General features: G+C 44.7%; 1 protein-coding gene and 1 long non-coding RNA gene across 3 annotated transcripts; one reads left to right on the top strand and one right to left on the bottom strand.

Annotated features, from left to right (window-relative positions):
* Window positions 1-15264: 15264 nt before the first annotated feature.
* CRHBP (corticotropin releasing hormone binding protein) lies at window positions 15265-23790 on the bottom strand. Its single transcript, XM_064140374.1, has 7 exons — window positions 23710-23790; window positions 23157-23250; window positions 22365-22522; window positions 20145-20355; window positions 18792-18940; window positions 17932-18049; window positions 15265-16109 (listed from the first exon to the last, which is right to left on the bottom strand). Exons 1-7 carry the CDS (start codon window positions 23788-23790, stop codon window positions 15952-15954), a joined length of 969 nt encoding a protein of 322 aa, XP_063996444.1. The 3' UTR covers window positions 15265-15951.
* Window positions 23246-24846, top strand: LOC135173449 (uncharacterized). 2 transcript variants are annotated; one of them, XR_010301338.1, is made up of 3 exons: window positions 23246-23448; window positions 23716-23854; window positions 23972-24846. It is a non-coding gene; the product is annotated as an uncharacterized LOC135173449 (long non-coding RNA). The 2 variants fall into 2 exon arrangements; XR_010301337.1 differs by having other exon boundaries at window positions 23716-24846.
* The last annotated feature ends 47051 nt before the right edge of the window (window positions 24847-71897 follow it).

Below are 71897 nucleotides of genomic sequence, written 5' to 3' on the forward strand. Positions count from 1 at the left end.
CAGACAAAATCTTTGGGGCAAATTTCCCAAGATCTGACTTAGCCCATTCTACGTTTTAGAGTGGATCATCTAAACAGCATTTCTACTGCCTCCTCAGCTTCCCATAAGATTGTACCATCTGCTGTAGAGATTGAGAGATCAGATGGGCTGAAAATGAAGAAGTCTCTTTTTAAAAAAAAATTATTTTATTTTATTTTATTACATTATCTGGGTTTAAAAAACAAACAAACAAAACAAAAAAATAACCACACACACACCTCCCACACACTCTCAACATAGTAAATGCACAGCAATTTCCATGGTGTTCTTGAGGAATCTATTTCTAACTGTCCCAGTCCAGAGGAGTCCCAGATAGGGGAGGTTCAGATTCTCGGACACAGAATTAAGGCACAAATGGTGTCAAATGCATAGGCTAGTTTTATTGCACACGCACACACAAGAATAGGGAGGGATGAGGAGAGGGAAAGAGAAAGAGAAAGAAAAGAAAAAAAGAAATACCCACACACAGAGAGAAGAAAGGTCACCCCAGAGTCATGCGGCATTCTGAAAGTCCATTTGAAGAGAGTGGGTGGGGAGTGCTCTGTCTGCAGATTGGAAGCTTCTCGTCTTTTCCCTGGCTGCCTCATTGAATATGCATGTTTTCCTGAGAAGCACGCAGCATTTTCCAGGAGTGATTTGCTTAGCCAGGCCCACTGTCCAGTTGTATTGAGCATGCTCAGTGTGGTAGGGCGTTTCCAGAACTGAGCCCCCCCTTGTCCGGCCGGTTTCTCCGACGTGCTGGCAGCTGTTGATAGATCAGGAGCTGCTAGACTGTAGGTGGCTCAGAATCAGCATCGCCTGTCACAACAGAAAGCCTTCACCTCCTATGTGTGTTAGGTGACAGGAGCTCAGTTCCAGCTCTGGTGGTCCAGAGTGGGGTGGTCTTTCAGTCCATGCAGGCTGAGCAGTCAGGCAGGTGGTCCCATGTTAGCTTGTGCAAGCTCACTCTGCATTCCTTGGCTGGTTTCTTGTCCAGTTGTTGCATATTGGGGAGCTCCTGGGGGCCTGAGCTCATGCAAGAGGAGAACTTCGGGACAGTGAGCACAAACAGGATGCTCACTTAGCACTGCTCAGAAACCTAGCTCAAAACACTTTTGTTTTTTTCCCCTGAGATATTGGGACATATTGTTTATCTCAGTCTCTGACACTAACTTAAAAAGTATTCTATTCAGACAGGTAGAGCTGATACTGCTGTACTCGAAAATGGATCAGCCAATACTAATCTTCCAAAGACAGCCACATACTTTGATGTTGCACTAAGATTGGACTGTGTTATGTGGGGATGGCTCTGAAAAGCTTCCTAGATTTACTTATTTTCTGCCTGTCATTGTGAGGATTCAACTCTTCCTGCCCCTAAGCTGGTCTTTTCTAGTTTTCTTCATTTCTCTGTGTAAAGGAACCCAGTGTATTTTAACCCAGTGTATTTAGCTGTATTTAATTCAGCATACAGCAGCCCGAAGACATCACAACTTTTATACAATAAGAGACTGCCTGCACAGTCTCCCAAGAGTGAGAAGCTTGAGTAATTAAACAGTCAGAGACCCCATTTGGTTATCTCTTCAATTGGGACACTTTATGTGGCTTCCAATTAATTGTGGTATTGGGCCTGACTGAAAGAGAATTTACTATAGCTCTAATTAAAATTTGTCAGAGTTAAGCACATGTTATCCATCTTCTTTGCCTCACAAAAAAGCCAGACTTCCAAACCAAAATATTTTTAAGAGAAACCAGAAACTTGGGCCTGTGTTCAGATCCCCTCCAAGAGTTGCCCGGTTTGAGGCTCCAGCAGCTACCTTTGAGGGGGGGGTTGAAAACTAGAGCTATTTAGAGATGTTGTTAATTTTGTCATGTCTTTTATTCTCATAGCAGCCACAAAGTTATTTGCACTTGCTTGTTTAGTTCACTGTTCTTGGGCCCACAAAACTCATTGGAAGAGTATCATCCATTCCCTGTAAGTACAGGCTTCCTAATTAAAAAGTGTGTGAAACCTTCTCAGAGGGGTTATGTTTCCACACACACCTAGGTCCATACTGAAGGGGTTTGGGGATCTGTAGAATCCATGTCCCCCTGCTTCTGGTGGCTTGCAGTTGGTGGCAGCTGCAGGTTGTGGAGCTGTGTATCTCCAGCACCTCATGAGCCTTCTCACCACCACAGTTCGTTTGTGACCAGAGGCAGCAAGGCAGGATCAGCTAAGACTCTCAGAAAGCTCCCCTGACAACCTAACTGAAGCTCTGACATCTGAACAAAATGTCAGAAGGAAGCATCATCACCTAGCTTTGGTGTCTGAATTCAGCCAAATTGAAGGCTGTTTGCCAATAGCTGTCAGTTAATTAAAGCTGAATTTTCCAAAGACAGAAGAGTTATTCTTCAGACAAATTGTTGTGATCTATTCTCTCTTGCCATGGTGATGGTTTTGTAATTTTTATTTCTGTTATATGGTAAATACCCAGACATACCCTTTGCTGTTGCCTCCAGATCTTTTAATAACTGAGCTTTACATATTTTATTTACATATGTGCCAGTACCTGCCTGTAGCTGCATATGTCCAAGACCAGTGGGTCCTGATGGCCAAGTCAGGTGATAGAGCAGCTTCTGTTGCTCTTATGCACAGAAGAGAGGCCAGCCCAGGCACCTCCTCACTGCCAGCAACAGGAAGTGTCCCAGGGTAGAGGCAGGTCCGTATTCTGAACATCTCATGTGTGAGGGGAGTTGAGATAACCCTTGCTTGGCAAAGGTTGGTCAGATTCATGCAGGATGCTGTAACACTTCAGTCTCCTGCCATGGATCTCCAGGAGCATGGGCAAGGCAGAGACAAGGATGTGACAGCAGGGAAGAAGGAGAGCTAGGGTGCTGAGATTGTGAGTTTGAAGGTCAGAATATGTTTCTCCTCCATCTCTGGGTGTCTCAGCTCTTGTCAGGGTGCAATGCTGCCAAGCACCAAGATGTTTTGAGAAACTTCTGTCAGACCTGGGGTGGGCCTGTGAGTGGTGGGACATCTGTGAGCCATTGTGTTCTGCACGAAAGAGGCATTATGTGCTTTTCATGAAGGACATGCTTGGGTCCTACAAACCGCTGTGTGAGTCCCAAAGAAGGGCACCAAGTATCAGTGTATAGATGAAAGGCAAATTCTGGTGATAATTCTGCTTGCTTTTCTGTTGAGGGGCAAAGTTATATGAAAAAAAAACAACAAAACAAAACTATTAGTCAACACTGTAATTGATGGTTTGAGGGTAGTTTGCAGTGACACTGCACCATGAATACCAATTTTATTCAAGAGAACAGATAAAGAAAACTTTTCATTTTGTAGTGACTCACGTGTAATACGTCGCGTTTCCTTTAATAGGAAATGATGCGCTTACAGAATCCATAGCTGCTATGATTAGTCTCTGCTGATCCTTAAAGATAAGAAGCAAAGTGGGGAAAAAAAAGTGAAAACTGTGCCAATTTATCAACAAAAAAGTTACTTAGATACCAGAAGTAATGAGGCTCTGAATAAAAATGACTATAATGAATCACTTCCTTGAAGTATAATTTAGCTTGTGCTTAGAACTGAGTAAGTACAGCTTTTAGATCCTAAGAAGTACAGCTTTGAGGTCCCTTCCAACCTCTGGCATTATGTGATTCTGTGGTTCTGTGAAGTGTGCATTTCATGAAGACAAGCAGGATTTCTTTAAGTGCTTAACAATTAATTTGATCTCTGTTACATAATCAGTGCTGCATATATTCCAGTACGAGACAACAAAGTTCAGTCTTCTGTGCCCTGTGTGCACAAAATAGTATGATCCTGTAGGTTGCATAAAATACACTTGATGTGCAAAGCTGCTGCAGTGTGTGTTGCGGAGGGGAAATTAATTGATCTGAGATGATATTTTCCAAAATTAATATTGTTTATTGATTTTGCTATTCAGAACTCTCACCACCCCCGACCACTAATTTTAATAATATTTTGGTTCTTACACAGTCATAGAAACATTCTGTGGATTAATATCTAGACCTAGTAATAACCAGCAAAGTATCTAAACATTAGTTGAACTGGAAGAGAAGGTTCCTATGGCCAAATGCCACTTGTGGTCAATATTCTGCTTGCCCACTAGATGGGCTCAAGCTCTTTCTGCTCTGTAGCAGCAGGCAATGGAGAATTACAAAGAGGCATTTAAGCATTTACTCACAAATTATTATTACCCACTCACTGGGGCTAGCCACAGTCCAGACAGTGCCCATGGGGGACTCTGTCTTTTTGGACATTGAGACTTGAATCTTCCTGGCTTCTAGGGAAAGGACACAGTCTCTGACCTTGTTTCCTGGCTTCTTCTGGATGATCTGTATGTATGGCCAGGAATTCTAAGCAGGACCTTCAGTTGCAGAAGGCAGATGTCATGCACTCTCAGCATGATGTCACTCTGGCCACACAGGCCGATCGCGTGCAGGCATCCAGGGTCTGCTCCTGGTAACTCACAGCAGTGGAGTTCACCAGGCAAGCAATAAGGCAGTGTGCAAGAGCAGCAGGGCTGGGCACAGCAGAGAGAGCACAGCAAAGAGCAGGCAAGCAAAGCAGGGAAGCAAAAGCAGGTTGTTCCCCTGGTATCTCTTTTTATCGATGTGGGCAGAGATTAACTGCCCTTTGGACACAAGAATAGCCAACCAGGACGGCAGTTAGCCAAACCTTGCCATATTAGGCAAAGCCACAGGCTCACTTTTCCCTGATTTGGGAACAGCAGGGGCCTTGCACTAGGCAGGCACAAGCTAAGTGTGTGTACCTTACACCACAGGACCCTGGGCAGGCCAGACTCAGTGTGCCAGGTTCTTTTGTGTCTGTTTCCTGCGCTTGCCTCTCTGGTGGAGCAGAAAGTCATGCCTAGGCAAGGCAAGACGTATTGTGCTAGTTTGAAGCAAGCTAGAATGTTTTGGTAACAGAACTAGATAACGGGCAGTGAAATGAAAAACAATTGTGTCTACTTCTCTCACAGTCACGCTGAGAACTCTGGGAAGAAGAAGAAAACATTCTCCATTTTGTTTCTCACTCTTGCTTTTGCCTTAGACCTGGTCACATCTCATTAACCCTGCTCCTACTAACCTTGCTCCCTAACCTCTTGGCTGCACCTCTTTTCTTCCTGAGAACTGGGGTAAGGTTGAGAGGGCCGGGGGAGGTGTTGGGGTGGTTTAAAAGCCCCTCCTGGGGACTTAGGTTTCTGGGAGGGGAGTTGTGCTTTTATACTGTTTATCCTTTGTATATAACTGTATATAATTGTATATAACTGTATATATTGTAAATAGCTGCTTGTAAATTCTGCTAGCTGTAAATAAATTGCTTCATCTATATTCCCAGGGTCTGTCTGAGTTAGCTGGGGCAAATTCAAAAGTGTGGGGGGGCGGGGTAACCCCCAAACCATCACATTTTTTATTGGCGCCCAACGTGGCAATCTCAGATGTGCTGAGACAACAATACTCAAGTGAGAGGAGTGCTGTGAGGTTAGCTGCCAGGAGAGAGGATGGTTCCAATGAGTTTAGGAATGCTATGAGGAAGATTGTGTTAGGCCCGGCACCACCAGAACAACAGGAAGAAGAGGAGGAAGATGACATCCAAGGCTCAAAGGATCCACTCAGAGAGGTCAGGGAAGTTAGGAAGGAATACACAAGGGAATCAGGTGAGCCAATCCTAAGCTGGCTAGTGAGATGCCGTGGCATTGGTGCTAATGCTCTGCAGGTAGGAGACAAGTCTGCCAAGCAGCTGGGACCACTCACTAAGGAGAGTGGAGTGGACAAACACCTGGCAAGTCCTCTTGGTAGGGTTAGCTTGTGGACACGCCTTCTGTTGGCTGTGGCTATGAGATATCCTTCCCGAGATGATTTGCCATGGGCTGCCAAGAAGTGGAACACCGTTGAGCAGGGAATTAAGCTTCTGAAGGAGTTTGCTGTGAAGGAAGTGCTTTATGGAGATCATGGTACTCATGAGCCTGACGATATTCCTTTGGGAACAGGTCTCATGAAGAAGCTGATTAAGCTTGCTCCTTCATCCTATGCTAACATCTTGGCCAGTAAGTTCCTAGCAAGGAGTGATAATGGAAGATCTTTCACTGTTGGTGAATTCACTGATCAGCTCAGGCAGATTGAGGACAGCTTGTCACATTCTGGTCTAGTCTCTGCCATAAAAACTCTAGGTACAGAGATTAGAGATGGCATTAAGGAGAGCATGAAAGAACTGAAGGAGGATCTCAAAAACATTACCAATCTGGTAAAAGATACCATTCCTGCATCATCTGAATGGGTGAATGTTTCTGCAGTCAGGAACAGACGCCCACCTCCTGCAAGGCAATTCCAGCCCAGGAGGAGACAAATTCCACCCAGACAGCAGCAATCACGTGCGTCACTGTGGATACTTCTGCGTGACACATATGGTGAGAACATGAACAAATGGGATGGTAAACCTACTTCAGCTCTTTCAAAGAGGGTCAAGGATCTGCAGAGTGGCAGAAACAGAGGCAGCAATGCCAGAAAAGTAGCTGTCACTTCTTCAGCTCCTGAGAGCAATTGCAATTGTTCCAACAGTTGCAGTTCCTCTCGCAACAACACCAATCATTGTGTGCACCCTACATGCCATGTTCAGCATTAGGGGTGCCCTGCCTCCAGCCAGGAGGAGGAAAGGGATAGTGGAGAGAACCGAATCTATTGGAATGTATTCATTAGGTGGCCTGGCAGTTCAAGAGTTCGGAAATACAGGGCTTTAGTTGACACAGGTGCTCAGTGTACTTTATTGCCATCTAATTGCAAAGGGACAGAGTCCATTTCTATCTTTGGAATCACTGGTGGATCTCAAGAGTTAACTAAGATACAAGCTGAGATCAGTTTAACTGGTAAAGAGTGGAAGACACATACTATTGTAACTGGTCCTGATGCGCCTTGCATTTTGGGAATTGACTTTTTGAGACAAGGTTGTTTCAAAGATCCTAAGGGTCATAAATGGGCTTTTGGAATAGCATCTGTAGAGATTGAGGATGATAAATTGAAATTGTCTGTTAGACCTGAACTTTCTGATGAATCTGCAGTTGTGGGACATCATGACATAGAGGACCTGGAAGTGCCAATTGCAACTCAAACTGTTCATCACAGGCAGTACAGAACTAACCGTGACTCTTTGTTGCCCATTCATCAGCTGATTCGTCAACTGGAGAGTCAGGCTGTCATCGAGAAAGCTCATTCACCTTTCAACAGTCCCATCTGGCCTGTGCGTAAACCTACGGGCGACTGGAGACTGACAGTTGACTTTCGTGCCCTCAACGAGGTGACGCCACTCATGAGTGCAGCTGTGCCAGACATGCTGGAACTCCAGTACGAGCTGGAATCGAAGGAGGCTAAATGGTATGCAACCATAGACATTGCTAATGCTTTCTTCTCTATTCCCATAGCAAAGGAGTGCAGGCCTCAGTTTGCATTCACCTGGAGAGGAATCCAGTACCAGTTCAATCGTTTGCCTCAGGGGTGGAAACACAGCTCAACCATCTGTCACTCAGTCATCCACAATGCACTGGAGAAAGGTAAAGCTCCAGAGCACATCCAGTATATCGACGACATCATTGTGTGGGGCCAAACTGCTGAGGAAGTCTTCGAGAAAGGTAACAAAATCATTGACATTCTGTTGCAAGCAGGTTTTGCCATTAAGAGAGACAAGGTCAAAGGACCTGCCAAAGAAATTCAGTTTCTGGGAGTGCGGTGGCAGGATGGTCGCCGTTACATTCCTCAGGATGTGATCAACAAAGTCTCTACCATGGCAGTTCCCACCAGTAAGAAGGACACACTTTCTTTTCTTGGTGTGGTGGGATTTTGGAGACTACACATTCCTGGTTTCAGTCAGATTGTCAAACCTCTGCATGATGTGACTCGTAAGAGAAACAATTTTGAGTGGGGACCTGAACAACAAGCAGCCTTTGATCAGATCAAGCGAGAAGTAGTCCATGCAGTGGGCTTGGGACCTGTGAGATCTGGTCCGGACATTAAGAACATTCTGTACACGGCTGCCAGTGACAATGGCCCAACTTGGAGTCTTTGGCAGAGAGCTCCAAATGAGACACGTGGTCGTCCACTTGGTTTCTGGGGACGTTGTTACAGAGGTTCAGAGACAAATTACACCGCAACTGAGAAAGAGATTCTAGCAGCCTATGAGGGAGTGAAAGCAGCTTCTGAAGTGATTGGAACTGAGTCACAATTGCTTTTAGCTCCTAGACTGCCAGTTCTTAACTGGATGTTCAAGGGCAAAGGTTCATCACCACATCATGCCACAGATGCAACCTGGTCTAAATGGATGGCTTTGATAACCCAACGAGCACGAATGGGTAATCTTGACCGACCTGGTCTGGTGGAGGTGATCACCAACTGGCCGGAAGGCACAGACTGTCCCAAACCTCCAGAGGAGAAAATAACTCGTGCTGAGGAAGCTCCTCCCTATGGTGATCTCTCTGATCAGGAAAAGAACTATGCTTTGTTCACAGACGGTTCCTGTCGTCTTGTTGGGAACAAGCGAAGATGGAAGTCAGCGGTTTGGAGTCCAACCAGGAGAGTTACCGAAACGAAAGATGGCGAAGGAGAATCCAGTCAGTTCGCTGAGGTAAAAGCTGTTCAACTTGCTCTTGATGTGGCTGAACGTGAGAATTGGCCTATCCTTTACCTCTACACCGACTCGTGGATGGTAGCCAATGCTCTATGGGGTTGGCTGAAGGACTGGAAGAAGAATGGTTGGCAGAGGAAAGGAAAGCCTGTTTGGTGTGCTGATCTATGGCAGGACATTGATGCACGGCTGGAGAAAACTCCAGTGAAGGTGCGGCACGTAGACGCACACATGCCTAAGAGCAGAGCCAATGAGGAACATCACCACAATCAGAAGGCAGATCAAGCTGCTAAGATTGATCAAGTTGATACCAACTCTGAACTTGACATTGACCTTGATTGGAAACACCGAGGTGAGCTGTTCTTAGCTCGGTGGGCCCATGACTCATCTGGACATCAAGGCAGAGATGGAACATACTGATGGGCTCGTGATAGGTCAATTGACTTGTCCATGGATGCTATCACCCAAGTCATCTATGACTGTGACATTTGTGCTGCTATTAAGCAGGCTAAGCGAATCAAGCCCTTATGGTATGGTGAGAGATGGTCAAAGTACAAGTATGGTGAAGCCTGGCAGATTGACTACATCACTTTACCTCGATCTCGTTCTGGCAAGCAGTATGTGCTAACGATGGTAGAAGCCAGCACCGGATGGTTGGAAACCTATCCAGTTCCACATGCTACTGCACGTAACACCATTGTTGGTTTGGAGAGACAAATCTTGTGGAGACATGGAACTCCAGAAAGAATCGAGTCAGACAATGGCACTCATTTCAAGAACAATCTAGTGAAAAACTGGGCCAAAGAGCATGGTATTGAATGGATCTATCACATACCCTACTATGCACCAGCTTCAGGGAAGGTTGAGCGCTACAACGGTTTGCTGAAAACCACCCTAAAAGCCATGGGGGGTGGAACTCTGAAAAACTGGGACAAACATTTAGCACAAGCTACTTGGTTGGTAAATAGTAGAGGTTCAGTAAACAGAGCAGGACCTGCACAATCAGATTTGGTCCAAACAGTAGACGGTGATAAAGTTCCTGTTGTACATGAGAAGAATCTGTTAGGGAAAACTGTTTGGGTATTTTCTCCTTCGGGAGAAGGGAAACCTGTCCAAGGGGTGGTTTCTGCTGAGGGTCCTGGTCATACATACTGGGTAATGCAGGAGAATGGTGAAATCCAGTGTATTCCACAGAGAAATTTAACCTTAGCTGAGAGAGTTTAAATTCAAGCTGTTAGGAGTTTTCTGTTCTAGGTAACATCGGTGCCCAACACTGAGAGAATCTACAATAGAATCTACAATACGTGAGCACGAACCCAACATCATCTGGGAGTCCCTGTTCTGAGCTTTTGAATCACCTACATCTGATTGAAGTGTGAACTGAACATGTATATATTGTTTTAGTGTAAATATTGGTTTAGATTAGATTGGATAATTCTCAGCGATACTTTGAGCGAAGTAGACAAGGGGTGGATTGTGCTAGTTTGAAGCAAGCTAGAATGTTTTGGTAACAGAACTAGATAACGGGCAGTGAAATGAAAAACAATTGTGTCTACTTCTCTCACAGTCACGCTGAGAACTCTGGGAAGAAGAAGAAAACATTCTCCATTTTGTTTCTCACTCTTGCTTTTGCCTTAGACCTGGTCACATCTCATTAACCCTGCTCCTACTAACCTTGCTCCCTAACCTCTTGGCTGCACCTCTTTTCTTCCTGAGAACTGGGGTAAGGTTGAGAGGGCCGGGGGAGGTGTTGGGGTGGTTTAAAAGCCCCTCCTGGGGACTTAGGTTTCTGGGAGGGGAGTTGTGCTTTTATACTGTTTATCCTTTGTATATAACTGTATATAATTGTATATAACTGTATATATTGTAAATAGCTGCTTGTAAATTCTGCTAGCTGTAAATAAATTGCTTCATCTATATTCCCAGGGTCTGTCTGAGTTAGCTGGGGCAAATTCAAAAGTGTGGGGGGGCGGGGTAACCCCCAAACCATCACACGTATACAAGCCTATTTTGGGCCTATCAGGCCTACAACAACAGTGTGATGGCCCCAGAGATGTATTTTAAGTTTGCCTGAGTGGATGCTCAGTGGAAAACAAGTTATATGATCAAGCACCTAATGTGTTCTGCAAAATTTCATTGCTTTCTTTACTATTTGCTCACCTCCATTACGATTCAGCCTCCATGCCACACCTTCTTGACTACTGAGCAGAACTCCCCTACGGAGAAAGCAGGGATAATTTCAGGAAATTACTCATAGAAGAGAAATTCAGGTGGTGTTTTAAAACTTGTTCAGGCTACCGTTCAGGAAGACTACACTCTTCTTGGTCTGAGAGCTTATTTTTGTTGTCAATTGTTTAAGATATATATCAAGATTAGTTTTACAGAACAATTCTCAGTTTAAAAATATTTAATATTATTGTGGGGATTTACATATGATTTGCAGATGTCTGATTTTTTTTGTAACTGCTATAGGAACAAAGAATCTAATTTGAGGAGCAGATGATCACCTCACAAAGCAAAAAAATCATTCTAACATCTTGCTATCACCAATGGTTCTGCTGAGTTTTTACCTTTGAAGGCATCAATTCTAAGTTTGACAAAACATTTCTGCTTTACTTGTCGAAAGTTATCCTTAATTCCTGAACAACTGGGCTGCTTTTTTTGTCCCCACTTGAAAATCATAAAGACCTTGAATAAGTGTGTATTATCTTGTCATAGAAGATAGCTACTCCTGTACTAAGACCTGTTTTACACTGCTTTTGACACATGTCCTGTGTTGGTAAGATCTATGACAATTGGTCCTTTTTCATTGCCAGAAAACTCTTGGCAAACATTTCAGGTGACTGATGCTTTCAAATGCCATGGAACACTTCTATAGGAACAAGTGCTCTGTTTTTTTTCCTTCCTAGCTGCAGAGTATTTCCATCTTCTCTTATAGGTAATTTCAACAACAGAGGCTTATCACTCTCCAGTAAATTCATAGTATCATAGAATCAACCAGGTTGGAAGAGAACTCCATGATAATCCAGTCCAACCTATCATCCAGCCTTGTCCAGTCAACTAGACCATGGCACTAGATGCCTCATGCAAGCTTTATTTGAACACCTCCAGGGATGGTGACTGCACCACCTCCCTGGGCAGCCCATTCCAAAGTCAAGTGTTATAGATTTATTTCTTTTTATACTGGGTAAAGATGGAAATAATATTTAAGCTGAAAATTATTGCATGGTCTTTAAGTAGAAGAATTTTAAACACTGAATCTTAATTAAGGTGGGAAATTCAGACTCCTTTGGAACTTACTTTGTTATTTTCTTTGAACACCCCCCTTGAATTTCATGTTAGTGCAGAAATGTATCCCTCTGTTGTTCCAAGTTTGAGATTCCACTAAGAATTGATGATTTCTCTCTTTCTCCAAACAACAGTTTTTAAACCTAGGTTCCTTTGTAGTTTTTGTGGCACTGAAATGTTTTTCAGTCATTATTGAATATTGTCTGACCCATGAGCTCAAGTTTAGAGGTTCCCTTTCCAAACCTGTTACAGCAGTCCTATGCTGTGTACTGTTGTTGCAGTATCATGTCACCTTGTGTGTCACTTCTCTAGGAGAAAGCAGTGATGCCAAATCAAAATGATAATGAAAATTGGTTCATTCTCAGACATCAAAGTCTGCACTAAGCTTGTCACTCACATCTTCTCCTGACAGTTTTGTGGGTTTTAACTTTAATTGTGAGTTTTGGTAATTGTGTGTTGAGTGACAGAAGTCAGTGTCTAAATCCTGGATACTTCTCAAAACTGCTGTTTCCATACAGTGCCTCTCCAAACACATTTACTCCATTTTTATTGTTAGGGGCTTGGTTTTTTTGTTTGTTTGTTTGGGTTTTTTTTATCTTTAGGAGGCTTTCCAGCTCTTGTAATCATCAGGGCTGGGTGATAGGTTGGACGAGGTCTCTTCCAACCTTGGTGATACTGTGATACTGTGATACTGTGTGACTGAATGATCTTGGAGGTCAACCTGGTTGATTCTATGATTTCATTGTTAACTGATAAGTTATTTTCTTGCTTCTTTCAACAGATATTAATATTACAAAAGTATTTATCTTCCTGCCTTCTTGTGTTTTGGTTTTGTTTAGTTTTTCCTATTACAAGCCTTCAGCTGACTTTATTTTTTTGTCTCCTTGCAGTACTTTTATTGCTATGGTTTCCTTTGTCCATGTGGATATTTATTTCCTTGCTTTTCTAGAACTACACTCTGGAGCAGCTGCAGTATTTGACATCTATGAGCTGACCTGTGACTGAAGTTCTGCAATTCCTGAATTGACAAGGGCCTGTGTAAACAAAGGTACACAGATTGATACTCTGCATGAGATAGAGCTTAAAGCATAGACCAAAGAATGCTTAGCTGGTTGAGGTCTGAGTTCTTCCAAAATGGCAGAGTGGAAAATTATGAGCTTTATGGTAGTGCCTAAAGTTGTGTTGGTTAAAAGGAGGAGGTGAAGAGACAGCTAGTTCTAGGAAAGCTAACATGTTCTCAAGCATTTTGCAATAGCAGTAGATGGTTCTGCTCTAGTCAGTTCATTTTTTTTTCATTCTCCTTTGTCTGTAACATTAAGTTTTCATTGTAAAAGAGCCCATTTCTGTATGCTCTGGAAGGAGAATTCTCAAATCTCTGAACATTAAGTATCTTTTCTACAAGGCCCTGGTGTTTTGGAGGTATTTAAGTCACATTAGGATTGAAAGAAAAAGCTGAAAAGTGTTAAACCCCACTATGAAACTACACTAAGCAAGAGATTGTGGATTTATCTTCATTGGTGATCTAGGCCTGAGCTGTTGAACACGAAATACTTTGTTCAACTCCCTCATTTCTTAGTGACCAAGAAGAAGCATTTTAAACCTCTATCCCTCTCCAGTTTGAAGGTAGGCAAGTGAATAGGTGATATAGGAGTGTTATAGGACTCTGTGAGCTTATTCCCAAACTGCCCAGCCATGGTTCACTGAAGGGTATCCAGGAAAGGCTGGTGGAGGTAGACATGGTTAGGGCCACCCTGACAGTAACAGGCACCCAGAGAAAATGAGCTGAGTCAGATGCTGGGGAGCAGAGACCCTTCAGTTTCCTCAGAAAAGTGTATTTAATTGAGTCCTGTTTCCCCTTGCCCCCTGATTTGATGTCTGTGGTGTTAAGCAGCTGTACCAACACTGCCGGCACCACTCTGGGGGCTCAGAAAGCCCATAGTGGGACACATGGGGCCAGAGTATGAATGTGGTGGCCATGGACCCCCTACTCATAGCCCTGAGTCAGGATTGATTCATGCCTTAGGGTAGCTAGCAGCAGTTTTGTCTGATTTTTTCTTTTGGCACAGAGCAAAACAGTCCCCACGTTTTCCATAAACATAGCCTGCAGAGCTTGCTGAGTCTGACCACGGTACCAAACACATCCTTTTGCTCCTGAGACAATCATCAAAACTGGGCTTCCAAGACCCTACAGAGGGATAGTCTGGTGGGGATTAATTTCAGAGCTGCTGAATACTCAAGGCATTTGAGCTTTGGTGACTGACTTTGAGATTAAGGGACAGAAATCAGTGCTGAAGGTCTCAGGCATGCAGCTGGATTAAAGAGCTGTTTCTTTTCCGATGTAAATAGCATTATCAGAGAAGGAACAGTTTTCTCTCTGTATTCTCAGGCAGCACTCCAAGAAAACACAAGAATCAGCACTGGTGAGACCATACCTTGACTATTAAGTTCAGCTCTGGACCCCTCACTACAAAAAGGACATTGAGGTGCTGGAACATGTCTAGAGAAGGGCAATGGGACTCATGAAGGGCCTGGAACACATGACCTACAAGAAGTGTCTGAGGGAGCTGGGATTGTCCAGTCTGGACAAGAGGAGGCTGAGGGGAGATGTCATTGCTCTCTACAACTATCTGAAGGGAGGTTGGGTCGAGGAGGGTGAAGCCTCTGCTCCTTGGTGTCAAGTGACAGAACTAGAGGAAATGGTTTCAAGCTGCACCAGAGGAGGTTCAGACTGAATATTAGGAAATACTGAAAGGGTTATCAAACATTAGAATGGTCTGCTCAGTGTAGTGGTGGAGTTACTGTCCCTGAAGGTGTTTAAGCAGTGTATGGACCTGGTGCTGAGGAACATGGTTTAGTTTCGGCCCTTCATTGCTAGGTTGAGTGTTGGACTGGATGATCTTTGAGGTCTCTTTCAGCAGGATGTATTCTGTGATACCATGAATCAGTCTTTGTGCCTCCCTCTGAGCCAGAATACAATGATGGTCATCCTGCACTAAGCTTCCTAGAGCTCTCCAGGCTTACCTTCTCTTTGTTCAGATCAACAGATGTCTGGAAAAATTAATCTACATTTGTATATACTTGCCTCCACATGTCAGCAGGACACCTAACCAAAAACCTTAAGCTGGGAAGGTGCCAGTAAGTGTACAGCTGGGAGGTACTCTATGTGCAGGTATCAATGCACCAACCAAGTTTCCGCTCATAGTGCTGCTTCAGTAGTATCCTGTAGTTTTACAGCAACATATGTTCAAAAATTGCAGTTTTCAAAAAGCTGCAGAAGAATTAGGAAGTTTAACCAGAATGTTAATACATCTCTTCAGAAAAATACACCACCAACAACATTTTTGCCAACTCTTTGAATGCATTTATTTATGTTTGGATTTGTGTAGGGAAGTTTTCCATGCTATAAATTTTTATTAAAAACATGTCATTAGAAATAAATAGTACATTTATAGTCATAAATAAACCAGTAGTTTTTACACACACTAATGCTGGGTTTCCTCTTGCAAGCTGAGAGTGTATTCCACCATCTTCCTTCTTCCTTTCTTCCTTTCTTCCTTTCTTCCTTTCTTCCTTTCTTCCTTTCTTCCTTTCCTTTTTCCTTCCTTTCCTTCTTTCCTTTTTTTTTTTCTTTCATACTAGATATAAAAGGGTAAAGCTGCATGGAGTTTATACTTCTTTTAGATGTCATATGTCCTCAGACTCCATGGACAGAGAGTGTGTATGTCTGGTTTTCTAACAATATTTGTATGGGGAATACAATCTTCTCTTCTTGCTATTGATTTTGGATGTGATAAATGAGCTTAAATACTGCAGAAAAAAATATAATGATAATGATAAAGATTAATATATTGATTTTTTTTTTTGCTTGCTTGCTCATGGGAATGACTGATTAATATGAAAAAAAAGAAATATGCTTGTACCCTAGAAAGGCTTGATAATATCAGCGTGTTAAAGGAAAATAGAAACTTCTCTTAATGCACCAGAACATTGTTTTCATTAGCTGTGTGGAACTGTGTCCTGGTTTCTCAGATACTTGGAAAGCAGAATTCCTCAATACTGTTCTCCTTTCTGTCTTCTGTTTCTTGTGGATTGAGTTGATGATACTCAAATGTGACGCGGTTGACGTGCTTGCCGCTGGAAACCATTCGCAGCACGGTATTGTCACAGCCAATCTTCATCTGGGCTAGGTTGGGAAAAAAGGAAATGTAAATGTACATTTTTATGAGACAGAGGAAAAAGAGATGTATAGTGTTGAGAATTATGGAGCACCAGGATATACAACTATGGAAACAGCAAATCTGTGGGTAGTCATGACCAGCCAGCAATAGTATTGCTGGCTGAATACCTTCTTTGGGATTTCTTAGTTTTGCTGTACAATGGCTTGTGTATTGTCAAGTGTTGTAACATCTGTCCGTGCAAATCCACACACCTCCCTTTCCCCTGCAGTCTTGTTTATACACAGAGATGATGCAGAGGTCTGTATGTGTTTGCACTAGAGAATGGTATGCTACTGTTAGGTACCAGGAGTGGTGGGAAAGAGTAATGGCACCCATCCTGGAGAGATTCAAAATCAATGATTGTGGGAGAATTCTCCCGCTAGCAGGACATGAGCTGGTAAACATGAGAACCTGTGCTGGGAAGTGTCCTCGAGACCGCTTCTGGCTCAGGAAGCTAAGCTGTAAACAGTGAGCAACCCACACACAGCTGCAGAGGGCTGAGCCTGCCAGCCCCTGGGATGGACACCGCAGGTTTTTTGATACAGGGCAACCTATATGTACCTTACACATAACTCTGAACCAGTCTGTACTGTCCACTTGTGCCAGCCCCAAACTAATCATGCACACCTCTTCTAAAGGAGTATATAAGCAATTGCACTGGCTTAATAAAGTGTACTGTGTTGCTAGCTGCTGAGTCGACTCGTCAGTACCCCGATCTCACCTCCACCAGCCTCCCGCAGAATGCCAATGATATCAAAATTTCTCATGTTAGAGGGATGAATGGTTTTGTATAAAAGGAGCTCTTCACAGTAACAAAGGCATGTGACAGTCCCACCAAGACAAAACTAAATGGTGGTGCCCCACACCACAGACTTGCTCTGGAGGAATCAACCACATCATTACCCACTGCTTTAGATAAACCATTTGAGCAGGATTTTGGCAAAGCCTGTTTCAGTTAAGGAATTTGGAGCACCTTTCCTAATGGAGGAGAAATCTGGTGGGTCATTAGGAGAGTGAGAACTATGAAGGAGGGATTTCTCCTCCTTCTCACCACCAGAAAAGCACATTTTATTCTAATTGTAGCACTTCGTATTAACTCTGAACCAGTGTTTGCTAGCAAAACCTTTGAAGAGTGCCTGGTCAATTAAGATGTGGTGTGATCTCCCAGTAAGGGACACCACGAGATGTAGCACCAGACACAATCCTGCTCTTCGGCTCAGTGGAAATGCCATTTCTATGGTGCACCCATTCATACGGCCAAACAATAGCACAGGTGCCAAAGGGGCTAGTCTGTCACATTGCTGCAACACTTTGTACTCTGCTGTATTGAATATTAGAAAAAGAGGTCACCAACCTGGCATGAATAGTCAAACAGACTCAGAGTTCCTGCAGGTTTCAAAGCAGAGAGTGGGAGCTTTGGGGCTTTTGGGATATGTGTTACTTCTGCAGTAGAAAAGCAGGCTTTGGGAACATTACGCGAGGGAAAAACTCCTTAACTGAAAATGTAATTGCTTTGCCTTAAATTGTTGTGAATTTCCAGCCTCATTTATCTGTTGACATTCTGATAATCATACATGTCATCAGACAAGCATTTTAAATATACAGATAACCTTTCTATAGGGAATATTGCGGCGCCAGTGAAGGTAGTCATGGGTGTGCTGTGTGAGACAGCTCAGGTGCCAGCTAGCACAGTCCTAGCTTTTCATGTTCTGCTACAAGTGAGGACTCTGCATGACTTCTTATGGTTAATTATTTTATCACATGAAGGTAAGTGGAAGAAGCTCTTACCAGACCCGTGAAAGGAGTGACAGAGATCAGCTAGTGGAAACATCTTGGATGGGTCCAAGCCAGTTCCTCCTAGCAGCTCTACAAAGTCTCCGACTCCTGCACAGCCAACTGATGGTTTCTTAAAAGGCAGAGATTAAAAGTTGTTTATAATTTATCTACAAAATATAGCAGTTCTCTCAACATGATTACAGCCAAGAGTAGGTTTTAGAAGTCTTCTGTAATCAAACTTGGGTGAAATCAGGCTGGTGTCATCCTGAGCAAAACTACTTCAATTTGACATTAATCAGTTAACTTCCTAGAGGAATACTAAAGAAACCTAAGTAGGCTCTGAAAATAACAGACAAGTAGTTAAGGTGTTGACTCAGCTGCTTTTAGTGTAGGTAAGCAATCTGACTCTGGATGCTTGGAGATATTAGTATATGCATGGGCTGCACGTGTGCCCATACTTATCTGGCTGGCAGGAACTGAAGTTGCACTACACTTTACTTATTTTTAAGCAATAAATGTTGCTAAAATACACTATTCAGGAAAAGTTTAATTAAAGCAGGAATTTGAGAAAGTATTTTTTTAATGATGACAATGGCTTATTGTATATTAGACCCACAAGTGTTCTTTTCCTGAAGATTAATGCTGCATTAATGACACTTTGCATAGGTGCATTTTCCTCTGCAACACTACAGAGGCAATAATGACAGAGAGAGGCGCAGCTCTTGTGCCTGGGGGGAAACCAGAGTCCTCGGTCTGTGCACACATTGGCTGAGGCACACCTGCCACAGGCTATCCCTACTTCACTCCCTTCCCTCTCCTATAGCCAAGAAAACTGCACATGGTAGTAATTTCTAAGGAAACAAGCAACTCACCTTTAAAAAGAGGCCATTTAAATGTCCCAGGATAAGATCAGATATTTTTATCACCACTGGGTAGATTATGGAGAAGCTGCAGTTTCTGTGCTGATGAGGAATGACCATGGTGAACCTTCCTGAAGAAGTCTGAGAGATGACATTGCAAGCTGGCGCATGGGAGAAGGTACAAGAGTTAGTTGTGTAGTCATTACTGTATGTAGCAGTACCTTCAGTAATAACAGAGAATATATTTTTAATTCCTGAAAGTCATAACCAAATGCTGAAATGTTTCCATGTCACATTTTCTGGGGTTCCCTAAAATTTCCTTGCCCATGAGGCAGTCAATGGGGGAGCTCACATCCCTTATGTGTTTGCCAGTCTGAAAGAGGCCAAAGAGGAATGAAGAGATTTTGTTTAGCTCTGAGTGGTTAGCACCCAATGTTGCTAGCAAACTCTTAAGTTCTACTCTGTTCCTTTTAACTGGAGTTTCTTACCTTGCAAAATATCTCACAGAAACTAGAGCAAGTACGTGCTGATTTTATCTCAAAGTTCAAACCTCACAGTTCAGTTAAGGAAGTAACTTACTTGCATTTGCAGCCCAAAAGATCCTCCACACAGACCTAGAGACCAGCAGCTACACACAACAATTGCAGCATGAAGCCCTTTGCATCATGGAGACCCAGCTTGTGGGCTTGTGGCCAAACAGCTCACAATAAAGACAGGGCAAACGTGCCATCATCTTTGTCCACTACATGGTGAGGTGGATGAGTCAGACTGCACTGAACAATAATTGCTCTGTCTGCTCTTGGGAAAGTGATGAAAGTAGCCATGATTTGTGCCTTGCCAGTTCACAGGCTTAGGGAAATAACTTGTAAATAGATCCCTTGGGTGCATACTTCACTCATAGCTATCACATAACTATTCATTACACTGGACTTGCTGTTGAACTTTTTTATTCCTTCCCCTCCCCATCATTCATCCAGATCTAGAACTTGTTGAGATTAAACTCTCTAAATTAATACAATTGATTCAAGTAAATTGTGTTGGAACTCGACTGTATTAGACTGGAGAATACACTCTTTGAAAAGAAGAGCCTTCTGGTCCTGATTATTGAAGCCATGCCCAAGTTATCTTTTATGCTTCACTTTGCTTCACTTTCTTTTCTTTTTTTTTTTTTTTTTTTTCCTCTTAAGACACACACTGAGCCTGCTCCAAATCCCCTGGCATGCAGGAGCATGCTGTTCTGCTGGCATAACTGGAGCTCTGTCAGTGCAGATAACGCCAGTGAGAGAATTCAATGCAAACCAATATGTTCAGATCATTTCCCACCCTGAATTCAAGCCCATTTGATGGCATGGAACACAGACTTACGGAAGAGGTTGGTGTTTTTCTTGACTGTGACAGTAAATCCATTGCCTGGATGGTGAATCCTGAAGAAGATCATTGCCACATTCTGCGATGACCTGACGCTCCTCTGGATATTGCTGCTTTCACAGAAGTCCACATATCTTTGGGAAGTGGGAAGGGGATGGTCTAAGGAACTGGGAAATTTTTCTCCTTTGAGTATCCAGCCATCAAACACCTACAGGGGTTCAAAAATTGAAAACAAGGTCTTTGCTTAATACTCTATTAGCAGAGAACAGAAACATTAAAGATACTGTTTTATTTTGACACCAGGTAAAGCCACCAATCAAAACAAAACATTCTTTGCATGTATCAGTTCCCTAGTATTTAACTAATCATTCAAGTGTCAATCCTTATTTAGGAGACTGATACACACATACTTTCATGCTATGTTTATTTCCTTTTGGTGATAAGTTTGGTGACTTTTTTTTTTCCTGACAGAAGCAGCTCCTTTTGATCCAACAACATCATATTTGCATAGTTTTAAAGATTTCTTACTATTGTAATTTCATTGTTACTAAGAGAAGTTTTTGACCAGCTTGATCTGGAAGTCAAATGAGAGATAAGTCACTCTCTCAAACTCTGTGCATTAAGTCCATTGATTTGACCATAATTTTCCACCATCCATGTTTTGCAGCTTGTCATTAATGGTCCAAAAGGCTTTCCAGAGGTATTGGAATACAATACAGCTTTGGGGAGGAATTATTGACAGATGTACTGCTCTCTCTCCTGTGTCTGTTCTTTCAGCTTACCCTAATCACTAGAAAGTCAAACAAATTCTGCTTACTTGGTTAAGCAGCAACACAGGAAAAAGAGCAACAGTTTTCTCTCACTGTCTTTGGCAAAATGTGTAAGAAGCATGTTGGAGCTACAAATCTGCATGAACTCAATCCTAGCTGTGCAGTTGCCTGCCTTGCTGTTCCAGTTCCCTCCTAGCCACCCTTACCTAGGAATTTCTTTTATGCTTCAGTCAACAGTTTGAAAAATCCAGAGACCCGATCCTGTAGTCTTAATGCGAGCATATATGTGACTTCCTTATGGAAAAGCTGCAGGATCAGTCTCTGGATGTGACAGAATTGTATTATTTTCTGAAGTAATGAGATGTAGGTGCTCAGGCTGCACTAGGGTAAAGCTGCCTGTGTAAATACAGTAGTCTAATGTAGAAAGTGGGGCTCCATGACTAAAGGAAGAAAACCTCTATAAAAGCTCAAAGATTTCTTGGTATTTTTCTAGCCTTCACAGATGGCTATAAGTCTAGGCACAAAATCTTTGCAGGCACATGAGGCTGAAATCAGACTGCCTGTAGTGATGTGAGGAGAGATCCCGAACAGGGGAGTTGAATAGAGGGACCAGATTCCCCAAGGTAAATCAAGCAGGGAGACGGAATCTCTTTAAGGCAGGGAGGCAAGAAAAGGGCTGCTATTAGGTACCATAATCTTCCTCCCTGGAGTTAGCTCTCCACTGGGCAGGATAGGGTCTGTGCTGTGCACAGCCACCACAACATAAAGCTGAAGGGAGCAGCCAGTGGCTGTTGAGCCTCCCTTCCTTTCATGAACCAAATTCTGATCTGCACATAAGCAAAATGTGCTGGTAAAGTTTTTTGATACTGAAATATAAGGGGCTTCAAGACATGAACCTCTTTCTGATCAGTGCCAACATCCCGTAAAGCTCTAGTGGGACCGTTTGCATAAAAGTCTGCAGTGCTCCACTCATTAACAGCTGATGTTAAGTAGCCTGTGAGTGGAGGTCCTTGAGCAGTAACAGCCATTCAGAGAGCTGCAGCAAAGTCTGCAGGGCTTGTGTGATTGATTCATAGTGCAATGAGAAAATCCTCCTAAAAGGGCTAAGTGGCTCAGCTTGTACTGACCAAACTTTTTGGTTGATCCCCAGGTATAAACACTCAGTAGAGTGCTCGTGGAAAAGTTCAGAAGAGCCAGCAATGCAGTTTGGAGAGGAAAGCCCTCAGCCTGCATCTAACTTTGCTTTAAAAGGGTGGTAATGGGGAGGGGAGACGTACCCAGAGCATTTGAAGCAGGAGGAACAGCCGCCCAAGAAACAGCTACTTTCAGAAAGCCTGTTCTGCACACACAGGCACACATGCATTCGCTAGGCCCTTCCACATGTAATGAATGTCTCACATGCCAGGTGAGAGCAGGGGAAGGGGAGCAGGACTTGCCAGTTTCTTACCTTCAGGAAATCGCCCCCTTGGCAGTCGATGTTTACAAAGTCGTAGTCTATCGTGATGAGCTCCTCGGGCTCCCCAATGAAGAAAGTGGCACAGTGCAGCTGCGGTTGGTCTGCAGTGAAGGTGAACTGCCCCTCTGTACTCAGCATGTCGATGCAGCCTGGAGAAAATGACACAGAGCTGCTGCCTCAGCCTGCTTGGGAGGAAGACGCAGCACCAGCTCCTGTGATGCAGGGAAATGGGGAGTGAGGAGAGACTCCCGTGCTAAGACCAGGCTGGCAGTGAGGGAGACCCAGCTGAAGGAGGTAGCTGCTGAGCATCAGAGAATGTATAATAATCACAGGTGTGAGCACAAGTGCACAACAGGGAGGTGTGGGGGAGATGACATGCTGAAGCATCTCTGAGTGAGGAGAGAAAACTCGTGTGTGTGTGTGTGTGTGTGCACAAGTGCACAAATGTGCTGTTTGGTCACATTTCTTTCTAATCACAGTTTTCCCACCTTCCCTGTCCCCTGTGGATGTGAGCCTGCCCAGGGATTCAGGTGGATAGTCCTCATCCTCCTCCCATTACTGGGGACTCCTAACTCCGAACTCTAAGCCTCATTTCAGTCTCTCTACCTCAGCCATGTATTTTCTGAGATTATAACACTTTGTACTTCTTCTCTCCCTCCTTGCAAAAACTGTCTGCAGCTCTGTTACTCCCAAGTAGCCCCTATCCCCTCGTTGAGCCCCAGGTCCCCCCCCCATAACTATCCCACCTACATAGTTCCCTGCCAGAAGACCAAAGAAACTCACGGAGTGACCGTCGGTAGATCTGCCCTGCAGACAGCTCTCGCTTCAAATCTCCACTGAGGAGTAAAAAAGGCTCATCTTCACCGGCATCCTTCACCTGGTGAAGGAAAGAGGACAAGAAGAGACTGGGGCAAAGTGAAATGCAGTCCACTCTATGCACCTCTCGAGCACAGGCACCCGCAGATTAAATCCCTCCTCCAGAACAGTGCAGCTGTGGAAGAGCTCAGTCAGAAAGCTGCCGACCGAAAGGAACAAGTCTGGCACCTATGAAGTAAGCCCAGCAGCTCAGTGCACGGTGAGTCTCTTAAACCCTCAGCAAAAATGCAAGTTTGAGAAAAAGCAGGACAAAAAAATGGGGGGGGGGGGGGGGGGGCAGACATGACTAGGTGGTGGAACTCTTGTATTAATGTTACCCAGGTGTAGGTTAAATGTAGGAGGAGTAAAGATAGGAGATGAGAGAGGAAAAAAGCATCATGCTTAAGAGCTGCGAGTGCAAGTTAGAAGACAGAAACTAAAAACACAGTAAGGTGCTTTAGTTGTCAACCCCATTGCTCACCTCTAGGTATCTGGTTTCCCCCCTGGAGGCTGCCAGGAAGATGAGGACGAAGTGGCACTGAAACTGGAAAGCAGACGGCATGCTGACACCTCCTCTGGCAGCCTTCTCTCTCTCCCCGTGGCCAAGTTTCTGCCGGTCCGCACTGGTAGGCAGGAACCGCTGGGGTATCTTGGAGAGATTCTTTTTATAGAGCTGTCGGGAGGGGAGGCACTTGGTCCCCGTACTGATAGGGTAACCCATGGTAACTGAATTTCTCTTGCAGTGACACAGTGTGTGGGCATGACAAGGGTCCAAATCACTGCCACAAATTTTCAAGCTGGTTGAACTCCCCTGGCTGGCAGATGTCTTTTCTACTTACCTATCTGGTGGACTTGAAAAGCACTGTGGAGAAGAGCCCATTCCTGTGCAGCTGGGGAACTTGTGTTTATTTCCAGTTATTTTAAAGTGAGGAATGGGGAGAATCCCTCACTCCTCCTCTTCTTCTTTCCAGTCCTGAGGCAATTTGAATTTGCAGGGCTTGCTGCCTGCCTCCTGATGCTCTGTGACATCCTACTGGCCAGGCCCAGGTGGGTGCACCTGCATCTCAGCCAGGCTTACAGCCTGGGGCCAACATCCCCTGTGATGTTGGATGACACACTGGCTTCCAGGTCCTGCATCTGCAGCAAGTACACAGTAAAACCAGACAGGTCTCGCTGCCAACATAGCTGTTGCACATAAATGAGAAAACTTGGGGTTCCCAAAGGCAGATTCTTCACAGCAGCTGAAACTACTCCAGCCCTGATCCTCAAGGGAAATCTGAGAGAGACCTTTAAAAGGTGAATCTGGGAATGAAAATTCATAAATCTGAAGAGTACTAAAATCCAGTATATTCTTGTTTTCTTCTGATCCAGGATGAACCATCATAGAATCATATAATCATATGTCTATCTCGGGCTTCTTGCTAATGTCTCTTTCTGTGCTGTGTTTTGCTGTCAAATTGACACTTTGGTTTGGTCAAACTTAAAATACAACCCAAAGCTGCAAATCTTTAAGTTTGTTGTTTCTAATTTCATACTCAGGACTTGTGAACAGAAACATGTGCTTACTGTTTCACCCAACTTATTGGCTGAACAGTGACTAAATAACTGAATGATTAATTACTGCATGAACCAAGGCTGAATTAATTTGTCTTCATGTACCTGGCTTGAATTGTTTAAGTACTGTGATTTCAAGCAAAGGGGCTCAGAATCTGAAGTCCACGTAAGTTCTTTGGGAATTATAAGTATTGCTGGGAAACTGCAGGGTTTAACCCCAACTTTAAAGGATGACTGGCAGGTTAATCAGATTGTTGAGAGATCCCTGAGTTGAGACCACTGGGATCCTGTGAGGCCAGGAGAGACTGCAGGGGAGGCTAACCTCATTCACTTCTCTCATCACACATTCAGGTTCTGAACACATGAAGAAAGTTTGAATTACAGTGTGATCCTCATCTTTGAGGCACTTTGCAGAACTCAGTCACAATTTTGAGGTGCCCCTGACTGCCCTGCCAGCCCCTGATCTAAACCCCAGATGCTAAGTCCATGAATGTCTTCAGTGAAGGAAAGACAGTGTTTGATTGTGTGAGAATTTGACCAGTTACCAAAGATTTCCTTAAATTCAGGTCCAAAGCTGAGTGAGGGACAAAATGACACTCAAATCAGCATGACTGACTATTAAAGCAGCTGTGAAATGATCTAATCAGAATAAACCAGACCGACAGTCATGTCAACATATTTTAAACTCTTGACCATGCATAGTTGAGATCACAGTATCACAGTATCACCAAGGTTGGAAGAGACCTCACAGATCTGTGCTAGTGCAGCATTCACTGATGGAGGTCCTGGCAGATGAGGTGTGAAGACTGTCCTCCAGCTAACAACGAGGTGAGAGAGCGAGTAGGAGCCATGTGCACATCTGTTTCAATTTCTTACTTACATGAGACCTATTGCAGCTTTGCAATTCCTGTGCAACATCCACAGAAGTTTGCTTTGAGCATTACGAATATTCTGTATAACATTAAAGCAAAAGCGAAACTCAAATGCCCCTTTCTGTGGAGCTTGGTTTTAACAGAGCTCATCTACTCTGCATCATCTTTCAATTAGCATTTTGTCTCTGGTTCAGAAGAAGTGAATGGGGCACAGTGACATCCTGACCAATCTCATTGCAAAGCCTCCCAGTGTTTAAGGTAATTCCTTGTGTCCACAAATGCACAGCTGAGTTCAGACCCTAAACTCTTCTGTGCTTCCTCTTGTGCAGCCCTGATGGCTGTGGAAGGCAAGTGTTTGGGATGGGGCTAGGGAACCACATGCAGAGAGGTGCAGCTGCTGCTGCTGGCAGGGGCTCTCCTTTTCAGTGCCTCCACATCTGAATCAGGTGAAGGCTGATCCCTAGAAACAGGACAAGACCCAGAGGAAGGAGGGTGCTCATCTCTCAGCCCTACCTGTTGACTGTTAGAGGTTGAGAGAGGACAGAGGACCATCTCTTCACTCAATATTGCTGCCTCCCTACAGGGTATCACAGGTCCTGTTTCCCTCTGCACCTTCCTTTGCCCACTCCGTGCTGCCTATTGGGTTTTCTATTGTTGTTGTTGTTTGTTGGGTTGGGTTTTTTGGTTGTTTTTGTTGTTCGTTTGTTTGGGGTTTTTTGTTAAGGCCACTGGAAGAGATAACATAGCAACCAATAAAGAAAAGTAAATTCAGCAGTTTAAAATGGGGTCAAAACATCCCTGCAGCATTTTGGAAGGGACAAGCACCTTCAGTGCAATACAAACCCTTGGACAAATGAGGAAGGTGTCATTTTTCTTCTGTGGAGATGAATCACATCAACACTTTTCTTATTGTTATTGTCAGCTTGTATAACATAGTAAAGTACATTCCTGGTCTGACTCTGCTAGGACCTAGAAAATCCAGTTGCTCTCATGCAGCTTGATTCTGTTGGCACCCTGAAAGCAGCTCATTTCCCTGGCAGATGCAATTTGATGACACCATGCTGGCAGGAGGCTGGGATACATGCAGGGTAGACTCATAGATTCATTAAGGTTGGAAGAGACCTCTAAGATAATCAAGTCCATATTTCAGCTCATTACCACCATGCCTACTACACTATGTCCCAAAGTGCCACATGTACATGTTTTTTAGACACCTCCTGGGACAGTGACTCCACTGCCTCTGTGGGCAGTGTTCCAATGCCTGTGGGCAGTGTTTCAATGCCTGACCACTCCTTCAGTAAAGAAATTTTTCCTAATATCCAATCTAAACTTCCCCTGGTGCAGACTGAGGCCATTCCTCTTGCTCTATCACTTGGTACAAGGGAGAAGAGACCAGTACTCGCCTCACTACGACTTCGTTCCAGGTAGTTGTAGAGAGCAAGAAGGTCTCCTCTCAACCTTCTTTTCTCTGGACTAAACAATCCCAATTGTCTCAGCTGCTACTCATAAAATGTGTTCTCTAGACCCTTCACCAGCTTTATTGCTCTTCTCTGGACACACTCCAGCAACTCAATGTCTTTCCTATAATGAGAGGCCCAAGACTGAACACAGTATATGATGTTTGGCCTCACCAGTGCCAAGTACAGAGGCATGAGCTCTCTTCCTGCTGGCCACACTATTCCTGATACAGGCCAGAATATTGTTGGCTTTCTTGGCCATCTTAGCACACTGCTGGCTCATGTTCAGCTGGCTGTCAACCAGCATCCCCAGGTCTTTCTCTGCCTGGCAACTTTCCAGCCACTCTGCCCCAGCCCTGTAGCATTGCATGGGATTGTTGTGACTCAAGTGTAGGACCTGGCACTTGGCCTTTTAAACCTCATACAGCTGACCTCAGCCCATCAAACCAGCTTGTCCAGGTCTCTCTGCAGAGCCAACCTGCTCTCCTGCAGCTCAGGGCCCTATTGCTGGGACACCCTTGCCTTTGCAGATCCTCAGGCTGCTAAAGCAATGCTCCTGGGTGTTTTTTTATGCTGTTCAGATATGTGCTTGGAAGGACCTGCGTACCCTGCAGTGGAAATCCTCTGTCTTGCACTCCAGGCTTGTAGGCATCTTGTTAGCTATTATAGCAGAGAAGAGGTCCCAGCTGTGGTGAGAGGCGGAGAAAATACAGCTGAATAAAAATAGTGAAACAAACCTTACCCTCCCCTGTGGTGACCAAGTGACACTCTCTGCTATTATATGGGTAGCAAATGCAGTTTCTTCTTTTCAAAGGTGAGGTAGTTGATACAGGAAGAATGTTGATGATGCTCTTAGTAGTGTGCTTCTTAGTGAGCAGTGCTTGAGCTACAGACACTGCTCAGGGATCCCATCCTGTTGTGAAAAGGGGCCAGGTGTTATGGACCTTCCTGCTCTCCAAAAGGGTCCCTTGAGTCCCCAGCTCACTGCCAAGCACTATACCATGCTCTACTTCTTGTAAAAGATTATTTTATTTCAGCACTAGTTTCATCATAAGCACACTACTGACTGCTGCCCCCATTCCCTCCACTCACTGTGGAAATTTCACTTGCAGCAGATCTTGTCCTGCACCTAAGAGAGTGACTGGTGCTGCAAAGCCTGTACAAACCACAGGTCCTGGACTCCTTAGCAACTACTTGTTGAAAACAGAAATCTTTCAGTTTGAATCATATTTTACACCCACTCTTCCTTCCCCTTCAGAGCACCTATGCTGAAGGCTGACTGGTGGTACAAGCGGCCGCAGCAGACCAAATCTCCTTCTAGTACCAGGACCTTAGACTAGAGTTAGTTTTCCTATATAGATACAATGCCATGCCACAGGGTCAACCTAGCTGGTGCACGTCCCAAGTGGTCCTCTCTGCTTTTCTGTGCTCAGTGGTTTCTTGAACTGATAGGAGCAGCAGTGTGTCCACAGTGCTAAACCAGGGACTGCTCAAGTCAAGAGATTTTCTCCTGCCCCAGGCACTCTATTCTTGTCTGTTGATGATGTTCTCTCACTGCTGCTCAGCGATGGCTGAAGAGATATGGCGTGGGGTGATGCACAGTGTGAGACATCTGGCTGGACTTTATGCTTCCTATTGTAACAGCTGCTAAACCTGGTGCTGAACTACATTTATTTCCCTTACACTCATCCCCACTGTAACTCAGAACTCAGGAACTACTTTTTCCCTTTCCTCCATGGCATCTGGGAGATGTAGTACTAGCCAGTTCTTACTTTTTGTTGTGTGCCTGCAGCTCTCACACCCATGTTGGTGTCTTTGCAAGATTGCTGCATGTTGCTTGTATTTTATTGCACATGGATGTCATTCCACTGATTGCAAATCCTTCAGTATATTCTTCCTGAACCATGGGATCAGTTAGTGCAGGTTAAGGCAAGGAAGAAATCTAGTGGCTCCAAAGTGCCACGAATACTACAATGAGAGCTAGAGTTTTTGGCCCATCCTTGTTAGATTGTGTTACAGAAATCAGTTATTGCTCTGAAATAACACCACAGAAAAGGAAACAATGCAGAGGCTGTACACATTACAGAGCTGTATCCTCAATAAAGGTTCACACAAAAGTCTTTGCTTCAAGAACTACTGGAGCAATTGAGAAGCTAGAGCCAAATGTATATGCAGGTCCTGCTCACGGTCTGGTTCTCTCATCCCATAAGTCACCACAGGAAGTACTAGGGTAACTAAATCCATATTCAGTACTCACAAATCATTACTAAACACTTCATGTCAGTCCTGAGGGACTTTGCAGACACATCCCATCAGTAACCATCAGTTGCCCCCTCCACTAAGAGGTTATGCTATGCTTTTAGGTTATCATTGTTGAAAAGGACAAATTAATTATCAAGATACCTGCTGTTAAACTACTCCAGCACACACTCACCATTGCATTCCACTGCCAGGAGGCAACACATGACACAGACCCAGAAAAATGGATATGGATCTTATTAGCACTTCCAAAGTCTTCATTGTCTGGAGAACCCAAACAGTGACTGCCAGATTACTTGGGACCTTAACTGTGACTGTGATCATGACTTGTGGCACACAAGACATTATTTTGATTTTTGCCATGGCGTTTATTGATACATAGCTGCCCAATCTACAAAACACAACAGCCAACTATTTGAGACAGAGTTTAAGCAGCTAGGGCATGAACTTTCAACAGAAAAGGTAAAGTTCAAAACAACTGAAGTAACTTAAACTGTCCCTGGTGATAGTTTGATGTATTTCTTTTACAGAAACACAATCAGAGTTGCAATTACAGCTGAAGGAGAGCGTTCCCTGCAGCAGAAACACCAAATCTGAGATCATGTTTTATGCTTTGTTCCCTTGCTCTTGCATTAGTTTAAGCAACAGATTGGTTTCCTGACAGTTCATGTCCAACCTGAGACCACATTCCCTCCTTCTGTGGTCAGTGGGCATTTCTGTCACTGTCTTCTGTTGCAACCTGTCTGCTCCAACTCTGCATTGCATATGGCAAGACTCCTCTGAGCCTTGCCATACATCTCTCTGCAATGACATTTCTATTACTTCTTTGTGTGCGTCTAAATTGGCTTCAAATAGAGCTGAACTTCCCATAAGATGAAGTAAGCATAGCTTCTTAACTCTAGGTAGTTTGACACAAGAGTTGTGTGATTTGTCATGTTGAGTGGTTTAGAGAAATGACACACAAGTGTGATTTATGAACTGAAAGCCTATCAGCATCATGCAGGCTTGATGATAAGTGTTGCATTAACACTATTTATGGCACTGAATAAGAGCAAGGACTGTGAAGCCTGCAGTTTAGCAGGTTACAAATAATCAAGCAAACATTGCATTCAGACACCAAGATTACCCTGAGGGCGGTTATCAATACCAGCTCTGCCTGTGACTCAACCGAGCAGCTACTAGACAAAGTAGTCAGGGCAAGAAGTGGGAGCACAGAAAAGTTTTCCCCCAGGAAGAAGAGACGTGGGAGGCAGTGACCAGTTAAAGTATGTGCCATCACCCTAGCACTGGCATAGTTGCCAGACATTCACTGAGCTTGGGCATAGCTCCTCTGTGGACACCCCACATGGTACCTCTCCTCTAAAGGGCCTGTACAGGAAGATCTCACCACCAGAACAAGCAGATGGCAGTGTGACTCCCAGGCAAGAGACCTTGGCAGATGCCTCCTATGGTCCATGTCCATAACTAAAGTGGGGTGTGTCTGTCTTTACTGGCTGCAGTGACTGCTGTGGTCAGTCCCAGTGCTCTTACAGAACAATCTCTTGTCTAAAACATGGAACTGTTACTGCAGCCAGACTTTGCTTGGAGATGTATCCTTTGTGGGTGCAAGTTACATCGTGTGCTGGCTCTACAGAGGACACACTACTGCAGCCTCTTCTAACACTTCAGCCTTTTCCTAGTGACACTCCCCTAACAACAGCTCCTGTACCTCTTCCATGTTTTCTGCTATGTTCTGAGTTATTGAGAAATCTTAGTATTTACACATGGCACATTCCAAAATATGTTGGATGTGGGCTATGAAGACTGAAGTTCATTTCTGACAAGACACCACTTTGGTCAGTGATATTTTAAGATACTTTTCCTAGCCAAGGACAAGTATTTCTGAGGTGGAATGACTATCTCCTTGACTGAGCCTTTCTCATCCAGTAAAAAACTGTGATTCAACACAATCATCTCTGGTAGTGTTAGGCATTACAGTAATGGACCCATTTCAGAAACACTGTGGAGTGTTACACAACTCAGCTAGTCAATATGAGTCAGATAAGAGATGCCAACATATCCACCATAATGGTGTATTTACCCTTTCAACAACCCTTATTGATTAGCCTTTTATCTCCACATGCATATGACTCCTTTCCAGTTATTCCTTGTACTGTACAGGCTGCAGTGTCAAACTCTTTGATCAGTTAGACTCCAGACACTTTTAGGTGAAAGAATATTGTGTCAGTGTAAAAATCATAAAACTGAAGGACCGGGGTCACCTAGTCAGCATTTCTCAGGCTTCTGAAGTCTAAAGGCAGCTTCATCTTTGACAGTGATGTTTCAGACCATCTTTACCTTGGAGGTTTTAATTTCAAACAGAAACCATACTTGGTTTCCAATGGCTGATGATTCTGCTTCACATAATACCATTCCTGGGGCACCAAAAATTAAAATAATATTAATTTTTTAAAAGTCTCTGAGTCAAAACTGCAGATTTAGGTTATTGATGCAAGGGCAAAAAGATTTCTCACCTAGCCAAGGTGTTTACACTTTATAGGGATGGAGTTCTCCTACAGCGTTATCTCATGCAGCCACCCTTTCTTCAATCACAGGGACCTATTTGCTGCCACCACCCAATGAACTACCTGGAGCTGGGGAGCCTGCATCTTACTGTAGCATTCTCAAATTCATGATTTTTTTTTTCCTCTCAAAATATAATCTTAACTAGTGTCCTGGATGGTTCTGTTGCCTTTCTGCTTTGCACAGCATGTTCTACCCACAATTTTGTTTCTGTTATAGCTCTATCTTGTGTTGCCACATAACTGTTCTTCTGGGTTCAGGCAGCTGCCTGGAAGTCGGTGATATACACAGAGGCTTAAGGCAGATGCCACAGAGAGGTGAGAGCTAAATTATGGCAACTTGCTCTGCAAGCCATGAAGCTAACCAGGACCTGAGAGGACAGCTTAGAATTTAAAGCAGAAGTATCACAGGATCATTTTCCACTGTTCCCCCCCAGATACCTGCACTCTGAGTAACTGCTCCTCCCGCCTTCCTCTTAGCTGCCTTGTTGCAACATTTGCAGTTTTGCAGACATGTCCTTATTTAGACAACCAGCTAGCAGAAACACAGCTTTCTATTGAAAACTAATTTAATGTCTCAAACACGTGTCCTCAGCTGTTGCAAAATTGTGCCACTAAGTGCAATAGGCTCTGTCATTTCACATCAGCTGAGGATCTACTTGCGAGGGCAAACTAAGTGGATGCAGCTGCAGTCCTCTTCCTTGGGAGTTGCTCCTCATACGCAAATGATTGCAGGTGGCTGAGATCTGGCATCTTAAAATGACAAGTTTGGGATTTTTCTTTTTTTTAAAAATGTATCTGATACAGTTCATTCATGTGCTTACTCTGACGGCTGCACACGGTCTGTAACCAGCTACACTGCAACTTGGAGCAAAGGATGTGGATGGAGCTAGCTGAGAGAGGAGATTACCAGACTGCAAGTGAACCATTGTCTCTTGTGCCACATCATATGGCAGAAGAAGGATAAAACTGAAAATGTGACCTCTTTTTTTCTTCAGATAATATAGTACCATTCAATAGACTTAATTATGGCTAAAGACACATCTAATAATTGTTGGTCTGTCAATCAAAATCCTTATTAGACATGCACATGATGTCACTTCACAGTCTTACAAATCTTCCTGCCAGTCAACCCCCTTTATATAGATTAGTCTGATTTCATAGGCAAGTTTCATGTTTGGCTTTTTACCCGACTTCTACATGGCTGAAGTCAGAGAGGAAATGACAATTTTCTGTGTGCTGCCATGCTGGGACAGTGGGCTCTTGGCTGCCCCTAAGCATTTCCCTCCTGGCTACACTGCTTTATGCTACAGCTTGGAGCCTTGAAAGAGTTTCTTACTTGGATGGCTGACTGACCTGGGATGTATCTGCATTGCTAGAGAGAAGCACTGCAAACCCTTTCCCTGGCCTGTTTTACCACAGCATGAATTCCCTGCCTGCTTATGCTATTTTGAAGCTATGCTTCACTGAGATACCTGCACCAGATTTTGAGATAGTAAAGTTCGTACAACACACATTGCCTACACTCACTGTATTGCTGTGGCAATGATTGCTGTGCTGAGGGAGATGCCAGAGCCTTGAGCTAGAAGACAATATCAACTCTGCTAAGGAAAATGTGGGTGCACCTGAACAGAGAAGGCAATCTACTGACAGCCCAGGGATTTTGCCAGCCTGCGTGTCAGGGTGCCAAGGGTGAGAAGTAAATGCATCAATATCCAGTGAGATTTGAAAGACAGCCCCATCCACATTTCCCAGACTGAACAGACAGATGCATCAGACTGATGTACTCTTGTGCCACCCTGAGTAGCTCTTGTGCCACCCTGAGTAGCTCTGGGCTGAGTTGCACATGCTGCCCTGTGCCTGCCTAGCAGTTGTGACAGGCTTTTGGGATGCTGGATTGCTTTTGTTAGTGAGTGCATGTTAACGCAGATACTCCACATATCCAAGACATCCCTGCAAGTGCAGAACCCCAGACTCATATATGTGACTATAAAAACAGCACTGGCAGTACTAATCAATTCTTTCTTGAATGACGTTTGTTGGAAAGCAATTAATGATGGAAAAATGATGGAGTGGCTCCTTCTGAAGGGCATCTCAAGGAACTTGAAAGAGAAGAAGGTTATCAGGAGTAGTGGGCATGGATTTACCAAGGAGAAATCATTCTTGACTAATCTGATAGCATTCTATGGTGCCATAACTGAATGGGTAGATTCAGGGAGACCAGTGGATGTAGTCTACCTTGACCTTAGCAAGGCCTTTGACACTGTCTCCCATGACATCCTAGTGAGCAAGCTCAGGAAGTGTGGGATGGAAAAGCAGACAGTGAGGCTGATTAGGAACAAGTTACAAGACAGAGTTCAAAGAGTGGTGATCAATGCTGCCAGGTCCAGGTGGAGGGCTAGTGGACTCCCCCAGGGATCAGTGCTAGGTCCAGTGCTATTCACATCTTCATCAATGACATTGATGAGGGGACAGAGTGCCTGCTCAGCAAGTTGGCTGATGACACTAAATTGGGGAGTTTGGCTGACACACCTGAAGGCTGTGTGGCCATCCAGCAAGACTTGGACAGACTGGAGAGCTAGGCAGAGGAATCAAATGATGTTCAACGAGGACAAGTGCAGTCCTGCACCTGGGGAGGAATAATTAAACTGCACCAGTACAACTTGGGTGGTGATCTGCTGGAGAGCAGCCCTGTGGAGAGGGACCTGAGAGTGGTGGTGGATAACAAGTTATCCATGGGACAGCAATGTGGAATCCTGGGGTGTATTAAGAAGAGTGTGCCCAGCAGATGGAGAGAGGTTCTCCTCCCCTTCTACTCTGCCCTGGTGAGACCTCATCTTGAGTACTGTGTTCAGATTTGGGCTCCCCAGTTTAAGAAGGACAGAGATCTGCTGGAGAAGGTCCAGCAGAGGCCTACAAGGATGATTAGGGGACTGGAGCACTGCCTTATGAGGAGAGGCTGAGGGACCTGGGGCTTTTTAGTCTGGAGAAGAGAAGACTGAGAGAGGATTTGATAAATGTTTATAAATATCTGGGGGCTGGATGTCAGGAGTGGGGGAGCAGGTGCTTCTCACTTGCTCCCTGTGATAGGACAAGGAGCAATGGGTGTAAGTTGCAGCACAGGAGGTTCCACATCAACACAAGGGGGAACTTCTTAACTGTAAGGGTCACAGAACACTGGAACAGGCTGCCCAGAGAGGCCATGGAGTCTCCTTCTCTGGAGACATTCAAGGCCCATCCGGATGCATTCATCTGTGACCTGAGCTAGATTATGGTCCTGCTCTGGCAGGGAGTTGGACTCAGTGGTCCCCTGACATCCTGTGATCCTGTAACGACATTTCTGGCTGCTAGAAACATTGCCTATTCTTTTTCAGTCTCCTAGTGGCACTTCTTTCTCCCCACAATCCCAGACAGCTTTGTTTCTCATCTTTCTACAGAGCACTGAGGTGGTGTTACCATCTAAGCTTCCTGGAGCTCACAAGTACAACAGAGCAAAATTAAGGATGCCTCCCTTTGTCCTCTTCTCCCCATATGGAACATGTTAGGCAGAAGAGTAGAAGGGGTCAGACAGCCAGAGCACACCTTTGAACCAATTAAGAAGTTAAAAAGAGAACTTTAACAATAAAGTAAAGATGTTTAAGGTAAAGGAGGATTACAAAAAATATAAGGGAAGGGAACAGATAGAGTGCATATACAAAACTAGGTTGAATGGCAGTGGATTCTCTGGACTGAGATGGATTTTGTCCTTGTATGCAGAAAGTAGCAGAGTTGACCACATGGTTAGCTGGAACAGCAGCAGGGAGATGTGGCAAAGGTAAAAGCAGGATGCAAGAGAGAGAGAGAAGGAGCTCAACTGGCTCTTAAATACAGCTGTGGACAGGAAGTGGGAGTGGGATAAATTTTGACCTGGAGGGGTCCTCCCTCCAGGAGGGGACAGGTCTCCCTACCCACTTGGAGTCTTCATGTTTCCAGACCACTCCCCCAGCCAAGCTGGGATTAACCTGGAACAGATGGTGGTTATCCCATTGCACTTGACATCCTTTGCACTGCTGTAGAGATAAAAGGTGCTGCATTCCTAGTGGACCTGGCTGATAAGTCAGAGGTTGGAGGGACCATGTCATTGAAAAGCATATGTCATGGTGGTGCTGTACAGAGCTACTCAAGGTCTGTAGAGGATACCAAATCTGAAGAGGTTATAAATTTCTTCACCGATAGTGCATCAAGCTTCATGTACTCAGTTCCACTGACACTTCAAGCCTCTTTTGAACTGAAATAAAGCAAATGGCAGAGGCTAAGGCTTTCAAGATAATATCATTTATCTCCCGAAAATCTGCTTTTTGGATGTCAGGCAAAATAATTTCACAACAGCTAGAAATGATCTTGTCTAGCATTGCTGTGTTTTTAGTAGTCTTTAATGCAACTTTAGGCCATATTGTAGTGTTCCATTGATTTTTCATACAGTTTGATAAGACAAAAGCAAACAAACCCCCTCTATAATTACACATTATTCCTAAAGGTGAAGGATTTTGGAAAAAGCCACACAACAAACTTCCTCTGCGTGTAGAACTCCAAAGTGCTACCTATATTCATGAACTCAGCAGGAAAAGTGTCATTAAACAATGAGGAACAAAAATAAAGACTTGATGTTTGAAGGAGAGATTTTTCTTCTCTGAGAGAAGCTATACCCAAAATGCTCACAGCTGCAGGACAAAGTGACCATAGTGAGGTAGGCTGGGCAAGCACCATCTTGCACCACCAGTTTAAGTGTCTTCAGGTCAGTTTTTCTTCCTGAGGATTGACTATACAAAACAGGATTGCTTATAGCTGGTTTTTTTTCTGGTTCAGAGGCAACACAAAACTTCCAGGTGATCTTGCAAGAGGTATCTACCAATGCAGCACTGCTTGGCTTCTGCGCTAGAGAAATGGCATAGGGATGACTTGCTGACGGGTTCAGCAGCCCATTGTTAGCCCAGGGTTAGGATGGCAAGTCCCTTACCCCTGAACTCCATAGTGTGCCAAGGCTTTGTGTTTTGAAGCATCTCAAAGTGCTTTGTAGTATTTTCTTCCTTTTCACTTGTTCTCCAGCTTTGTGCAGAAAGATTTCCTCTCTAAAGCTGAGAGAGTTTAGCAGTTGTCCTTGCAGTTAAAACAAGAACAAGAAAAACCTAATCAGCCAAGCCAAAAAGGGTGATTTATAAAACTATCATTGGAATAAAGATCATTTGAGTCATTCTCCTCTGATTCACTCATAGCTCAAATGCAAGCAAGCTCCTTCCACAGAGGAATTAGGCTGCTCTCAATACCCAGCAAATTCAGCTGAGATGACTCCACTGACCCTCTCCGTCATGTCAGCAGCTCTCCCTGACTGACCCAAAGGTATGTTGCTGCTGCCATCTGTGACTTGGCATAATTATGCTTAGCACATGGGCAGCTATGTTTCCTGAGGCTTATCAGGGAGGAGCAGAGGGTTTATGAACTATCTGGAGCTTCCAAAAAGCCTCTTGCTTGGAAGTTTGAATGAAGATACTGGTCCTTATTGAGACATCCTACTTCCTTTTAGTTTGAGGTTGAAGCTTTAAGCTTCAGTTTAAGAGGGACAGGGATCTGCTGGAGAGGGTCCAGCAGAGGGCTACGAGGATGATTAGGGGACTGGAGGGCATGGCTTATGAGGAGAGGCTGAGGGACTTGGGACTTCTTAGTCTGGAGAAGAGAAGACTTAGGGGGGATTTGATAAACGTGTATAAGTATCTGAAGGCTGGCAAGGAGGGGACGGGACAGGACAGGCTCTGCTCATTTGCTCTCTGTGATAGAACAAGGACCAACGGGTGCAAATCGCAGCACAAGAGGTTCCGCCTCAACACAAGGGGGAACTTCTTTACCGTAAGGGTCACAGAGCACTGGAATAGGTTGCCAGAGATGTTGTGGGGTCTCCTTTTCTGGAGACTTTCAAGGCCTGTCTGGATGTGTTCCTCTGTGATCTGCGTTAGATAGTGCTGTCCTGCTCTGGCAGGGGGATTGGACTCGATGATCATCTTGGGTCCCTTTCAACCCCTAACATCCTGTGATCCTGTGATTCTCTTCTCTCCCTTTGCCTTGCAGAAGGGGGAAGGGCTTGGAAACTAGCAGCACTTGAAGCATGTATTGGGAGCTACAAAAGCAGATTTACTTTTTTTTGCTGATGTTCCTGCCATCCTAGTCCAGCAACTGAAATGATACTGAGGTGCATGACATTACAGGGGCAAAAAGCTCTGTGATTTTTTTTGGGTTATACTTTAATACTTTTTGCCATTTTACCCTAGAAGACCCTCTGTGCACCCTATACAACTTCTGTCACTGAAAAGTTAAACAGGCAGCACACCGTGACTCTGCCACCACCACAGTATCTTTTTTTATCTGAGGTAATGTCATTTGCTGTTGGCTGCTTTCTTAGGATGATGTCTACCTCTTCTTGTATTTATTAAACCCTGTGGGATTCCTTTCTTGCAATATGTTACACATGCTTAATCATATATGATTTTATATAGGTATTTTAGTTCTTACTGTATGAAGTCCAAGCATCTGTGGAGGAAAGTCAGGAGAAATGCATTATTTAAACATTGTCTAGCAGGATGTGTTCATCATTGGGGAATGTTTTTTTGTTAACCTCTTACACAAACAGAAAATCTTCATAGAATTCAGATGTCTTTTAGTACATTTTCAATTTACCAACAAAACAACATGGAGCAAAGAAAATTCTTTGTCCAGGAAAGAAGCCACAACACCCTACCACTGGGGTTCTGCAGGAGCATGGAGGTAGTCTTAATTCAGCCCAAGAACAGTCTAACACATCAAGGGATTGTCCTATCTTTCCACACACAGCCATGGGGTCCCACTGCCCCCTTTGCATGGCTTCTATGCACTGATTGGATCAGTGGGAAATTAAATCATTGTTCCATAAGATGACTCACATTACAAAGCTGTGTCCAGGGATCCTGCCATTAAACGCCCCACAACTGGTCCTTTAAAATCTTTTCTTTTATAGGTGACAGAGTAGTGAAAAAAGAAGACATTAACATTTCCCCTGAAGACCTAGTCCTTCCATCAGCCCTCAGCATGGTTTACTGACTAAATCTTTGATGTATTTGAATAATTCATTTTATGAATAAATGTTCTGCTGAATGAAGAGGTGGACTACTGGGATGCAATAAAACCATCACAATAAATTTGAAACTGAAGAGGGAAACAAACCCATAATGAGGCAAGCAGTACCATCTGCTCAGAAGGCAGGAGGCAGCTATGGGCACATCTGAAATGCAGGAGTATGGAAAAAGATGGAGCATCATTTAAAAATGGTTTTAGAATAAACTGAGCTGAGACAAAACCAAGCTGCTCTTTTTGAGCTGCAAAAATGTGATTGTTGCTGGCTGTCTGGAGACTAAATTGCAAGTTTGGTGTCTTATGCCAAATTTTCCAACCGAGAAAGTGTACAAGTAACATTCTTGTGCCTATTACTTACCACTAATAATTAAGAAATAGAAGTCTCAATGTCATGGTTTTAAGTGGGACAGATTGTTCTTTCACCACTTCCAGAAGGGGCAAAAGACTGCTCACACAAAGGATTTCACAGAATCACAGAATGTCAGGGGCTGGAAAGGACCTCAAAAGATCATTTAGTCCAAATTCATTAAAATCCATTTCATTGTCTTTTTTGGAGTGTAGATCTTTCACACTGTCAACATGAATGGAATTCTTTAGGCCCTGAAGAGAAACAAAAGTATCTTAGCTGCGCAGATCTTGAATGCTTAGTTCTGACACACCTGGCAGTGCAACCCTCTGCTATGTCACAACTTCTGAAGACTGCATGAAATTTGCACCTGAACAGTCATATTTCACTAAGTACAGCATTAAAAACATAAGTCTGGAATGCAAAAATTGCACAGCAACAGAAACTGAAGACAGCGAAGCTCTTAGAAAGAATACAGCTACTAAGTAGGCACTGAAATGAATCAGACCAATTTTAGGATCTGCTGAGCACTGATTTCTTTTGACAAGGTGGATCTATAATGTGCATTTCTCTGTATCATCCCTTAACAAACAGTACTAAAAGTTTCAATGGGCTATTCATGTGTGATCTTATTACATATGTCCCTTCATCAGTTCAGAAGACCTCTACTTCACAAACAAGGTGTGCTAGTTTGAGGCTGCCTAGGATATTTTAGCGAGAGAAATTAGATTATAGGCTGTGAAAAGGAAACAATGGTGATGTCTACTTCACTCATAGGCTTGCTGAGATGTATAAAAACAGCAACACATAGAAAACACTATTGCTGTGTGTCTCAGTCTGCCTGCACTTTTCTCCCTAACCTGCTGTATGTGTAACTAATCCTTCTGCTTTCTAACCCCCCTGGCTGATTCTCCAAACTCACCTTGAACATAAGGCAAAGTCTGGGATAAGGTAGAGGGGAGGAAAGGAGGTGGAAGGGTGGTTGGGAGCCCCTCCTGGGGTCTGTGGTTTCTGGGAGGGGTGTTGTGTTTCTGTATTACTTTTAACTTGCATATTTCTGTATATATTGTACTTGTATATTGTGCTAGGCTGTAAATATAAAGCTTCGTTCTTAATTTCCAGCTCAGTTGAGTCTAGTCTGGATGATTTTCTTTCTGGAGGCAGAGAATTAACATGGACGAGTCAGGAATTATAAAAAATATAATTATTTTATTTACCTGGAACCCCACCCCCAAACTATATACTATATAATAAAAATTAGTTTATTAACAGATTCAATTCTATTGAGAATTTCTTCCAAAAGGCTATTATAGGTAAATTTAGATATTTAGGAAGTCAGGAAATGGAAAAGGCTAAGCTAATATCAGGCTGAGCAGAAGATTAAGGGGACAGCTTACTCACAGAGGTGAGATAGGCATTTGGCAATGATCGCTTGCTGGATTCCTCTTTAGGAGCAGCCTTCTGATGTTGCAGGTAATATCCAATAATAGAGATCCATGCCACAGAAGCCCAAGGTGAGTGGCAGAGCTGCCAAACTTGGAAATGTCTCAAGCACTTCTTCACAAGTGTGATGGTCATGGAATGATGCTGCCTGCCCAGTGGCAGGGGAGAGCCAAAACTGCTAGCATCCCCAGTCTGGGAGGCAGCCAGGAAGTTGGCTACTGACAGGGTCTAAGAGGGGGGCAGTCCAGATGCTGCTGTCTCTCTCTCAAAGGACCCCAGGGCTTGCCAAGCCTGCAGGTTTGCACAGAAGGGTGCAAAGGTGAAGGAGAGACATCCAAAAAGCAGGGACAAGATAAAACCAGGAGCTGCACAAAAAGTAGGAGTCATCCAAAACCAGTGATGGTCCAGTTGAGAGGAACCTGTCCTGCCGGGCACTCTGTTAAGGCAGAGGCTCTTTCAAGATGGGAACTCTCAAGACATGAACCCCAAGGCAGGAACCCTTGCTCCATTTATCTTTTTTGAGACAAAGTGTCCTTTTACCATTAATACTGGGTGTGAAAACACAGCCAACCACCAGCCTGATTCCAGTGCGGGATCCATACGAGTCAGCCCCTGTGCAGAAAGGAACCTTTTGCTGCCCCCTTTCAAGCCCCCGGGGAGGAGCAGTTTTTGCGCTGCCTTCTCCTATTCAAACCTGTAGAGTAGGAGGGAGAACAAAGAAATTTGGGATATCCCTGGACAGATTTCATAAGAGCAGGGGGTGGGTAACTCCCAAGCCATCACATAAGATATGCTGGTCACTGGGAGTGAGAATAGTGAATCTTGTAATCATGGTCAAGATTAAAAGAAAATCCAGTTGTATGAAATAAATACACTGTAAAAAATATCCTGATACTGGTGATAGGATCCACACCATTTTTTACAGTTTAGAGACTACAGAAAAACAGTTATGAATCTTGTCATTATTTCATAGAAAGCATCCATGCTGCATAACGTGAAATACAACATACATGCAAAGAGATATTCAGGTCAGCAGGTTAGAATCATAGAATCATAGAATCAACCACGTTGGAAGAGACCTCCAAGATCATCCAGTCCAACCTGGCACCCAGCCCTAGCCAGTCAACTAGACCATGGCACTAAGTGCCTCATCCAGTCTTCTCTTGAACACCTCCAGGAACAGAGACTCCACCACTTCCCTGGGCAGCCCATTCCAATGCCAATCACTCTCTCTGTCAAGAACTTCCTCCTAACATCCAGTCTATACTTCCCCTGGCACAACTGAGACTGTGTCCCCTTGTTCTATTGCTGGTTGTCTGGGAGAAGAGACCAACCCCACCTGGCTACAATGTCCCTTCAGGTAGTTGTAGACAGCAATGAGGTCACCTCTCAGCCTCCTCTTCTCCAGGCTAAACAACCCCAGCACCCTCAGCCTCTCCTCATAGGATTTGTGCTCCAGGCCCCTCACCAGCTTTGTCGCCCTTCTCTGGACACATTCCAGCACCTCAACATCTCTCTTGAATTGAGGGGCCCAGAACTGGACACAGGACTCAAGGTGTGGCCTGACCAGTGCTGAGTACAGGGGAAGAACAACCTCCCTTGTCCTACTGGCCACACTGTTCCTGATGCAGGCCAGGATGCCATTGGCTCTCTTGGCCACCTGGGCACACTGCTGCCTCATCTTCACCCTACTATCTACCAGTACCCCCAGGTCCCTTTCTTCCTGGCTGCTCTCCAGCCACTCTGTCCCCAGCCTGTAGCGCTGCTTGGGGTTATTGTGGCCAAAGTGCAGAACCCTGCATTTGGCCTTGTTAAATCTCATCCCATTGGCCTCCGCCCACCCATCCAGCCTGTCCAGGTTGACACTGAAACAATTTCCTTAGCATCTTAAATAAAGGAAGACCTTCATGCAAGAAGTATATGTAAAAATATAGGAAAAGAAAGTACACCTTCCTACCTGCTCAATGAAAATGAGATCAATGAGTAACAGCAGTCAAAGTAGATGCACATTTACACCAGTTTCTTAGGTGATTAGAGGAAAATAAGTAATAAGGAAGAAGACAACAGCTTTCAATTTATTTGGTCATGTTTGCTTGGGCTGATTTTCTTCCTGTAAATTAACTGGAATAAACAATATGGTGAGCTGTACACCCTCAAGGCTTTGCTTCATTGAGCATGGAGTAAGAAAGTACACAGGGGTTAAAAAAAAGTTGGAGATGTAGTCACTTGCTGAGTAGCTGACTCAAAAAATAACTGTAAATAGAAATCATATGAAAAGACAACATTATGTTGATTGAGCCTTAGGAGAGTTTTAAAAGCTGGTATGAAATCCAAGTTAAATCAAGTCCTGAGCAATATCAACATGCAAGGTCTAAGACATATCTGCTTTACAGGGTAGTTGAGGTGTGTGAAAGAAAATACTAAGATCACAGAAGGTGATGGTTTTGATGGTAGGGATTGTCAAGGTCCGGAGGAGCAGAGATGAACAGTATCTCTGTCCAGAGGAGCAAGACCAGTTCTTATGGATTCTGTGTTGTGAAATTAAGGTGCAAACGAGACCATAGATCACCATGAAACTGTTTATTAAAGGATAAGGTTGGGCAAAACGGAGGGAGAGAGGGGAGAAGGGGGAGAGAGAAAGATCAGAACCGAGTGAGAGAGGGGAGGAGCGGGGGAGAGAAAGACAAAGAGATCGATGGAGAAGAGAAGAAGGAGCAGGGAAGGGGAAAAGGCTGTGATCATATTACCCTCAGCTGCGGATGAAGGGGAGAGAGAGAGATGGATGCATGGCCCAGGGATGATCTTCCATGGAGGTTGTCCGAGTTTCTTCAGGTGATGTGCAGCTCTGGTGGTCTGGTGATGGTCTGCCCTTGGTGGTCTGGTGGAGGTGCCATGCTTGGTCTGGTGGGGATGCCACTGGTGGTGCGGTGGGAATACCATGCTCGGTCTCCTGGAAAAGCCACAGTTTGGCAGGCATTTCTTCTGCCTTTTTATACAGTTCTCTGCTCAGTGTCCAGTGCAGCCCCCCAGGGCATCTTCCTGTGCATTCTCATGCATTCGCAGGGGTCCAGCGTCGCCGGGGGGGGGGGGGGGGAGGGCCTCCACCCTCTCTCGGCTACACTTGTCCACACCCTGCATACACAACCCTTGGGGGTAGCTGAGATAAGATGTAGGCTTCCTGGGCAGTCCAGGGTGAGGTCCAGGAGTTTCAAAGGTGTTGTCTGTTGATTTGCATCTCTGAGCTTTGGGCTAAGCACCGAATCTGAGTCCCAGAAGTAACAAGATTAAGGAGAGATGATGCAATCTTCTTTCTCTTTGTTGATTAAGGAGGGTCGATGCAATCTTTATCTTCATTGATGAACGAGAGAGAGGGTTTAGACTCTTACAGGGGTATTAATGGATCACGAGGTGGTATTTTTTCAAAATTGATACTGTTTATTAATTTTGAATATTCAGGAGTCTTGGTCCCCCCCTCCCCCCCCCCCCCCCTCCCCCAATTTCAATAATAATAATTAGGTTATCTTGCAATGGTCACAGAAACATTACACAGATGGTAACATAAGATCTGGAATATTTAAGAAATAATTAGCAAAAATATAAACATTAACTCAATTGAACTGGAAGAGAAGGTTTTGTAGTTAATTATACCACTGGTCCACTAAATGGACTTGAGTAGCTCCTTTCTGTTTATGGCAGAAGGCAATTGGTGAATTACAAGAGGCTGTATTTGCTCACAAATATTAATCTCCTGACTTGCAGGGCTAGCTATAGCTTCAGACAGTACTCAAACTCTTTCGGGGAGTTCTGTTGGTGTCTTGTCAGCCACTGAGGCTTCTGATTTTTCCCAGGCTTCACAGGGTGCTGTGGAAAGGAGGCAGATGATCTCTGTTCTTATCCTGGCTCCCTTGGACAATTTGTGTGTCCCTTCCAGGACATCTTGGGAAGTGTAGGTGGAATATCTTGCAATGTGCAGTTTTGCCACGGATGTCACACTGGCCATTCAGGCTGATTGTGTGGAGGCATTTAGAGCCTGTTCCTGGTAAACTGTAGCACTGTAATTTCCTGGGAATCAAACCCAGAGTATCAGGGTTCGTTACCTTGTGGCAGAGCTAGCTTAGCATAGCATAATGCTGCAGAAGGCAATGGCAGTATCACTGCCAGAAGCAGAGAGAGCAATGACAGCAGGCAGTGGCAGCAGCAGCAGCAAGCAGCAAGCAAGCACAAATACAGTGGCAGAGCCTGTTGTGTTATCTGCTCATCTCTTTTTATCAATACAGCTCAAGACTAATGGGCCTTTGGACACAGGTTAGCCAATCAGAACGGCAGTTAGCCAAGCCTGACCATATTAGGTGAAACCATAGGCCTGCTTTACCCAAAGTACCATAGGCCTTGCATGAGGTAGGCACAAGCCAAGTGTATGTGCCTTTTTACAACAGGATATAAACAGGAGTAAAAGAAGTCTGGGCAAGCCAGAGTCTTTAGACTCAGTGGCTCCAGGTTCTTTGTCCTCTTTCCTGCAGTCACTTCTCCCCACAACAGAGAGAGGGAGAGTGACAGCATGTCTGGGCAAGCTAGGACATATTCAGGCCTAGGAAGTTGCTAGGTCTTGTAGAGGAAAAATTAGAGAGGCAAAGGCCCATTTGGAGCTCAGGCTGGCCACGGCTGCCAAGGAAAATAAAAAGTGTTTCTTTAAATATATGAAGGGCAAGAGAAGGGCCAAGGACAACCTCCAGCCCTTATTAGATAGAGAGGGGAACATAGTGACAAAGGATGAGGAAAAGGCAGAGGTGCTTAACACCTTCTTTGCCTCAATCGTCAATAGTGGGACAGGTTGTCTCCAGGACAGCTGGACTCCTGAAGTGGTGGATGGAGTCAGGGACCAGTACAGTCCCCCTCTAATCCATGAGGAAGAAGTAAGGGACCTGCTGAGCTTGGATCCTCACAAGTCCATGGGACCAGATCGGATCCATCCTAGGGTGCTGAGAGAGCTGGCAGTCTCAAGTTGTGCCGGGGAAAGTAGAGGCTGGATATTAGGATGAAGTTCTTGCCAGAGAGAGTGATTTGCCATTGGAATGGGCTGCCCAGGGAGGTGGTGGAGGCACCGTCCCTGGAAGTGTTCAAGAAAAGCCTGGATGAGGAACTTAGTGCCATGGCCTAGTTGACTGGATAGGGCTGGGGGTTAGGTTGGAGTGGATGATCTCGGAAGTCTCTTCCAACCTGGTTGATTCTATGATTCTATGATTGATTCTATGATTTTTGCCTATTCAGGCCTACCACAACAATGGCTACCTTCCTTTCAAAACTCATGCACAGACACTTGCTTGTCAGGCTGGGTGTGGATTACACTAATAGAGACAGACGCATAACTGTCACAGGGACGACAGTGCTTCTGTGTCCTTCTGCTTTTGCTTACTCTGCTTAATAAAAGCCTCTTGCTTTTATGCAAGATAAGAAAAGGCTGGCAATCACCTACTCAGTATAAAACAACTTTCTCCCATATAAAAAAAACAACTCTTTGCAATCTGTCTAAATGCCTCCACTCTGTCAGCCACTGTTAGATGCTTGGGTACCTAAGGGTAGGTTTGTAGTTGAGCTTGCCACTAATTCCTTAACCCTAAATGCTGGCTCTTGCTGAATGAAATTTTTGCTGTAATGCACAGCATCTACACAACTGTGTAGAATAAGAACAACAGGACACACAGCTGCAGGTCTTTCACACTTTTATTCCAACCAGGGAGAAAGAGAATGACATGAGCATTGTTTTCTCTCAAAGCCTCCAGGCACTTGCAATTTTGAATGCCATAGGAAATCTCAGACACACCTGTGTCAGCCTATTTTGCCTCCAAACATAATGTTCTTTCTGTCTCCATGGTTGTGACAAGTCTTCCTAACTTGGGAGGTCTTAGCTGTGCCTCTGGGTGAGAAGAGAGGGAAGAGGAGGGCAAATAAAAATGCTAAACCTCAGTGATATGGAGGTGATCTTGTATAAGGCATTGTTTCAAAAACAGTAGGCAGGCTCTTCTGGTTAGAGGTCCCTGTGGACACAACACTTGGTGCAGGGTGTATGCCTTCTTGTTTTGTATAGAGGAAGTCCCTGTGCTCTGGCAACACAGGACCATATACAGCATGTGGGAGAAGAACATGGGTGGTATCGGGTGATATCCCACTCTGGTGTTGGTCATCCTCTGTGATTTTGTAGAAGCTTAGAAAAAGCATGAAGTCTCTTATGCAGCTACAGCCATGCAGGGCTGCCTTGCTTGTGATTAACTAATGCTATTAACTGTTGCTTGGCATTACTAACCAGATAAACATCAAAATACTGGTTGGTTTGTTTGTTTGCCATTTATTTAACACAAGTTTCACCCATAATGATAAAACCCCCACAGGTGAGTCAATACATGGGTATAAAATCCTTCTGTTTGTTTGTATATTACATTGATCCTCTGGCTGATGAATGCTGCAAAACAGTTATGTAAGTAACTTCACCTCTGTGCCCAGTAAGATCATGGTGCAGATCCTCCTGGAGGCACTACTGAGACAGGAGAATAATAAAGAGGTGATTTGGTACAATCAGCATGGCTTCACCAAAGGCAAATCCTGCCTGACAAACATAGTGGCCTTCTATGAACAGGTCACAACATTCATAGATGAGGGATGAGAAACTGATGCCATTTACCTGGACCTGAGCAAGGCCTTTGACACTGTCCCACACCACATCCTGGTCTGGTGACATATGGGTTTGGTGGGTGGGCCATGAGATGGATAAAGAACTGGCTTGATGGTCACACTCAAAGAGTGGCTGTCAATGGGTCCATGTCCAAGTGGAGGCCAGTGACAAGTGGAGTCCCTCAGGGATCAGTCCTGGGACCAGTCTTGTTCAACATCTTTGTCAGTGACATGGACAGTGGCACTGAGTGCACCCTCAGCAGGTTTGCTGACAACACCAAGCTGCATGGTGCAGCAGAGACACTGGAGGGCAGGGATGCCATCCAGAGGGACCTGGACAGGCTGGAGAGGTGGCCACAAGCCAACCTCATGAGGTTCAACAAGACCAAGTGCAAGATCCTTCAAGTGGGTCAAGGCAATCCCAAGCACAAATAGAGGCTGAGCAGTGAGTGGCTGGAGAGCAGCCCTGAGGAGAGGGACTTGGGAGTGCTGGTGGATGAGAAGCTCAACATGAGCCAGCAGTGTGCACTTGCAGCCTGGAGGGCCAACCAGATACTGGGCTGCATCAGGAGAAGTGTGGCCAGCAGAGATGATTCTCCCCCTCTATTCTGCTCTGGTGAGACCCCACCTGGAGTATTGCATCCAGTTCTGGAGCCTCGCGTCATGGAGGGGGATTCTGCCCGCACACCAGTTGTGGTGGAGGGGAGAAATTAATTAATGTGAGAGGATATCTATAAAAATATATGTATTTATTAACTTCCAATATTTTCAACTCTCGCCACCCCCAACCACTGAACTTTAATATTAATGGATTCTTTGCATGGTTATGAAGACACTATGAGAATATATATCTACAGAAACTTATTAGTAACTAGCAAACATTGAAACTATTAACAGAGAAAGAGTTTTCCCCACGGCTTAATGCCGCTTGGGGTCTTACACTATAATCTGCTCTCTGCTTTATGGCAGAGGCAATAGAAATTACAGAGGCATTCAAGTATTTACTCACAATGCAGATCGATAAGAAATCACCCTCCAGGGCTACGTCACAGCCTATTGCAAGTGTCCAATTCTTCAGGGTCTCTGCCTGTGGACTTTGAGGCTGGAATCCTCTGGCGTCAGGGGAAATAAGAGTCTCTGACCTTGTGTGGCTGGATCCTGCTGGCTGTTCTCTCCAGGGGTAGGCAGGCAGATCTCCAGGTGCAGAGGCAGGATTCTGTGCAGACTGAGCACGGGTCCAACGCTGGCTCCTCAGGCCGATTGAACGCAGACAAGTGGCTCTGCTCCTGGCAACCCGCGGCAATGTGCACACCAGGCACTCATACAAAGGCAGGCATAAAGCTGCAAGGAAGTACGCAGGCAGCAGGCAAGCAATGTGGTGGAGCTGCAAGTAATGTGGGGGAGGCTGCACGTGAGCCTGTGCACCCCTATTTATTAAATGTGGGCCCAGAGTTAATGGTCTCCTTGGGCACTGGAATGACCAATCAGGTTGGCAGTCAGCCAAACCTTACCATACGAGGCAAAACCCACAGGCCTGGACTCCAGATATGGGAATCAGGTGTGCCCAGCACCAGGCAGGCACAAGCTGGGGATGAGGGGACTTGCACAATCAGGTGTCCTGGGCAGCTGACTTTATGGCCCTGGTCTGTGGTGCCCCTTTGTGCTCGTTTACCCCTGGTGCAGGCAGAGAGACATGTCCAGGCGGAGCAGGCATAAATAAGGTTGCTTTCGGGCCTACAGGCCCTCCACGACACCCCCAGATGTGGATGTGCTGGAGCTTGTCCAGAGAAGGGCCACAGGGATGATCAGAGGGCTGGAGCACTTTTCCTATGAGGACATACTGAAAGAGTTGGGGCTGTTCAATGTGAAGAAGAGGAGGCTCCCAGGTGACCTTCTTGTGGCCTTCCAGGATCTGAAGGGGTCCTACAAAAAAGCTGAGGAGGGATTTTTTAGGATATTAGGTAGTGACAGGACTGGGGGAAATGGAGCAAAGCTGGAGGTGGGGAGATTCAGGAGGAAGTTCTTCAGCAAGAGTGGTAAGACCCATGAACGGATTGCCCAGGGAGGTGGATGAGGCCCTGTCCCTGGAGGTGTTTAAGACCAGGCTGGATGAGGCTCTGGCCAGCCTGATCTAGGGTATGGTGTCCCTGCCCATGTCTGTGGGGTTGGAACTAGATGATCCTTGTGGTCCTTTCCAACTCTGACTCTTTCTATGATTCTAAGTAGAGTCTGCAGGAGATACAACTTCCATGAGGCTAATATAGACTTGTAGAACTGCCATCTGAAGTACTGAAGAAAGACAGGTTTCCTCTATCATCCCCAGGACATCAGCTCAGCAATTTATCCAGTGAAATCACCTGTGCAGTCTCTTTCAATAGCTACTTTAACTTCAGCTAATTGTATAAGAAATTCTCTTTTCCACACCACGGGGTTACATGTACACAGGGAATGGCTGCACTGAGCTTGTTTATTAAGAGGTCCATACAATTTTCTGTGTCTTTCCTCCCTGGCTAGTGAAATTCTGTCAGTGACTCCAGTGACAGCAGAAATCTCCTAACTCCTGTGAGGGTCCAGAGAATACTCAAACCTTGTAATTATCAGTCAAGTGGTTTTAACTCTTAATCCAAAACATAACATCAGCACAATCTGATTTTGTGTGGTATGCAATAGGCACTGCAGATAACAAAAGCCAATGCATCCTGTGAGCACTTCTATGTCAGGGCAAGACCTGACCTTGTCTCACCAGCCACCCTTCCACAATCAATCCACACCTGCACTCTTGTTTCCATCAGGGTAAACACAGCAGCAGCACCAGATATGGGACTGACAAAGACAGCAGGATTGCAGAATTACTGTAGACATGGTGAAGATTGGCGCCTTCCTCATTCAAGAACAGACTTTGTCACAACCTGCAAAATCACAGCAGTGTTGGTGGGAACACTGTCCTAACTCCTGCTTATTGTGGAATGATCACCAATACCAGGTCAGGTTAGTCATGGTTTTGTCTAGTGAAATCTTGAAAACTGAGGATGGACATCTCAAATTCTTGGGTAACATGTTGTAGTTCTTTCTTTTCTCCCTTGAGAACATATTTACCCCAATACTCAGTCTGAGCATTCCAAGCTGCAGCTGGCCCTTTTTTCACCACCTACCACTACTACAAAGAGTTTGACTCTGCTGTCTATATTTTCAAATAGTCTTGGCTCCTCACTCAAACTCGAAGATAAATTTGAGAGCACCCTGCCTAGTTCAAGCGTCACATTATAAGCTTGTCCCTTGCAGACTGCTCCATCTCTGCCTTTCTCCTAATGAGTACTTCAGTATTAAATATGGAATTAGTTGGGGCAGTTAATGAGGCAGGAATTATAAAAATATGTAGTTCTTTATATTTTCCAAAAAGCCCCACCCCCAAACTATATACAAACTAGTTAAATTTTATTTACGGGTTCTAATTCAGTCAGGAAGTCTTCACAAGGATGCTTATAGGCAATTTTAGTAACTGAGGAAAATCAGAAAGATGGAAAAGGTTAACCTACAAAATAGCTTTGCCCCACTTATAAATTAGAGGCAGCCCAGAGCCTAGGGAAAATCTGATCTACTCATGTCGGTGGAGTAGAATTTGGAGACAGTCCCTTGGCTCCCCTGGGCAAATTATAATCCAGTCATGGATCCATGCGGCACAGTCCGATGCCAATAAAAACCCACTAAAGTCAAAGTGTCTCAGACACTGCTTCCATGAGGCAAATCTCATGAAGTGGCATTACCTTAGTGGTGCAGGGAAAAGCCAAACTGCTCGGCATGTTGTTGCAGAGGGCAGGATTAATTCGTGGCCGCGTCGAGAATTTATCAAAAATAGATATTTTTTATTTTTACAAAACCCGCCCCCCACAACTATATATACAAAGGTTAATTTCGTTTGATAAACAGGTTGAGTTGCATGAGAAATCTACAAGGATACCATCAATAATCTGACTATATTTGGAAGTCAGAAGTTGGAAAAGGACTCAGCTATTAATTAATAGCGGTTTCTTACTAAATTAAGCTAAGCCAAATAACTCACTCAGGCTGGCTCGTGCGGTCTGTCTTCCTCCTCCAGCGGCTGCAGGAGTCGTTAAGGGTCGTTAAGGGTCGTTAGGCACACAAAGGTGTGCCTAACAGGAAAGCGAATCCTTGGTCTCTCTGCAGTCCAGGCACAGGGGAGTGTGTGAGCTCAGGCAGACACATACGTCCAAGCACAGGCAAACTCCAAAGCGGGAACCCCAAAGGCGGGAAGACCCCCAATATTTATAACCTTGGCTAGACAAAGGGCAGAGTTACCACACCTTAGGCGCGAAAGCGCACGGCCAATCCCAGCCTGGCTCCAGCGCGGGAACTCACGGGTCAGTCGCCCCCTTCACGGGGCAGTGCCCGCCCCCTTCACGGCTGCAGGGCAGGCGAGGGGGGGGGAAACCAGGCGGCTTTTCCCCTTTCCCCCCGAAGTCCGGGCAGGAGAGGAATTTAGGGGTACAGGACTCCAGGACACATGTTCCTAAGGATGGCAGTGGTTTACAGCAGAGGCAGGTCTTTCCAGCAGGAAGTCGGGATGCAGTGATCTAAGAGTGGGAACTGCACGTTTTCTCATCGCTCTTCTTCAAGATACACTGAGCCAGTGTGTCCACTTGCCATATATACATATATATATATATATATATATATATATATATATGCTGGGCACAATTTGCTCTTCCCCCTTCAAGCCCACAGGGGTGGGAGAGGCAGCTTCCCACTTATTTCTTCCCCATTTAAAGCTCCAGAGCCAGGGATGGGGAAGGAAGTTTGGAGTGCCCTGCCACAAATATGTACTGCAAAATCAATGGATGTCAGAAATGAAAAGGCAGCTTTTGCACTTGGCATGGGAAAAATACTCGATAGGGCTGAATTTGGGCATCTTTGCTTAAGAAGCAGGCTTACAAAAAAGCCACCTGATTTCACTAGAGGCTGCTGAAAGAGGCAGGAGTTGTTACTTGCTCTATAAATTTAAGAAAAGGATTAAATGATCTGTGACTGCTTCCTTTCATTTTAGTTGGGGTAATGTAGAGGTACACCCAGCTGGAAGGCTCCACGGAACTGATCCTTCCCTCTTAAATGGAGATTGGGCAGTCAGACCACAGGCAGAAGATCTTCCTCCTGGCCTCTGCTCTGAAAACAGTCAGTCTTTGACATAGGTCAGCAGCCGTCTTCCTCGACAGCTGGGAAGTAAAGGCTTTGGCTTCTTCATCAGGACTTTTCCTTCATAACATTAACACAGGCTGCCCTTAAGCCAAAACTGCTTATAAAGTGACAGTCTGAGCCACAGTAAAATACTTCTCAGCTTAAGTAGGAGGATCTCATACTTGGGGCATCTGGTTTTAACATTTGCCAGAATGCATGTGGGGAATATTTCCTCACAAATAATTCTTGTGCTGGGAAAGACAAGTCAGCCTCCCACTCACATCCTGCCGTTGTTTACTTTTCCCATACACAGACTGTTCCTGGGAAGCACATGTTTTGTACCACTAAAATGGCAAAAGGTGTGATGGGAGGCAATAGTGAACACTGCAAGGCTCAGGAAGGCAGACATACTATATGCTAAAGTACACTATACATATTATTCTAGTGCCTAAACAAGCCTAAGGATCTTAATATAGATTAAAGACCTTACAAAAGACTTACATTCAAACTAGTATTTATATTGAAGTTATAATGTGTCTTTGTAAGATTGTTAGAATTTTCATTTGTATTTTGTTTCCATGCCTGGGTGATTGATAGATATCAGACATACCTAAGCCAGTATCACAACACAAATGTACCACAGGGAGAACAGCATCCAGTGATCTGGACATTTCAATGAAAAGGTAATTTCTGTTTTCAAAAAAGAAGTGTACAATCTTGTCCAAAACAGGACTCAGCAGAGAATTAGATCAGTGTACACTTCACTTGGGCAGCCCTTGAAGTGTAACCCATTAAAAACTATGCCTACAGAGCGAACCACTGAAATTAGTTGGTAAAAGCTATTAGCAGTGAGAACAGGCTTGAAGATGTGAATCAGAACCTGTAAGGAAGGGAGATAGCTCTTATATACAGGGATCAAGCGTGTCTGAAAAGAGTGGATTTGCCTTGTAGGTCAGTGAATTTAACACAAAGGTACTTAGGTCTTTGCTTTGTTCAGAAGGTGGTGCATTGCCAAATACCAGCTGTAACATGAGCGACCCAAGGCAGCTGGTGCTGGGTGTGTGTTCTCTGGTAAGAGGGTTTGGAGAGCTGCTCCACAGCGTGTGTTCTCTGGTAGCAGGGTGTGACTAGCGCATTGGCGGCAAGAAGCACTTCTGGACAGCAAAGGCCCCAGGCTTGTGCTTGGACTGCTACACTTTTACCTGCTCTGAGCCCTACTGTGATGTGCAGGTGCCCACCAAGGTTCCAGATGCATTCAGAAGATGCAGTGAGCTCTTTGCTCTGTCTGTGAGCTATGTGCTCAAAAGGGTCCATTTTGAGATAACTGCCAAATAAACTCACCTTGCCTAGCACCACTGCCAAAATAAACACAAACTTCAGGAAAAAACCCTCTCCAGACGGACTTGATTCAATCTTTCTAGGCACTGATGATGTTAAATCGATACAGAAAAATGAGGCAAATGCTTTATTTCCTGGTACTTTTCAAGTGTTTTTTTAAAAAAACGAAGAAAGCTTCTTTTGGTCTGGAGCTGCCCCTTAGTGTCCTGCCGAAGAACTGCTGCTTCCTGATCTCATGCTAGCAACGACTAATGAAGCCACAAGGCTGTGATGGTTTGGGTGTTCCCTGCCCCCCCACACTTGAGAAGTTACCCAGACTAGACTCAGTCAGCTCTGGGAATATAAATGAAGCTATTTATTTACAGCTAGCATAATGTACAAGCAGCTATTTACAGTATATACAGCTATATACAGAAATAGACAAGGTAAATGTAATACAGAAACACAACTCCCCTCCCAGAAACCTGAGTCCCCAGGAGGGGCTCTCAACCACCCCTGCACCTTCCCCCTGCCCCTCTCAACCTTACCCTAGTCCTAAGGAAGAATAGAGGTTCAGCCAAGAGGTTAAGAAGCAAAGGTGAGTCCAAATGGAAAGTGAGGTTAGGGAGTAGGATGTTGCTCAGCCAGCAGCCCAGCCAGAGTGACAAAATGGCAAGAGTGTTATCTAATGTTTTCGTTTCTTGTTCAGCAAGACTCTGAGGGGAGTAGACATCACCACTGTTTTCCTTTCACCTCCTATGATCTAGTTCTTCTCACCAAAACATTCTACCTAGCTTCAAACTAGCACAAGGGCTCAAGGGAGACAAACGCCCACCTGGCTGCTGCAGGGCAGGCACAGATGTTTCACCACAGCTCTTACAGGCACAACCTGCAAACAGACAGAGACTTTCCACCAAATGCAACGGGATCAAGAAGCCTGCAGAGGGCAATGATGGCCAGCAGTGGTCAAGGTATAGAAGGAGAGATGATAAAAAGAAGGATTGTAACAGAAAACCTAAATAAATATTTCACAGCTGTTTTCACTGTTATGGAGCCTGGGGAGGTTCCCACTGGATGGAGAAATGGACATGATGCAGGATCCTGGAGAAGAGAATGTTCTGGGGAGACCTAACAGAGGCCTTCCAGTACCTGAAGGAGGCCTACAAGAAGGGTGGAAAGTGACTGTTTACAAAGGCCTGTAGTGACAGGACAAGGAGCAGTGGTTAAATTAGAGTATATTTAATCTGGATGTTAGGACTAAGTCGTTTCCCATGAAGGTAGTGGAACACCGGAACTGGTTGCCCTATCCTTGGAGACACTGAAGGTGAGGCTCGACAGGGCTCTAGCCAGCCTGATCTAATAGGTGATGTCCCTGCACACTGCAGAAGCCTGGACTGGATGACCTTTAGACATTCCTTCTAACCCAAACCATTCTGTTTCTATTTGTCAGACTGAACTACAGGTAACAAATGTCATAGGGCAGATCCTTAAAACAAGTTGTAACAAGAAAAGACTGGATGGTGCCCACCCCAGAGCTCGAGAGAAACTGGAGGTGCATGATTCCTGGAAGCCACTGGCTGAAATCTGCCACAGGACCACAGCACAGAAACCTAGTAGGTACAAACCCAAATGGAGAGGTGCCAAGCAGTACCCAGAGAGCTGCCGAATACTGCAGTTCATATTGGGTAAAGAGGTAAAGACCTCCATGTAGCCACTCACACAGCCCACCCCCACTCCCAACCTAGTTGGATGGGAAGGAAGAGCTTGTGAAAGAACTAACCCTATCTTAACTGAACTGGAGAAAAGTAAAGAGCAAACATAATCCCAATCCATTGGTATTCCCTGAAGGAGCCCACAATGCCTGATTGCTGTCTACATTGTTCACAGAAAGTATTCCTCACTCTGAAAGAAACTTGGCTGCCATAAATTACATGGGGAAAAAATCATACACTAAATGGCTGACTGAAAGATAGAAGATAAAGAATAAATTAATGGTTTTTACAAGTGAACTGACACACAAGGTCACACAGGAATCTGCCCTGGAGTCAGTGCTATTGAGCATATCGATTAGTGATCTGGAAAACAGAATGAATAGCCAAGGGATAAGTAAATGAAGAACCAGAGGCAGATGTTGCCAAGGTACAGTTGGTTGAATTGTTTTTAAAAGGCAAGGAAACCAGGATGTTGTTCCAAGTTTAATGAATACTGTAAGAGGGCTAGAGACATGTGCAAACCAAGAACCTGAGACAGTGGGAGGAACAGCAAAAGCCAACAAGCATAATTTCCTCTTCACACCTTAGAGTTTACTTAGCATTTGGGGCTGCATATTTTCTTCTTGGAGGAGAAACTGAGAATATATTGTGCTGTGCAGGTAGTCTTAAGTGTGTCTTCAAGGTACCATCTGCCTCCATCTCTCAATTTTGCACAGTAGCAGGATGTCCTGGCTTCACCATCTCTGGCAGGTACCTTATCCAAGCTACTGGCCAGCAGTGAGGTTTGAATCAAATAGTGTGATAGCCCCATAGGCTTCACGCTGGTTTCCTGGCCTGTCACTGTAGGCCTGAATAGGTCAAAATAGGTCTGAACATGTGCTGGCTTGCTTAGACATGTTTTTCTGTTGTGGGGAGAAGCAACCATGGGAAAGTGGACAAAGACCCTGGAGTCACTGAATCTAAAGACCCCGGCTTGCCCAGACTTGTTTTGCTTCTGTTTGTATCCTGTTGTAAACAAGGTACATACACTTGGCTTGTGCCTACCTCATGCAAGGCCTATGTTTTCCCCAAATTTTTGTAAAGCAAGCCTATGGTTTCACCTAATGTGGTCAGGCTTGGCTAACTGTCATTCTGATTGGCTAACCTGTGTCCAAAGGCCCATTAGTCTCGAGCTGTATTGATAAAAAGAGATGAGCAGATAATGCAACAGGCTCTGCCGTTGTATTCGTGCTTGCTTGCTGCTTGCTACTGCTGCCACTGCCTGCTGTCATTGCTCTCTCTGCTTCTGGCAGTGATACTGCCATTGCCTTCTGCAGCATTATACTTTGCTAAACTACAAGGTATCTCTGCTGAACTGCCTGGAAACTGCCTGCTTTGAGATTACCAGGAACAGGCTCCACACGATCAGCATGCGTAGCCAGCGTGACATTGTGCTGAGACTGCACATGGCAAGGCATCCTGCCTACACCTGAAAGTCTCCTGCCAAGATGGGAAGTTCTGGAGGTACACAGATCAGAGAAATCAGGATAAGCTCAGAGATCGTCTGCCTCCTTTCCTGAGCACTCTGTGAAGCCTGGGAAGAATGAGAAGCCTCACCATCTGACAAGACATCAACAGAACCCTCTGAGAGCATTTTGGGTACTGTCTGAAACTATGGTTAGCCCCACAAGTTACGAAATAGTATTTTGTCAGTAAATACTTAAAGCCTCTTGTAGTTCACCAACTGCCTTCTGCCATAAGCAGAAAGGTGCCCCTTGAGTCCATCTAGTGGACAAGTGGTATAATTAACTGCAAGTGGTATACTGCCCACAAGAACCTTCTATTCCAGTTCAATTAATGTTCTATGATTGCCAGTTATTTGTTCTAGATCCTCTGTTATTAATCCATATATTGTTTCCATGACCATGGCAAGAGAACCTGATTATTATTAAAACTGATGGTCAGGGTGGCAAGAGTTCTGAATACCAAAATTAATAAACAATACTAATTTTGAAAACATACCATCTCACATTAATTAATTACCCCTCCATTACACACCCTAGTCACATGCTCTCCTGTCTCATACCACCGTCCTATGTCAGCTGTCATGCTGGATGCTTAGAGGTTAGATGTAAGTCCAGCATAGTGACAGAGAATGCACTTGCACTTCAGTGTCCTAGGACACAGCTCAAACAGTAGCAAAACCAATTTTCCAGGCTTTGACAGTGCTTGCTGTGGAGTTGGTCTAATCCTTCTGTTTCACTGCTTGCTGCTTTTATCCTTGCTTCTGCACCTCAAAAGAGTAACACTCGTGCACTCTTTCAGTACCTGCGTTTACAGAGACTCCTACCTCATCACATTGCACTCTGCAGTATGAGGTGCTCTTACAAGTTTGAGTATCCTCTCCACAGCCTTGCTATGGGAAGCTTTTTTTCTTTTTAAAATTTGGTGGTGGTGGTGTGTGCTTAACAAGTTATCTCACTTTCAAGGCCACTATGTTGGATGCACAGAAGTAGTCTGAATAGAACTGATTTCGGCAAACACTTCTAGTATGTAATAACAAAGTTAGAAGAGAAGAAGTACATTCAAGTGTACTCAAACAATACACATCACAGTTAAAGTATGTTATGAAAATGTGAAAGTAGATTGGAACAAAATCACCAAAGTGAGTTAAAATGGGTGAGTAAAAGTTTTGACAGACAGAAAGCCCACCAAGCAATTATCTATCTTGTCCACGTGGCATTAAAAACAGTCATTATAGCAGCTGTGGAAAACAGAGTAATCATGCACATATCCACTTAAAAAATTACTGCTTTGTTGCCTTCTAAAAAGATGAGTAATGTTTTACTGTTCTTATTCCACTTCCCAAGTACTCCTACAACAAAGCCTTGAGAGAGATGGTGTCATGTTCACAGAACTTCCTCCTCATCTCCTCCCCGCCACAACAAGCAACATTCCACCTTTGATGAGCAGGTCTCTTAACTGCTAGTAGCTATATAACACTGTTGAAATCCTTTCTTGTCCACAGAACATTGCAGAGGTTACATTCAAACTTTGATTCCTGTGAGTCTTCTATGTTATCTCTAAGAGATTAATATTTATATTTTCCCTTCTTTAGAGGCAAATATCACTGTGAAAAGAAACTCTTTCATAATCAGACCTGTATGAATTTCTGTTATTTCCAGATATTTGATTAATAACCCTGAGCTATGAAAATGTCAGTGACTAATATAATGTACAACATTTTTTGCTTAAAGCTTTGATTTCCTCCCCAAGTATTTTTCTGCCTTTTTTCAGGAGTGATTTAAGAGGGACATAAAATTTTACTATTATGGAAAGTCTTTTCTAAACTAACTCTTCTTCCATTGCATAAAGGTAATTTAAAAATGTGTTCTTCTCGTATTTCCAGAGAAAGCAGGACAGTACCCCAACACAAACGCTGATGCTGGTATTAAATGAGATTTTGATGTACTTCTGAGAATAAACAATATTGCCACCCCTCAGCTAAAAAGCAAGACAATGCTATCACAGTCCTTCCTTGCTCTCTTTTTCTAGAGAATTTCTGGTTCTCGGGGTAATTGGCAGAAACAAAGGGTGTGCAGGTTCTCAGCAGCAAGTACACACTGCCATGTTGTTCTGTGTGGAGTTGGGTGTTAAATTATGTTCATTTTGGTACAAAAGTGTAAGTATTTTTTGTTTCAGATTAAAAAATACAATCTCAAACACCTGAAGCTATTAAGACTTCTTGGAGACATACTGTGGCAGAAGTATGGCAGAAATCAGCATCACATCAGTAGCGACTGCTGCCTTGACTGTAGAGCCCTCTGCTTATGGTATCCTTATTAATTACATGCATAGAATCATAGAATCAACCAGGTTGGAAGAGACCTCCAAGATCATCCAGTCCAACCTAGCACCCAGACCTATCCAGTCAACTAGACCATGGCACTAAGTGCCTCAACCAGGCTTTTCTTGAACACCTCCATGTATGGTGCCTCCACCACCTCCCTGGGCAGCCCATTCCAATGGGAAATCACTCTCTCTGGCAAGAACTTCCTCCTAACATCCACCCTATATCTACTCTGGCACAACTTGAGACTGTCCCCCCTTGTTCTATTGCTGGTTGCCTGTGAGAAGAGGCCACCCCCCACCTGGCTACATGCAGCCACTGTCACTGCAAGTCAAACAGGCATTGATGTCTTCTATTCTAAGGGTTATCTGAGCAAAATGATGTCACTCTCAGATCAAATGAACAAAACCTAAAACTGCAGATGTTGCTGACTCAAGAGCTTCTAAATGATGACATTACAAAGTATCTAGATGATAACTGAAATTCTTTCAGATGCCAGTTTTGCCACAGAAAACAGTAAGGTCAAGGGACTTGCACAAGCGATTCAGTTTTAAGGAATGAAATGGTTCTTGTCCTGTTGGGGGAATTCAACCACCCTGACATTTGCTGGAAAAGTATAATACAAGGAGTAGGCAATCCAGGAGGCCTCTAATGTGCCTCGATAACTTCCTGAGACAGGAAATAGACAACACCTGCTAGAAAGGATGTATTATTGTCCCTGATGGTCACAAATGCAAGTAAACTTAGCAGTGATATCAAAGTTAAAGGCAGTCTGGTCTGCAGTGATCATGTATTAGTGCAGTTCACTGTCCTAAAGGGTATGAAGCAGATGAGGAACATAGTCAGGATTCTAAATTTTAGGAAATGAAAATTCCATCTCTTCAAGGAGTTAGTAAATGGGACTCCATGAGAAACAGCCCACAGAGACAAGGGAGAAGAACAGAGCTGGCAGATCTTTAAGGATGCTTTCCACAGAGTGCAAGAGATCTCAGTCCTCAGTGGTAGGGAATCTAACAAGAAAGGGACGAGACCAGCATGGCTGTAACCTGCTGGTTAAACTAAAAGGCAAAAAGTAGCTGTATAGGCAGTGGAAGCAGGGACAGGTATCCTGGGAAGAGTATAGGGATGCTGCCCAATTGTGTAAGGATGAGCAGGAAGGCCAGGGCATTGTTGGACCTGAATGTGGCAAGAGACACAAAGAATATCAAGAAGGTCTCCTACAGGTAGAAAAATGATAAAAATGAATGTAGAAGAAAAGATACACTTCCTGCAGAGCAAGAATGGTGCGTAACAACAGATAAAGAGAAGACTGAGGTCCTCAACAACACTTTTTCCTCAGTCTTCATTGACAAATGCAAAAATTGCAAAAATCAGGTTTGTGCCTTCCTGACAAACCTGAGTATGAGATGTATCCCAGACTCCTGAGGGAATTAACTAATGTAGCTGCCAAGATACTCTCCATGACATTTGAAAAATCCTGGCAGCCAGGTGAAGTCCCTGGAGACTGGAAGAAAGGAAACATTGCACTCATTTTTAAAAGGGTAGTATGGAGGACCCTGGGAACTACTGACCTCAGCCTCACATCCATGCCTGGGAAGCTCCTGAAATGAGCCTCCTAGATGCCATGCTAATGCACATGGAGGACAGGGAGGTGATTCAAGACAGCCAGCCTGGCTTTACTAGGGGCAAATCCTATCTGATCAACCTAGTGGCTTTCTATGACAGAGCAACTGCATCAATGGATAAGGGATCATCTATGGACGTGATCTATCTGGACTTCTGCAAGGCCTTTAACATGGTCCCCCACAATATCCTATTTGCCAAGCTGGAGAGATGTGAATTTGATGGATGGACTCTTCGGTGGATAAGGAATTGGCTGGGTGGTTGCATCCAGTGGGTAGTAGTCAATGGCTCCAATTACAGGTGGAAAGCACTGCCAAGTGGTGTCTCTCAGGTGTTTGTACTGGGGCTGGTGCTGTTTAATACTTTTATCAATGATATCAGGATTGAGTGTACCATCAGCAAGTTTGCAGATGATACCAAGCTGAGTGGTGCTGTCAATAAACTGGAGGGATGGGATGTCACCCAGAGAGACCTGGACAAGCTGGAGAGCTGGACCCAAGTGAACCTATGAGGTTCAACAAGATCAAGTGAACAGTCCTGCACCTGGGCCAGAACAATCCTCAGCTGGGCATGAGTAGACAGTATGCACCTGCAGCCCAGAAGGCAAATCACATCCTGGGCTGCATCAAAAGATGTGTGTGCAGCAGATCCAGAGAGGTGATTCTGCCACTTTACTCTGCTCTGGTGAGCCTTCACCTGGAATGTTGCATCCAGGTCTGGAGCCCTCAATACAGGAAGGACATGGACCGGATGAAGTGGGTCCAGAGGAGGGCCACAAAAGTGATCAGTGGGTTGTAGCACCTCTGCTAAGAGGACAGGCTGAGGGAGCTGGGATTGTTCAGCCCGGAGAAGAGAATGTGCTGGGGAGACCTAGTAACAACCCTTCAGTACTTGAAGGGGCTCTACAAAAATGCTGGACTGTTTACCGAGGCCTGAAGTGACAGGATGAGAAGCAATAGTTTGACAACAGGAGATTTAGGTTGGATGTTAAGGAAAAGTTCTTTACCATGAGGGTGGTTGAGCACTAGAACAGGTTGCCCAGAGAGGTGGTTGAGGCCTCATCCATAGAGATATTCAAGGTGAGGCTCAACAAGGTTGTGAGTGACCTAGAGAGAATGTCCCTGCATACTGCAGGGAGGCTTGGACTAGATGACCTTTAGAGGTCCCTTGTAACCTAGGTGATTCTATGATTCTATGAATATGGGCAGCATCAGCTCCCAGAGGACGTGGTTAACAAAATAACAGCAATGGCCCCACCACCTAACAATAAGGAAACACAAACGTTTATAGACATTGTGGGTTTCTGAAGAATGCATATTCCTGATTACAGTCATGCTGTTAAACCTCTCTATAAAGTTACTCAATTTTAATTCGGGTCCTGAAAAAATAATTTCCCTCAAAAAAACAGGCCTTTGAATATATCAGACAGGAGATTGACTCATGGGCCAATCCAAACAGGACAGGACATTAAAAATGTGCTCAACCCCACAGACAGGGATAATGGTCCTATTGGAGCCTCTGGCAGAAAGAACCAAGAGTAAGTCAAAGCTGAACCCTAGCATTTTGGAGTTGAAGATACAAAGGCTCCATGGTCAGCTATGGTCCAGCTGAGAAAGCAGTATCAGTAGCCTATGAAGGAGTTAAAGCTGCTTCAGGAACGGTTGGTACTGAAGCACAGCTCCTCCTGGTGTTGCCATTACCATCCTATGAGGAGAGGCTGAGGGAGCTGGGCCTGTTTAGCCTGGAGAAGAGGAGGCTCAGGGGTGATCTTATTACTGTCTACAACTACCTGAAGGGGCATTGTAGCCAGGTGGGGGGTGGCCTCTTCTCACAGGCAACCAGCAATAGAACAAGGGGGGACAGTCTCAAGTTGTGCCAGGGTAGGTATAGGCTGGATGTTAGGAGGAAGTTCTTGACAGAGAGAGTGATTTGCCATTGGAATGGGCTGCCCAGGGAGGTGGTGGAGGCACCATCCCTGGAGGTCTTCAAGAAAAGCCTGGATGAGGCACTTAGTGCCATGGTCTAGTTGATTGGTTAGGGCTGGGTGATAGGTTGGACTGGATGGTCTTGGAGGTCTCTTCCAACCTGGTTGATTCTATGATTCTATGATAAGCTGGATATACAGGGGCAAGCTTCCTTCTGCTCATCATGCCACTGATGCTACATAGAGTAAATGAGTTGCATTAATCACACAGAGCTTGAACAGGAAATCCCAATTGTCCAGGGCTTGCAGAAGTAATCATGCATTGGCCAGAAGACAAAGACTTTGCAATGCCACCAGAAGAGATAGTGACAGATGCTGAAGAAGCCCCACCAGCTACCAGGTAACAAGAAGCAAAATGGTTTGTTTACTGATGGCTCTTGTCATCTTGTAGGAACTCATTGAAAGTGAAAGCTGCTATGTGAAGTCCTACATGATGAGTCACAGAAGCAGCGGAAGGCAAAAATGAATGAAGTAAATTTGAAGAGGTGAAAGCCATCCAGATGGCTTTAGATACTGCTGAACAAGAAAAGTGGCCAATACTGTCTTCATACTGACTCGTGGATGGCAGCAAATGCCTTGCAGGGGTAGATAAAACAGTAGAAAGAGAATAGTTGGCAATGCAGAGGTAAAACTACTTGGGCTGCCACATTGGGGCAAGATACTGCAGCTTTGCTAGGAAAGTGGTAGTAAAAATACATCATGTAGATGCTCATGTGCCTAAAGGTCAGGTCACAGAGGAACACTGAAACAACCAGGAAGTGGATCAGGATGCTAAAGTGTTCCAAACTGACATAAAGGAGAACTGTTTTTAGCTTGGTGGGCCCATGACACTTCAGGACATCAGGAAGAGATGCAACATACAAATGGGTTTCTAACTGAGGAGTGGATTATGGATACTATTGCATGGGTTATCCATGACTGAATTGTGTGGCACAATCAAGCACTTTTGTGGTATGGAGGACAATGGTCAAAATATAGTTATGGGGATGCCTGGCAGACTGATTATGTTACACTCCCTCAAACCCACCAGGATGAGCATCACATGCTGATGATGGTGGGAGCAACCACTGGATGGCTGTAAACGTATGCTGTAACACACGGCACTGGCCAGAATACTGTTCTGGGCATTGAAAATCAGATCTTGTGGCAACATGGTACTCCAGAAAAAAATGAGTCAGGCAGTGGGACTCATTTAAAAAACAATCTTACAGACAAGTGGGCCAAAGAATGTGGTATCAGGTGGATATATCACATTCCCTACCATGCACCAGCCTCTGGAAAAAAATAAATGAGGAAGTGGACTGCTAAAAACCACTCTGAAAGCATTGAGGGAGGAAACATTTAGAAACTCATAAAAGTGTTTAGCTCAAGCCACCTGGTTAGTTAACACTGAACGATCCATCAGTTGAGCTGCTCCTTTTCAATCAGACCAGTTAACAAAGAAGATTATAAAGTTCCTGTGCTGTATGAGAGGAATGTGTTGGGGAAGACTATGTGGGTATTTCCTGCTTCAGGCAAAGGCAAACCTATTCTGTGCACCTGAAGGGAATTTAACTCTCAACAAAAACATTACTGTAAAGCTGTATATTAATTGATGTAATAGCAATGTTCAATAACTGCTGTTCAGGACTGTGTAGCAATGATGACAGAAGCTATTTTCATCAGGTGGCATCTGGTAACCTCCTGAGATTAACCTGCAACTCACAGGCACAAGCTGAAATTAATTTCATAGCATTTTTCCTGCCCTGAGAGACTGCTATAATGGAAATACACTAAATTAACTATGTTTTCTGTGAAAGAATAACCTAAATGGTATGGAATAAGGGGTGGAATGTCCTAGTTTGAGCCAGAACAGAACTAATTCTGTCCAGTGATTGTACTTTTCAGTTCAGTCACTTCTAAGTAACTCAGTTCTGAAGGTAATGACATGTTCTCACGGACTGTCTGCTTCTAGCAATGATAAAGCTCAATGTTTGTAATTAGTACCAAGGATTACCATGCAGACCAAGGTCACTGCTAAATCTTCTGTACTGTGTGGGGGTATAAAGTAAAAGGCCACACCTGCAGGGAAGAGTGGACAGTTCACATAACCCTAAACTGACCAGTGAGGCCTTCCATGCAATATACATCCCATTCAGGATAAAGCTGAGAGATCACAAGAGTCAACTTCTCCTTCACTTTCTCTTCTTCAGGGGTCAGTGTCTGAGGAGAACTCTTGTCTGTTTTGCTTTTGATCCCAATCCACAAATTCCTGAATCTAGGCCCAGCTCCTAAATTTGGTTTTCTTCTGCTACTGAGTCCAGTCTGGACCCAGCATCAGTGGTATCAGTGACTAATTCCCATCTGGGCAGTTGGGTTCAATATCAGTTTTGTATCTATTTGTTTGTATAGAATTTTATTTTTATTGTTTTCATTGAAGTGATTTTTGTTTTCTTTTGCAGTCCTAGTCTCTCTCCCTTATTCCCTTTCTCTTCCCTTTGGGAAATGAGAGAGGCTGGTAGAGAGTATATGTCACTTGTTGAGCAGCCATTAGAAAAGGAAGAGCAAGGAAAATGTGGGCCTGCTGCTGAATAAGGTGAGAGGTCTGGTGGAAAAGGAGAAGGCAGAGCTACTGAATGCTTTCTTTGCTTCAGTCTTTACTGCTTAGACTGGCCCTTAGGGATCCTAGTCTTTGGAGGTAAGAGGCCTGGAGGAAGAAAGTGTGGAGGAAGAAAGACACTCCTTTAGTCAAGGTGGACTGGGTTAGATATCATCTAGGCAAGCTGGGCACCTCCAGATCCATGGTCTCTGTCGGGAGGCGCCCATGTGCTGAGGGAGTTGGTAGGATATTATTGTTAAGCCACTCTACATAATTTTTGAAAAGTCATGGAGAATAGGAGAGGTATCTGAGGATTGGAGGAAAGCCAATGTTACTCTAATCTTCAGAAAGGACAAGAAGGAGGACCCTGGAAACTACAGGCCAGTCATCTCACCTCCATCCCTGGAAAGGTGATGGAATAGTGCATTCTGGAAGTAATCTCTTAAGAATGTGGAGGAAAAGAATATTATCAGGAGCATTCAGAATGGATTCACAAATGGGAAATCATCCTTGACCAATCTAGTAGCCCTCTATGATGGTGTGACCAGCTGAGTAGATGCGGGGACAGCAGCTGATGTTGTCTACCTTGACTTCAGCAAGGCTGAACATCCTTATAGGTGATCTTAGGAAGCAGAGTGGGCAAAGAGTCTGGAAAACAGGTCTTATGGGGAATGGCTGAGGGAACTGAGGCTGTTTGTTCTGAAGAAAAGGAGGCTGAGGGGAGACCTTCTTGCTCTTTATCTGAAAGAGGTTTTAGTGAGGTTGTTGTTGGTCTCTTCTGCCTAGTAACAAGACAAGAGGTATATGACAGGGGAGGTTTAAGTCAGACATCAGGGAAAACTTCTATGAAGAAAAGGTTATCAAAGACTGGAACAGGCCACCCAGGAAAGTAATTAAGTCATGATCCCTGGATGTATTTAAAAGCCATCTAGATAAGGTGCTCAGAGATATGGTGCAGTAGCCTGGCCCAGGTAGAGTTAGATAATGGTTCAACCTGAACTTAAAAAGATCTTTTCCAACCACAGTGATTCTGTGATTCTGTGATAAGGGAAAACATCCTGAAGGTGATGGAGCACTGGAAAAGGCTGTCCAGAGAGGTTGTGGAGTCTCCTTCTCTGAAGACTTTCAAAACCCACCTGGACATGTTTGCATGCAACTTGATCTAGATGAACCTGCTTTAGCAAGGGAGTTGGACTAGATGATCTCTGGAGGTCCCTCCCAACCCCTGCCATCCTGTGAGTGATTCTGTCATCAGATATGTATGTATGTTTTGATATGGACTATTACAAAACTATTTGCACAGCACAGGGAAATGTGGATTAAGTCTTTCACATTTGATTGTTTAAGAATTTGTGCAGTAGAAGCTAGAAACAGAAGAGGGAGTTGTTAATCAGTTCTTTAAAGAATTGAATACAACATGATTCTGTATGTGAAGACTACCATGTTACATATGAACCACCCTTCACAGATGTCTTCCAACCAACAGAGGACGCTTAGATGGCAAAGCCTCGACTCCTCTCACAGGTGCAAACTAACTGTAAGGGGCAGTCTCTTCTACTTTAGAGGGAATTAACTGCTCAGTGCAAAGGCACTACAAGCTCATGCAAAGTGAAACTGTGCAATAGCTGGCAGAGAGTACATGCCACATGCGCACTACACTTATCTCACTATGTGGACAAGCCCCTTGAACAGTCAGGCCACAAATCCCTGGGGCACCTTTGTTCTTCCTGATCAGGTTTGTTAGGTCTTGGAGTGCCTCTGACCAGGGTCTGGATTCATACCAAAGGATGTCTAAACTTAAATCACACATGAAAGACAAAATGATCTTGAAACAACAGAGCTGCTGACATCACTCTTCTAAAGCCCTGCTATTTTGATTAGAGGATTTTGTGTCTGTTTAGTTTGAAAAACAGGAGGCTGAGTGGAGACCTCAGTGATGTCTACCCGAAAGGATGTTGGTAAGAGGTTAGCGTTGGTCTCTTCTCACAGGTAAGTACTGATAGAACAAGAGGGACTGGCCTCAAACTGTGACTGGAAAGGTTTACACTGGATATTAGGAATTTTTTTTCATGGAAAGAGTGGTCAGGCATTGGAATAGGTTGCCCAGGGAGGTGGTTGAGTCACCAACCCTGGATGTGTTTAAAAGTCATTTGGATGTGGTACCTAAGGATATGGTTTAGGGGTCAACCTTGTAAAATAGGGTTATTGGTTGGACTTGGTGATCCTGAAGATCTTTTCCAACCTGAATGTTTCTGTGATTCTATGATTCTGAGGTATAGGCAGTGGAAGCTGTCACTTTAGCAGCTAAGTCAGGCACTACCACCTCCCTGCTTGTGGCTGTCTTTTTGCTTAACTTTTTCCATATTCTGACCTTCCTAAACTACTGAACTTCCCTGTAAGCATCCTTGTGAAGACTTCCCAACTGAATTAGAGCCTGTAAATAAAACTGAACTAGTTCTGCATATAGTTTCGGGATGGGGCTTTTTGGGAAATTAAATAATTCTATTTTTAGAATTCCTGCCTTGGCCAATCAACCCCCAACCAAATCAGGCCCCAAAACTAAACACAGTAGTCTAGGTGTAGCCTTACCTGTGCTGAGCATGGGGGCAATAATTTTGCTGGTCCTGATTGTCACACTATTCCTGATAGAGGCCAGGGTGCTTTTGGTCTTCTTGGCCTTCTGATAACATTTCTGGCTGTCAACCACCAGCTCCCACAAGTTCTTTTCCACTGAGCATCTTTCCATCCACTCTGCCCCAACCCATAGCATTTGCATGGGGTTGTTGTGGCCCAAGTGAAGAACTTGGCACTTGTCCTTATAGAATCATAGAATCTATGATTGGAAGAGACCTCCAAGATCATCCAGTCCAACCTATCACCCAACTCTTGTTGAATCTCATACAATTGATCTCAGCCTATCAAACCCGCTTGGTGGATGTGGGGAGGCCTGTGGATGTGGTCTATCTGGAATTCAGCAAGGCCTTTGACACTGTCCCCCACAGCAAACTGCTGGCTAAGCTGTCAGCCCGTGGCTTGGATGGTAACACTCTGTGCTGGGTTAGAAACTGGCTGGAGGGCCGGACCCAGAGAGTGGTGGTGAATGGTGCCACATCCAGCTGGCGGCTGTCACTAGTGGTGTCCCTCAGGAATCAGTGCTGGGCCCCACCCTCTTTAACATCTTCATAGATGATCTGGATGAGGGCATCGAGTCAGTCATCAGCAAGTTTGCAGATGACACTAAGCTGGGGGCAGATGTGACTGAGTTGGAGGGCAGAAGGGCTCTGCAGCGGGACCTTGACCGCCTGCACAGATGGGCAGAGGCCAATGGGATGGGGTTCAATAGCTCCAAGTGCAGGGTGCTGCACTTTGGCCACAACAACCCCATGCAGAGATACAGGCTGGGGTCGGAGTGGCTGGAGAGCAGCCAGACAGAGAGGGATCTGGGGGTGCTGATTGATACCCGCCTGAACATGAGCCAGCAGTGTGCCCAGGTGGCCAAGAGAGCCAGTGGCATCCTGGCCTGCATCAGGAATGGTGTGGTCAGCAGGAGCAGGGAGGTCATTCTGCCCCTGGACTCTGCACTGGTTAGACCACACCTTGAGTACTGTGTTCAGTTCTGGGCCCCCCAGTTTAGGAGGGACATTGAGATGCTTGAGCGTGTCCAGAGAAGGGCGACGAGGCTGGTGAGAGGCCTTGAGCACAGCCCTACGAGGAGAGGCTGAGGGAGCTGGGATTGTTTAGCCTGGAGAAGAGGAGGCTCAGGGGTGACCTCATTGCTGTCTACAACTACCTGAAGGGTGGTTGTGGCCAGGGGGAGGTTGCTGTCTTCTCTCAGGTGGCCAGCTCCAGAACAAGAGGACACAGCCTCAGGCTGCGCCAGGGGAAATTTCGGCTCGAGGTGAGGAGAAAGTTCTTCACTGAGAGAGTCATTGGACACTGGAATGGGCTGCCTGGGGGGGTGGTGGAGTCGTCGTCCCTGGGGCAGTTCAAGGCAAGGTTGGATGTGGCACTTGGTGCCATGGTCTAGCCTTGGGCACTGTGGTAAAGGGTTGGACTTGATGATCTGTGAGGTCTCTTCCAACCTTGGTGATACTGTGATACTGTGAATCCAACCTATCCAGGTCCCTCTGAAGTGCCTTCCTACCATCCAGCAGATCAGCACTCTCACCTAACTTGGTCTCATTTGCGAACAAAGAGTATATTTGATCCCCTCATTCAGATCACTGATAAAGATATTAAAGAGAAATGGCCTCAAAACTGAACCCTGGTAAACACCACAATGTGAAAAGAGCAACCATCACTCTTTGGGCCTGGCCATCCAGTGAGGTGCCCACCCATCCAAGCCATAAATGTCCCATCTGAACTCTTTAGAGACATCAGACCAAACTGCCCCCTGACAAACAGTTTACTGGCTCTCCCCATTTGAGAGCACCTTTGCCCTCCCTGCCGTATTGGTCCTGTTACATAGGGCTGCATTTTGAAGTGCAAAGCCTCAGTGTTTTGACTGACTTGCTGTATAACTCTGTAGTTCCTTTGTCCATTGCGTAAGGCCTTGAGAATGTTTTTAAATGTGTCTAGGGAGTGAGTTAGAAATTTCTTTAATCTTGACACATGAGAGGCCAGACAGGTGCATGATCAGCTCAAAGACCATCTCTATGCTTCAAAATATAAACCAATAACAGAAAAGAAAAAAACTTGGATTGTTTAAGAAACATCCTTATCCTCTAAAGTTTGCCAAGGTGGATAAACCTTTAAGTGTCTTCAATACTATAAAAGGGTTATGTGAGGAGGGGGATTCAAAGACTCAAAACCCACAGACAAATCATGCAAGCACAGATGCACAAGTATTTTGATGAATTGTTCCTCACAAATATGTATTATTCATCACAAAGTTTGCAAATGACACCAAAATGAGTGGGGAAGTTGACAATCCAGAAGGGAGAATCACCCTCTAGGTAGACTTGGACAGGCTAGGTGAGTGGGGCCAGCAAGAACCTTATGAAGTTCAGTGGGGACAAATGTAGAGTCTTGCACCTGGGAATATATAACCCAGGAGTGCAGCTCAGACTGAGATCCACCTGGCTGGAGAGCAGCCCTGTGGAAAGGCACCTGGGGGTCTTGGTGGATAACAAGCTTAGCATGAGTAAACAGAGTGCTGTAATGATAAAGAAGGTCAACAGGATGCTAGGCTGCATCAACAAGGATATCATCATCAGAGATAAAGAAGTTATTATCTTACTCAGTGCTTGTCAGACAACACCTGGAGTACTGCATGCAGTTTTGGTCCCTGCTATAAAAAAAAAAGCTGTGGACAGGCTGGAAAGTGTCCAGAGATGGGCCATGAGAATGATCAGCAGATTGGAAGACCTGCCATAGAAGGAAAGGCTGAGAGAACTGGGGTTGTTCATCCTTGAGAAGAGACCACACCCAGAGTACTGTGTGCAGTTCTGGAGCCCCCAACACAAGAAGGACATAGAACTATTACAGTGAGTCCAGAGGAGGGCCACAAAGATGATCAGAGGGCTGGAGCACCTCTGCTGTGAGGACAAGCTACAAGAGTTGGGGTTCTTCATCCTGGAGAAGAGAAGGCTTTGAGAAGACCTTATAGTAGCCTTCCAGTATCTGAAGGGGACCTACGAGAAGGCTGGAGGGGGACTATTTACAAGGTCTTGTAATGACAGGACAAGGGGTAATGGGTTTAAACTGGAGGAGGGGAGATTCAAACTAGATGTTAGGAAAGGGTTCCTTACAGTGAGGGTGAAACACTGGAACAGGTTGCCCAGGGACTCCCTCTCTGGAGGTGTTCAAGTCCAGGCCGGGTAAGGCCTTGAGCAACCTGTTCTAGTGGGAAGTGTCCCTGCCTATGGCAGGGGGTTGGAACTGGATGATTCTTGAGGACCCTTCCAACCTAAACCATTCTATGATTCTATGATTCTAAGTCTTAGGAGAGAGACATTATTATCATGTACCAGTTCATAAAGGATGGCTAACTGGAGAATGGAGATGCCATTTCTACGAGGACTCACATAGAAAAGACAAGGAGTAACAGGTACAAGTTACTTCTGGGGAGATTCTAATTGGACTCCAGAATAATTTTTTTTCACCATGAGAGCAGTTAGACATCAGAATAATCTCCCAAAG

Source organism: Pogoniulus pusillus, chromosome Z (assembly GCF_015220805.1).
Source record: "Pogoniulus pusillus isolate bPogPus1 chromosome Z, bPogPus1.pri, whole genome shotgun sequence".
Lineage (NCBI taxonomy): Eukaryota > Metazoa > Chordata > Aves > Piciformes > Lybiidae > Pogoniulus > Pogoniulus pusillus.

What these genes read in the sequence shown, in the direction of transcription:
- CRHBP (XM_064140374.1), bottom strand. Translation starts at nt 23,790, where the DNA reads ATGCCGTCTGCTTTCCAGTTTCAGTGCCACTTCGTCCTCATCTTCCTG. An exon ending in AAGGGGGCGATTTCCTGAAG is followed by an intron (nt 20,356 to 22,364) that starts GTAAGAAACTGG and finishes GAACCCCTGTAG; the next exon opens with GTGTTTGATGGCTGGATACT. An exon ending in TCACTCCTTTCACGGGTCTG is followed by an intron (nt 16,110 to 17,931) that starts GTAAGAGCTTCT and finishes TTCCCAACCTAG; the next exon opens with CCCAGATGAAGATTGGCTGT.